Source organism: Oryctolagus cuniculus, chromosome 7 (assembly GCF_051225735.1).
Source record: "Oryctolagus cuniculus isolate XC-2025 breed Fujian yellow rabbit chromosome 7, ASM5122573v1, whole genome shotgun sequence".
In the NCBI taxonomy this organism is placed as follows: Eukaryota; Metazoa; Chordata; class Mammalia; order Lagomorpha; family Leporidae; genus Oryctolagus; species Oryctolagus cuniculus.
Window position 1 is genome coordinate 41,231,525 of NC_142873.1, and position 72,089 is coordinate 41,303,613.

At 40.2% G+C, this 72,089-nt stretch overlaps 1 protein-coding gene and 1 pseudogene across 6 annotated transcripts; both read right to left on the reverse strand.

The window, feature by feature from the left end:
• Positions 1–16,716: 16,716 nt before the first annotated feature.
• Positions 16,717–26,742, reverse strand: LOC100037708 (CD1a molecule). 6 transcript variants are annotated; one of them, XM_089336669.1, is made up of 8 exons: positions 26,579–26,742; positions 26,068–26,220; positions 25,513–25,698; positions 19,360–19,626; positions 18,384–18,662; positions 17,921–18,199; positions 17,472–17,562; positions 16,717–17,299 (listed from the first exon to the last, which is right to left on the reverse strand). In XM_089336669.1, the coding sequence occupies exons 4-8, from the start codon at positions 19,397–19,399 to the stop codon at positions 17,257–17,259; spliced, it is 732 nt and encodes a 243-aa protein (XP_089192795.1). In that variant the 5' UTR covers positions 19,400–19,626; positions 25,513–25,698; positions 26,068–26,220; positions 26,579–26,742; the 3' UTR covers positions 16,717–17,256.
• Positions 26,743–33,035: 6,293 nt separating this feature from the next.
• Positions 33,036–50,660, reverse strand: LOC138850354 (T-cell surface glycoprotein CD1a-like; annotated as a pseudogene).
• Between the last annotated feature and the right edge of the window lie 21,429 nt (positions 50,661–72,089).

A 72,089-nucleotide genomic window follows, 5' to 3' on the forward strand; every position in this document is an offset into this window, starting at 1 on the left:
TTTGTGATATTCCCTGTGATTGCCTGGTGCTATAGTATAAACTACCTCCAGTTTCCACTATTAAACAAGAGCCAGTACTGATCACAAAACCACAGGAAAATTGAAACATATGAAGAAAAAAACTTCTTAATTTTACTTGCATTGGTGCATATTCATTCACCAAGCAATCACACAGCAGCTGCTGGAACCCAAGTGTCTTTCTATGATTGTAAAGATACAGTGTTTGGGGGCTGGGGCTGTGGCATAGTACGCTAAGCCTCTGTCTGTGGCACCAGCATCCCATGTGGGCACCAGTTGGTGTCCTGGCTGCTCTTTTTCTGACCTATCTCTCTGTTTGTGGTCTGGGAAAGCAGCAAAAGATGGTCCCAGTGCTTGGGCCCCTGCACCCACGTGAGGGACCAGGATGAAGTTCCTGGTTCCTGGCTTCGGCTCAGCCCAGCTCTGGCCATTGTGGCCATTTGGGGAGTGAGCCAGAGGATGGAAGACTTTTCTCTCAATCTCTCCCTCTCTGTCTGTAACTCTACCTCTCAAATAAATAAATAATGGGCCAAGGACCTCAATAGACATTTTTCAAAAGAGGAAATCCAAATGGCAACAGACACATGAAAAAATGTTCAAGATCACTAGCAATCAAGGAAATGCAAATCAAAACCACAATGAGGTTTCACCTCACCCCGGTTAGAATGGTTCACATTCAGAAATCTACCAACAATAGATGCTGAGAGGATGTGGGGAAAAAGGGACACTAACCCACTGTTGGTGGGAATGCAAACTGGTTAAGCCACTATGGAAGTCAGTCTGGAGATTCCTCAGAAACCTGAATATAACCCTACCATACAACCCAGCCATCCCACTCCTTGGAATTTACCCAAAGGAAATTAAATTGGCAAACAAAAAAGCTGTCTGCACATTAACGTTTATTGCAGCTCAATTCACAATAGCTAAGACCTGGATCCAACCCAAATTCCCATCAACAGTAGACTGGATAAAGAAATTATGGGACATGTACTCTATAGAATACTATACAGCAGTCAAAAACAATGAAATCCAGTCATTTGCAACAAGATGGAGGAATCTGGAAAACATTATGCTGAGTGAAGTAAGCCAGTCCCAAAGGGACAAATATCATATGTTCTCCCTGATTGGTGACAACTAACCGAGCACCAAAGGGGAAACCTGTTGAAGTGAAATGGACACTATGAGAAACAGTGACTTGATCAGCTCTTGTCCTGACTGTTGATGTACAATGTAATACTTTATCCATTTTAGTATTTTTTCTTTGTTTTGTTCTAATACTATTGGTTGAACTCTGTAATTAACACACAATTATTCTTAGGTGTTTAAATTTTAACTGAAAAGTGATCCCTGTTAAATATAAGAGTGGGAATAAGAGAGGGAGGAGATGTACAATTTGGGACATGCTCAATTGGACTTGCCCCAAATGGTGGAGTTAGAAATGTGCCTGGGGATTCCAATACAATCCCATCAAGGTGGCATTACCAATGCCATCTCACTAGTCCAAGTGATCAATTTCAGTTCACAATTGATCACACTGATAGGTCTAAGAGTCAAAGGGATCACATCAACAAGACTAGTGTCTGCTAATACTGATAGAATCAAAAAGGAAGAGAATGATCCAACATGGGAAGTGGGATACACAGCAGACTCATAGAATGGCAGATGTCCTAAACAGCACTCTGGCCTCAGAATCAGCCCTTAAGGCATTCGGATCTGGCTGAAGAGCCCATGAAAGTATTTTAGGCATGGAAAGCCAAGACACTCTGGCAAAAAAAAAAAAAAAAAAAAAAAAACCCTAAATGAAAGATCTCTGCAAGTGAGATCCCAGTGGAAAGAACGGGGCCATCAAAGAAGAAGGTACCTTTCTCTGAAGGGAGGAGAGAACTTCCACTTTGACTATACCCTGTCAGAATAAGATCGAAGTCAACAAACTCAAAAGGCTTCCATAGCCTTGGCAACTCATGACTAGAGCCTAGGGAGATTACTGACGCCATAAACAAGAGTGTCAAATTGCTAAGTCAACAACAGGAGTCACTGTGTACTTACTTCTCATGTGGGATCTGTCCTTAATGTGTTGTCCAATGTGAAGTAATGCTATAACTAGTACTGAAACAGTATTTTACACTTTATGTTCTGTGTGGGTGCAAACTGTTGAAATCTTTACTTAATATATACTAAATGGATCTTCTGTATATAAAGATAATTGAAAATGAATCTTGATGTGAATGGAATGGGAGAGGGAGCGGGAGATGGGAGGGGTGCGAGTGGGAGGGAAATTATTGGAGAGGGGAAGCCATTGTAATCCATAAACTGTACTTTGGAAATTTATATTTACTAAATAAAAAAAATAAATAAATAAAAAATAAAGAGAAAATAAATAAAATCTTTAAAAATATATATAGTGTTTGACAGGACATTCACGTTGCTCAAGAAGACTTTAGTTTACTTAATAACAACAAAACACACCAAGAATATCTTGGTGTGCTGTGGTATTATAATGTATAGATACTGTAAATTTAAAAAATTAAGCTGGAACAATATTTCTAAAGTCATGTTTCCCACTGAGATACCTCAGTGAGTATCCTAGAATTTTAATTCTGTACTCTTATTTTGCTGTATCTCCACCAAATAGAGTGTCTGTCTGGGGTAAGGGTTTACAAAACACTCATCAATTGTATGTAAGAATTCAGTTTATGCATTTAAATACTCTTTTATAATTATGGAATCTATCTCCAACATAAACCCCTTCAAGATCACTACAAAAGTTACTTATAATACTTCATTATGAAATGACAATCATATTCAATTTTATTTAGAATAAGAGCATATATTCATAACCATGACATTCATATAGAACATTCTTGTATGAATTATCTAGTATTTGTGAAAAGAAACTAGTCAGAAGTTGTGAGAAGTGAAGCAAATAGAGTATTCTGAGATCATTTATTCGGGATACCCTTCTAATTGGTCCTACTTGCACGTTCCTTAGTGATCTTCCCACAGTGGTAAATTACTTTTACTTATTAATGTTTTCCTGGAGCAGGATGAAAATGTCATTCCATTCCTTCCTGGTCTGTAGCATTTCTGATGAGAAGTCTGCTGTTTGTTGAATTCGAACACTGTTATCTATGACATGTGTCTTTGCTCTTGCTGCTGAAGATACTTATTGTCTTTAAGCTTGAAAGCTTGTTTATAATATGTCTTGGGGTAGATTTGAGTAGTTTAACCTGCAAAGCTATACTGAAGAAGTGAAAGGTAAATATTATACTTGTAAAATATCTACTATTAAGACATTGGTTTATCTTAGCATGTATATAATGTGTTTTCCATAGCACCATGTCATTCCCAAGTAGTAAACTTTTCTGATAACTTTACATGCTCCATGCATTCTCAGTCTGTTTCTCACATGAAGAGGCTTCTGAGAAAACGCATAGAAATGTAGGGGCTCTGATCTATCATGGACCCCTTTGAGAAACTTTGTGAGGCTTCTCCACCAATCAGATAAAACAGGGATTCAGAGAAAGGAGGCTCAGGGAGAAGCTCTATGTGGAAGGAATAACACAGACAGCCTGTGATTAAGTAAGAAGATGGCTCTCACAAGGTAGGTCAAAAGAATAATAAAAGAAGGAGAAAAATAAGACAGTTGTGCAGACTTTACTGCAAGGTAACAAAATCAGGGAAACAAAATCAGCACACACATAAATTATTTCCCAAATCAGTGTAAAGATTAGTGATGAAAAAATGGAAGGTATGGGAAGAGAGAACTGGCACAGCATTGGACAAGCACAGAGTTTTTCAGTATTTGGAGGAAGAAGACAGATGTGATTGGAGAAAGCTATGCCATCCAGGCCATACAATTCAAAACCTAAGGAAAGGCAAGGCTCAGAATTGGGGTTATGCCCAATATAGTGAAATAGACTGTGTACTATATAAAAAGGGCTCCCCCTTCATGGGGCTTGCAGTGAATGCAATAGTGCAGAGTTAATGCTCTATGTTGTCGTGTTGAAACTCATAACAAGTTTATCTTCTTGAAAGTGTGTTTTATGAGTGAAGTCCGATATGCCAAGTGAAAATTTGTGGGTGCTTGTAGAAGCCTCCTAGGTATACATCTGTCCCTGTCTCCTGTCACCTCCCCTGCCTCCCCAGCATTGATTCTTAGTCATCTTCTCTCCCAAATCTGGGGCCCCCAGACAAGTATGGATTCTGCCTGCCCACCTCCATCTGTCACCTCTGCCACCCACTGCCAGCACAGCGAACAGTTCTAACATGTATTGAATGTCCCTCCTTTCATCACTTTCCATGACTGCAAACTCCTGGGAGTGATATTGGGAGAATAAGCTGCGGTGACTCACATCCCAGAGTGTCTACACAGAGCAGAGCTAAAGCCATTCTTACCCTTGCTGCACCGCAGCTTGCTTTCTTACTGGTCAGATTGAGCCTCTTGCCTACTCTTGGTCAGAGTTGTATCAAGTGTGTCGGCACACAACCTGGATATAATTTCATGGCAGTCACTCATCTGCCAAAAGTGGTCGTCAGGGGAGGGGGAGATTGATTTTACCATTCCCACAGTGAAACCACAGATCAGTCAGGAAGCTGACAGCAGAGGGAACCCAGCAGTGAACTGACATCTTGCATGTGCTTCGAGGCATGAAGTAAAGCTCCCAAGTGCCTGTAGCCTCTACTCTGACACTGTTTGTATTGGAATGTCCAAGGAATACAATGTTAACAAATCAAACAAGCAATACAAAATAAAATAACACAGCATAACAGGTTGATACAGGGAAATAAAACTTTAATAAAAAATGAATATATCCTATATTTTAAAACTTTTCAAAGCACTTTTTCCCTACTTCTTGAATGTCAATCAGCTAAGGTTTGAATTATCATGTATTTTGAAAATCCATATGTTAAGCCCTATATCCTGTATTAGGAATTAATTATTTCATGAATTGGGGTCCTGATGAACACTAATTTCCTGTTTAAGAGAGAGAGAAAGAGAGGGAGAGGTAAAGAGAAAGAGAGCGAGAGCGAGAAAGAGAGAGACTTGACTGCTTACACCACATAAATACACATCCAGACGGTATCCTCTATATACCAGAAAATGAGCAGCAAACATCAAACCTGCCTTGATTATTATCTTCACCACTCCAATAAGTATAAAAAAAGATGTCTACAATTTGTAAGCCACCCAAGGAACGATATTCTATTATAGCAGGCTGACAAGAATAAGGCAAAATTACAATTTTTCATGTTGCAATGGACCCTGAAAATTATTTGGCTTATATTCTTGAGTTGGGGGAGGGAAAGTAACAATGATGCAGTTAGAGGAGAGGAAAAAAAATTAACTTAATGAGGAACGGGTTTTTGCAGCAAAACGATTGGGAGATGATCAGAGACACCAAAGATCATAATGGATGGTGAAGAAGAAAGGAGAAAAGCAAGGGGTGGGGGCGAGAAGGAGTGGATTAAAAAGAAAATTGTAGCCGAGCACACATTTTTGACCTCCACTTTTCAGTGGAATGAGTTGGTCCTGATCAGGGATGCAGATTTTAGCTGGTGGTCAGTCACACTCCCAGCCTGCTCTCCTCCTGGTGGATGAAGGACAGGATCTGAAGGCAAGGAGAAGAAAGGAGAAGGCACCCAAGGAGGTGGCAAGGGGCTGTTGACGACTAGGGCAGCTGAGGAAGAGTAGAACTGTTGGCAGAATTCAAGACATAAAACAGATGGGGTAGGTAACCAGAATCATAAAAAAAAGAAAATAATTGAGGAGGAAGGTGATAATATACAGATCACCAATAATTGTATGCTCCCTACATACACATAATCCCAAAGAAGAAAAATTTTGGTAAGAGAGATACACTTTGATTAGAACTCAGCCAGGCAGTGTGTTCAAGATATTCCAGTGAATCTAGTATTACTCCCGTGTTCGGCAGAACTCCATGGGAATGTCCCTGTTTAATTGGTGTTCCAATAACAAGCTTACTCATGTGCAGCTCCTGAATCCTCCTACCCGCATGATCTGCTGACAAGCCAGATGTAAATTTCCCCTCCTTACACAATTGTGTTCTCTCATCCGACTCCCTCCACATCACCAACAGAAACCTCAATTTCCTCACCAGATAAACCGACTGCCTCCCACAACCCTATGCCTCTTCTTGGGCTTCTCATTTTCCATCCAACGGCACTTCACGGTTTCTCTCATGTGTGTGACGTCCAGCTGCCCTTCCTTGGTTTCTGCGTGCTTCTTGCCTCCCACAGCAAATCTCTTCGTCAAGGGAGCTCCAGGTTGAGAGTCGGATGACCTCCCACACATGCTGAAGGCATTGAATTGGAGAGATCCTCTCAGCATGTCATCCTCAGTTTCTTTACCCGTAAAATTAATAAAAAGCTTGACTATTCCATGATTTCATGTATGGCTCTATCAATCTTCATGTCCTACTGTGCTTCATCCCCTCCATCCACATGATCTCCTCTTTCCCACTCTGCTTTTCCCTCCTTCTCTCATGTCCTGGCTGTCATAATACACTTAGCACTATTCTCAGCTCCCAGAGCCGCCTTTCCATTTTCACATATGTCATATCCATTCAATCTAATTTTGATCCTTTGCCCTTGGTTCACTTACCAAATCTAACATATGGCTCACATGACCACTGAATTCTTGTATGTAGACATACAGAACATAGCCAGGGATTCTGTTTCTGATGACATTACACACTATATTACTTGAAAATATGTAGCAGAACAATGCACCTAGAATTGCCAGCTATTTTGAAATTCTTGTATAAATGCAGAGGTGCCTCTACAATAAAATAATAGAAGCTTTTAGAGAATGGCTGAAGAAGAAATGGAAGCCCAGAAAGGTGAATGAGTAACCACAACTGAGAACACAAGGAATGGGCTTGTATGGATTACATGTGTGGTCACAATTATGGGCATTCCAAGTGGTGTCTTAGCTCTGTGTTAAATATCTATCCCATGAATTATATATTAAAGCTTAAAGATATGAAAAACAGTCATAGAAGAAATAGATTAAAACTAAAAATGGGAGTAACATCATCAAGATCACGGAGTAGAATATCTGTCTTTGTTCTCAGGTTAAATAACACCTTGGTGAAACCCCAAAAAAGGGGAATATGACTGAGTCACCTGTTTGTTCCATGGAAATGAATAAGAATTGATGACAATAAGGTAAGAGAAACATTCTTGTTTGGACCACATTGCCCCTCACCCTCACCCTGGTTGATACATTGCCATACAAAGAAAAGTCTCCAAGGGACCATGGCTCCCACAAAGGGAAAAGAGAACAAGAGAAACAGATACTCAGTTTATGTAGAATTCTGGTACTTTCCAGAAAGCCATCTCTGTTTCCAATTCACAGGGCAGGGGAGAATGTGGCACGGCAGGTTAAGTTGCAGCTTGAGATGCTCAAATCTCATATCAAAGTTCAAGGTCAAGTCCCAGGTACTATACTTCCAATTCCACTTCCTGTTAATGGAACTAGGAAGGTAGAAGATGACGGCCCAAGTTCCTGGGTCCTACCTCTCATACGGAAGATCCAGATAGGTGCCTGAGCTCCTGGCTTTGGCCTGGGCAATGCCTGGCTGTTGCAGGCATTTAGGAAGTTAACCAGCAGACTGATGACGTATGTTGTGTGTGTATCTTTCTCCGTCTTTGTCTTTCAAATAAATAAATTTTTAAAGTGGTAAACTGAAAGCAGAGACTATCTGGAGCCAGATAGAAAAATAAAAACAAAAACCAAAGAGGTAGATTTCACAGAGACCACTATGTCATTTTTAGTAAAAAGAACAATGGAACTTTTCCAAAGATCAGAGCTAATCACATAGTTCAAACTGCAAATCATATCTGGTCATTTTCAGAAAGAGATGAATTACTACTTGGCTTGAATAGCTAGATAGCCAGCCTGCAGGTCCAACCTCCTCCATAATCCATAGAAACAAAGGGAGGGACAAAACTCCCACACAGAATTCTGAAAACCAGCTGGCCATACCTGGGATTAAAATTCACTTCCTATAACTTCAAAGATAATCCCTGGATTCCAAACAGGGAGAGACACTGGGAGCTCCAAATTACAACAACAAATAAACGCTGTTCTGCCACACTGGAGAGTTTAAATAGCATTTTTCTTGCAGTTGCAAAGACCACTTTCAAATCCCTCCTAGCGTAGGATGAGACCACATCTTTCAGCTGTAGCAAAAACAGGTAGGTAGTTTAAACAGGACTCCCTGAAGCCTCAAAGACTATAACCAGGTTCCACCCAGGAAGGAGACTACCAAAACTGCAAATTATGACAAATATCAGTCACAAGCTCTGTTTCACAGTTTAAAGAGTGCTCTCTGTGGCCTCAAAGATCACCTTCAGATCCTACTCAAGGAAGAAAATGGCCCCCACAGTGCAAAGGAACATACACTGAGGCCCAGAAATATCAGGGGCTATGGCCATACCCACCTAACAGCTCAATCCAACTCTGGAATTCAACCAGTTATCTTCTCAGAGATCATAACAAAGTCAGTTGCCGTAACCAAATGTAAAACAAAGACACTAGCCGAGTCTTCTGAAAACATGACAGTAGACTATGCCTGACCAGGGTCATTACAGCTTCAACCAGCCAGAACCATAGGCTAGTACAAACAATGCAGTTTTATCACTTCCAAACAACATCTGCAAAAGCCCTAAAAAGTGGTCGACTCTACAAATGCATAAACAACAATGAAAGGACACAAGGATCACAAAGGTTCAAGAAATCATGACACCTTTAAGTTAATATTTTTGAAAGCTCAAAGAATGGGCCCTAAAGAATGGAATGCAAATGAAATTTGAAAAAAAAGAGCTTAGAGTAATTCTCTTAAAATTCAGTAAACTTCAAAAATATATAGATAAAAAATTAAATGAAATTTTCAAAATAAACTCAAACAGTGATTTTTAAAAAAGAAGCAGTGGCATAGTGGGTAAAGCTGCTGCCTGCAGTGCTGGCATAATATATGGGCACCGGTTTGAGTTCTGGCTGTTCCACTTCTGATCCAGCTCTCTGCTATGGCCTGGAGGATGGCCCAAGTCCTCGGGGCCCTGTACCTACATGGGAGACCTGAAAGAAGCCCCTGGATCTTGGCATCGGATCAGCTCAGCTCTGGCCAATGCCACCATTTAGGGAGTGAACCAGAGGATGGAAGATATCTCTCTCTCTCTCTCTCTCTCTCCCTCTCTGTAACTCTGCCTTTCAAATAAATAAATTTTTAAGAGAATCAATTTTTATAAAAATGTAGGTATCCCAAAGATGAAGACTGCAAGTGAAATAAAAACTATAATGGAAATCTTTAACAATTGGGTACATCAAGGTGGACAATGAATTAGAAAACAGAACATTTGGCCAGCGCCGCGGCTCACTAGGCTAATCCTCCACCTGCAACGCCGGCACACCGGGTTCTAGTCCCGATCGGGGTGCCAGATTCTGTCCCGGTTGCCCCTCTTCCAGGCCAGCTCTCTGCTGTGGCCCGGGAGTGCAGTGGAGGATGGCCCAATGGAAAAGGAAGACCTTTCTCTCTGTCTCTCTCTCTCTCACTGTCCACTCTGCCTGTCCCAAAAAAAAAGAAGACAGAACATTTGCAATTATCCAGTTTGAGGAGCAAAAGAAAAAAAAAATGAAAAAAATTTGTGGGAATTATGAGACACTATCAAAGGACTTAAACTATGCAAAATTAAGTAAGATGATTAAGGAGAAATAGGGCCAGAAATAATGTTCAAATAAATACTTGATGAAGTTTATTGTCATCTGTTGGGGGAAAAAAAGCCAATATCCATGTAGAAGAGGTGTAAAGTTGCTAGCTCCCAGCTTCAGCCAAGCCCACCCCCAGCCAGTGCAGTCATTTGGGGAATGGGCCAGTAGATGGAACATTCTCTCTCTCTCGCTCTCACTCTCGCTCTCACTCTCTCCCTGTAACTCCACCTGTCAAATGAACTAATTAACTTAAAAAAGATAAAAGATAACAAGTGTTGGTGAGTATGAGTAGAAATGGGAAAACGTACACACTGTAGAAAAATAAATTAGTACAGCTATTGAGAAAGACAATCAGGAGGTGCCTCAGAAATCTAAAAATAGAACTATTGTGCTATCCAGAAATCCTAGTACTCACTGTAAATTCAAGCAAAATGAAATCTAAGAGACATCTGCATTCTCAGGCTTATTGAAGCACTATTCATAATAAGCAATTAATGGAAATAATTCAAAGTTAATTCACTGATGAATGGATTAAAAGAGGGTAGATACAGACAACTAAATACTACTCAACAACAGGAGTCACTATGCACTTACTCCCCATGTAGGATCTCTGTCCTTAATGTATTGTACTAGGTGAATTAACGGTATAACTAGTACTCAAACAGTACTTTATACTTTTTGTTTCTGTGTGGGTGCAAACTGTTGAAATCTTTACTTAGTATATACTAAATTGACCTTCTGTATATAAAGATAATTGAAAATGAATCTTGATGAAGAGTGGGATGGGAGAGGGAGTGAGAGATGGGATGGTTGCGGGTGAGAGTATGATTATGGTGGGGAAAAGCTGCTATAATCCAAAAGTTGTACTTTGGAAATTTATATTTATTAAATAAAAGTTTAAAAAATACTACTCAGTTATAAGAACATAGAAATCATGTCATTTGAACCAACACAGATGGAATTAGAGATCATTATGTGAGTGAATTAAACCAAGAACAGAAAGACAAGTTTTACGATTTAAGTTCTGTGTGTGTAGAACCTAAAAATAAGATGATCACATAGAAGTTAAATATGTAATGATGACTACCAGATGCTGCAGAAGGAAAGAGTACATAAAAATGAAGGATGGCTGATCCACAGGTACTAAGTTACAACTTAATAGAAATAAGAAATTCTAGAGTTCTATTACACAGTACAGAGACAATAGGTAATTTTAGTGTACTGTATATTGTTCTATAACAACAAAGCTTGGAGACAGAATGCTTTCACTGTAAAGAAATACTAAGTTTTTGAGGATATAGATACATTCATTCTTATTGAAAATTTCACAATACATATTTTTATCAAAACATCATATACTACCCCATAAATGTGTACAGTTTTTATATATCTGTTACATTAAAAAATACAAAGAAGGCTAAAAATATAAAACTTGACTCTCTTTGATTAAATATAAATACCAAAGGAGAAGCCAGCTTGGGTAAAAATTATTGATTATATTTCCAATATCTAGAGCTAGAGCTTCTTCCAGACATTTAAGAACCAATCTCAGTGAATATATTTGTCACAGAAATAGTAAAAATTAAATATGTGGTGGATGAATGAGTTCATGAAAGAAGGACATTGTCAGGAGAAAATACAAAGGAAAATATCTTGGATTTTGATTAGTTGTCATGGCATTTCATGACCCAAAAAATGCAAATGTTGTTGCTGAATTGTTTTTTGATTCTTATGAAAATTCTGAATGCACATACTTTTGGCTTCCATTTAACTCAAGACAAGAATGAGGAGCTTTGCATTATCACACTCTTACCTAACAGCAGAACCAGCACTTTGATTCCTGGCCGGTGGTTTGACAGAAGTATGGGGAGACTGTAGGATAAGGATCGATCCACATGTCACAGAAAAAAGAAAATCAATGTAAGAGCTTAACAAAATAAATGCACATGGAATAAAAACAGGGAAAAGGAAGAAATCAACTTTAAGGGATAGCCAATCTTAGCAAGAGAGAAGCAGTAAGAGGAAACAGGAATGCTGCATGCAAGTGTGAAACTCAGTGGAGCTCCCTGGGGCCATGCATTTCAGAGAGGAGGTGTTCACTTACCAGCAGGAAGACCACATTGATTTAATAAAGGAGACGTATAGGATGACATCGCTGAGAAGCCCAAAGAGCATTCAGACTTTAGGTACAGGTTAAACTGGACTCTTCTGTAGATCTGCTGTCTCTGCCTTCTAGCCCTGATGATTTCTTCCACAAGCTTACTTCTCTGGTGCCCAGAAAATGACTTGAGCTATTTCTAACTTAATGTTCTATATCATATCACCCAGAAAAGCATCCCATTTCCCTACCATCAAATGCAAGAATCAGATTTCATATAAACCGAGACACCTCGGGACAGGTTTCTTCCTGCCCTGTGATTGGAAGAGGGGCACATCAGAAGTGATTAGATTGGATTAGTGCTGAACCATCACTCTAGTGAAGGGCAAGTGACATCTCTATGATGATTGTATAAATTATAGCTTACCTGACCATGATAAAGCACATTGCATTGTTAATAATGCATTCCCATAATTACCTTTACTTTGGCTGATCACTACAGCTGTGGGTGCAGTTAACCAACCAAAAGCAATTTTCCGTGTGTGTGTGTGTGTGTGTGGTGTCCTTATTTGGTTAAATCTTATATTGTCTTACATTTAGCTGTGACATCTGAATCAATGAATGCCATGTATATGTTGGGCTGTAGATGGGAACTTGGTAGGAACCAAAACATCTAATTAGAAAGACTGCAATGATCACACCATTTGCTCTCATCATATTTTTCAATCTTTTTTTCCTTCTGACATCACAACTTCATTTTCCAAATTTCCTTATGACTTAGCTGCTCACACCTCTGCTAGTAAATCTGGATACTGCTTTGGTCCTGGGGACCCTTTTCTCAGCCACTCACCCAAACAAACCAGGTCAAGTCACTTTCCTGAAACTTACATAAATTCTTGTACTAAGAAACTAAAAAGCAACACACAATGAGGAAAGTAAACTGTGGAGTCAAATTTAATACAGCAAAGTTTTCAAGCTCACGATACAGTGTTGATCTTTTCACCCCGCATGACTTCACTCTCAATGTGTAGCTGCTGCACAGCAGATTAAATGCCTAAGAAAGACTTACTGAATTAGTTTACAAATTGAACTTTGTCATTTGGGGTCTGATACAGTTTGTGTATTAGTTTGGATGCCCACAAAAGGCCTATGTGTTAAAAGTTTGTTTCCCAATAGTTCATCTTAATGATTAATGGCTGAACATAAATGGTTAATTGGTTACAAGCGGAAATTGAATGCATTTATGTAATTGAAAGAAGAGCACATCAGAAGTGATTAGATTGGTTTAGTTTGTTGGTATGGAGCTCCTAGGATCAAATCACAAAAGCTTTATAAAGAGACTAGATAGAAATATGTAATATGTTCTTTGTCTCTCTGCTTCCTGTCTCATCATGCAATAATTGTCATTGCCATCCTCCAGCCTCACCATATGGCCAAAATCAACAAGAATCACCCATTCTTAGACTGCAGCTCTCCAAAATCAGGAGCTAAATGAGCCTCCTTCTTTCAACAAGTAGCACATTTCAGGTATTTAATTATATATTAACAAAAATCCGACTAACTTAGGGATAATTCCAAACTTACAATTCACAAATTTTGTATCTTCTAATTCATCAAATTGTAAAAAATTATTTTTAAATTCAAAATTGATATAATGTGTTCACAGTCATTTGTCAAAACTTGTGGAGTCATGCAAAACTTGAGTCACCCAAAGGATACCTTCCCAATGGAAGGGAAGAAAGGTGATGCTCTGCATCTTCCCGTTTGCAAACTGTAATCCGGTGTCTTTTCTATGGGCAATTTAGTGCTTCGTTTTACACAAGTATTTGCTGTTTCTTAGTGATTTGGATCCTTAATATGGTCCTAAAACATATTGAAAAAATACTGTCTACAGTTCTAGGTACAAGAAAACTGATGTGACTTACAGAAATTGAATATTAGATAAACTTTGTTCAGATGTGAGTTATAGTAGAGGAATTCAAAAAGAACATGAAAAAATTAAATTAAAAAGCATTTGTCTTAGAGGGTCAGCTTTGTGCCCTGCCAGGTTAAGGTGCAGCCTGCAATATGGGCACCACATGGGAGCTGGTTAGAGTCCTGCTGCTCCACTTATAACCCAGCTCCCTTCTAATGCACCAGAGAAAGTGGTGGAGGAGGGCCCAAGTGCTTGAGCCCCTACCAACCACATGGGGGACCTGAAAGAAGCTCTAGGCTGCTGGCTTCAGCCTGGCCCAGCCCTGGCTATTGCAGCTATGTAGAGGAGTGTGTGGGGAGCAGGGCCTGTCTCCCGCAACATGGCGAAATAAGTACTGAGACTACCGAGACTATTAAGACTAACTCTATGCATCTGATCTCCCACCATATGGTGCTCTGAAGGAGTAAACAAATCTTACACAGCTGCTTTGTTAATTAGCTGATTCCTGATCCAACCTCTGATTGGAAGAAAGCCGCGTGCTCAGCATGCGGGCAGCAGAGCACGGATTGGTGGGAGAGGACTATAAAAGGGGGAGAGAGACAACATGCGGGGCCCCCCGGAGAGAGCGGTGGGAGAGCTCCTTGGTGCCGCTCCTCCGCGGAGGCAGGGGAGCAGCAGCAAATCCAGGAAGGGCCGGGGAAAGAAAACAGCATCCGGTGTCATTCCTCCGAGAGTGAGGGAGCGACAGAGTGAACCAGTGGATGGAAGATCTGTCTCTATCTCTATAACTCTGCCTTTCAAATAAATAAATAAATCTTCTTTAAAAAGACCTTTATTTTGATGCAGAAATTTTGAAATTTGTGGTTTTTTTATAATATGTACTCTCCATGAACTTTTTAAAGAACATCTATACATGGATTTCAAAAGCCTTGCAGCATAATAAACTATTAACTAATTAATTAATTAATGAGGCAGAAAGATAAAGACTAAAAGAGCGCTCCCATCTATTTGTTCACTTTTCAAGTAGCAACACGAACTGCGGCTGGACGAGGCCAAAGTCAGGAGCAGGGAACCCAACCCGGGTCTCCTACATTGGTGGTGGGAGTTCCACTGCCTGAGCTATCCCTGGTGTCTGAGAGTCTGCATCAGCAGGAAGCTGGACTCGGGCGTGTTAGTCAGGTATTGAAACCAGGCACTTGAAGATGGAGCACAAGAATCTTAACCACGGTCTTAACTTCTAAGTCAAATGCCCACTCATACTTTTTTTAATTTCACTTTCCACCAACTTTATGAAGCACCCTCATAGTGCTGTTGGCTGTGAGCTCAGTGTTGATGAGTTAATAATAACGTACATCGAATAAGAGGAAGAAGAAATTCACCTATGTGCAGGCGAGGCTGCTTTCAAAAGTAACATCTATCATGCTGTGATGAAAGTATGCACAGGAGCTAAAACATTTTAAAGATGTTTTATTTATGTATTTGTTTATTGTGAAAGGCTAAATGGAGAGAGAGAGAGAGAGAGAGAGAGAGAGAGAGAGAGAGAGACCTTCCACCCATTGATTCCCTCCCCAAATGCCGTAGGTAGCCAGGACTGGGCCAAGGTGAAGCTAGGAGCCTGGAACTCCACTCAGGTCTCCTTTGTGTGTGTCAGGGACCCTAGTGGTTGATACATCATCCTCTTTCTAGGCACATTATTAGCAGGATGCTGAATTGGAAGTGGAGTAGCTAGGACTGAAATTACCACTCCCAAAAGGGATAGAAGAGTCCTGAATGGTGATTTAGCCCACAGTGCCACCATGCCCACTCTAAAACATTTTTAAAGAATATAGTGGACAGCATTGTTCTAAGACTAAAGTCAATGAAATTTATGACCACATTTATGATTTATAAATATTAAACAATTTCAGGGAGCATTTTAATGTAAAGACACTGCATACATGGCCGGCGCCACGCTCAATAGGCTAATCCTCCACCTGGGGCGCCAGCACCCTGGGTTCTAGTCCCAGTCGGGGCGCCATATTCTATCCCAGTCGCTCCTCTTTCTGTCCAGCTTTCTGCTGTGGCCCGGGAGTGCAGTGGAGGATGGCCCAGGCCCTTGGTCCCTGCACCCCATGGGAGACCAGGAGAAGCACCTGGCTCCTGGCTTCAGATCACCGCAGTGCGCCGGCCGCAGTGGCCATTGGAGGGTGAACCAACAGAAAAGGAAGACCTTTCTGTCTCTCTCTCACTGTCCACACTGCATGCAATGAATAATCAGTAATAATACATTTTTAAAAAACAAATTTATGTGTTTATCTTAACAAAAATCTTGTGAACAGAAGCTCTCAGAAAGCTAACCTTGTATTTCTCCCAAAAGCAATGTCCCAGGACTCACTGATCCAATGATCAGAGCACTCTGAAGAAGAAAGTGCCATGAGTCATGAGAAAGCACTGTGTGGACATAGCTTACTTTGATCCTACTTGAGCCCTGACTGCTGACACCCTTGTTTCCTGTCATGGCTTTTCTGTTTTCAGGGACATGCTCATAGTACCTACATCTCAGGCATCACCTCAAATTTTATCCACCAAGAATCTCCTCCTTATTCTGCTACAATCTTAAACATTATAATTCAACAATACTGAGGTAAACCCTGGATTCTACATTTCTAACAAACTTCAATATGAAAACTCCGTTGCTGCTTCTCCCTGAACCACACTAAACACAATGGGCTTCCATCTTGCTTGATCTTTATGTTTACAATTCTTGGATCAGTACTTTTGCTCTCATACTATCTGTTGATAAATAGCAATAGCAGTAAGAGGCAAAATTTTATTTCTCCTCAGATACTCAGAGAACTGTAAAACTAGGAAAATGTATGGCCTCTTAGCAAAGTGAGAAGTATTTTAACAAGAGAAACAAGAAATGTCTCAACAATTATACAGGAAGTAGGAAGAAATACTAAAGACTACAAATTTGGCATAAATTTCAGTCCAAACTTTTATTGAGAAAATGTGACATGTTAACAAGACACTTCACTAGGGGGATACACAGCTATGGACTTTGCTCTCAAGAATCTGAATTATTTCAATGGGAAAATGACTTAAATAATTGCAACAAAGGATAGAGTGTAAGGAGAACATAGTGCAATGGAGAGTGTAGATGTGACTGGATTTAAGTCCAGAGTGAGACTGTACCACTCTGTATCACCAGTACAGAGTGAGACTGTACTCACCATGTGAGAGGAAGCCACATTTGACTGAAATGGCAGTGATGATCTATGAATTTCTGAAGAGGTGACGTCTCTATGACCCAGTTCCATTCAAAGTAAATACATGAACTTTAAAATCTCAGAATCCAGGTCAGAACAATAAATCTTGTGAAATTGCATCTAGTTTGTATTGACAACTGATCACCAAGCAGAAAGAAATACGATGATGTGAATTATCGTAAGCAGAGCTGATGGACGCCATCACCATGTTGTGTTCTGGTTCTGAGCCCAGGCTGCTGGGTTCTCACTGCAAAGGGAGAAGAGTTCTCAGAGGTCCATGGTGTATCCTGAAAAGAACCATGGAGAACAGAGATGGAAGTCACTCTGCATATGTTGGAGGTGAAAATGGCAGAGAAAGAGGGAAGGGACCCAGAGGACAAAGAGAACAAAGGAGAAATAAAGATGGGGAGATGAACAAATAAGGAAGGAAAGCAGGCGTGAAGAAGACAGAGAACGTACCAGCACTTCCTCAACCAAAATGCAAGACCTGCCAGAAGAGCCACGAGCATTATCACTGCCAGGAAGATGAATCCAGTGGGGCTGTGATGATCTGCAGATTTCAGAGGACACCAACAATGTTATTGCTAATCCACCTCCTCTTGTACCCCATCCACTCCCTTCTTTAGTGCATTCCACTGGTATTCTTTTACCAGTTGAGTGCCTACTTAACCCATCTCCTTTTCTTCCATTTTTATCCCTCATTCCTGTATAGAGATGGATCTGTCATCTAACCTACAACATTCCCCTTTGTCTGTGAGGTCCTTCATTGTCTCTTCTATTGCTTGAATTGACATATCTTTATTCCTTTGAGTTCTGAAATAAATAAAATCCCAAGTTTTCATCTGTCTTTTCTGCAGTGCTAAGAATCACCTTTTACCACATCTGGCCTTTGCCCCATTCTTTCTCACCCCAGTGGAGGATAATGTCTTGGTCTCCCAAACTGCTGTGCTTCACTCGACAAGACAGGCCAGACGCCTCCCCAGCTGCCACATCCAGGGTTACTCGGAGATACCACGTCCTATCAGCATTGGGAAGGAGGTCACGTGGCTGGGTACGAGGCTGCTCCTGGTCACCTCGCATCCACATCACCCACACAGGCTTTGGGTAGAAGCCAGATACATGGCACACCAGCAGCAGACGGCCAGGCCCAGGACTGGGACCGCTGGACAGCCAGGCCTCAGGCTTCACTGCAGGAGACAAGAAAGATATTCAGAAAAGTCCTGTAATATACGAGGTTCAGATAGCCACATCAATTCAGTTACATACAACTTGCCTACCTCTTGGTGGCTACTTATTTTCCTAAAATTGAGAGCACTGTTTGGAAAGTGTGATTATAGAAAGGAAATACTTCAGGGAGGGAAGAGGACTGACCTTTCTGCTGGATATCTGCTTTTCCTGCATCCAGTAGACCGAGAAGGAAACGTGGGCAGGTGTCACTGAGGATTCTGTGCACTGTTTCTGTGAGACCTACTAACAGATTAAGAAGTCTGCAGACATCCTTGGCTCTACTTCCACCTTGTGGAGACGGCACCCACGATTTGTTTTGAAAGCTCAGGAGGTCTGTTCCTTGATAAGCTTTCCGCAGGAAGCCTACTGATGCCTTCCCAGAGTGCAGCTCACAGCCTACATCATACTGCAAGACAAAGGGATCTGGAGAAGAGGGATGGTGAATTAGAAGAAAGAGTCACAGAAAACAATGAGATAGAATAAGTAGAAGGAAGACACAGCAGAGGCAGAAAGGAGACATTTGGGAGATTTGAGGGAATGGAACAAAGCTAGGTTTGAACAGAAGTGCTGAAGAAGAGGAATTTGTGGGAATCAGAGGGGGTACAAACCAATGAATGAAAGGAAGAACTGGAGAATTTGTTCAAAGAAGGCGATATGAATAATCTGGGCAAAAAATAAAAAGGCTTACTGTGACAACTGGGGTTAAAATAATGTAGGGTGAACCAAATGCAATAGGTTACAACATATCTATAGACAGAGACAGCTGAAGAGAGTGAGTAGGAAATAAAGATGACATTTAAGAAAATAGTTAGGATGTCTAGAAAAGGGTGAACAAAGGACTCCTCTAAAGGAAAATAATAAATCACAACCCTGCAATTACTGAGATAGGAGAACATAAGTTGCACATGACTTGAAGTATTTAAAGATCAGGATACCAGGATATCAGGATACAACTCATAGTCCCTGTCTGATAGTTTGTGTTGTTTGTGTTGTTTCTGCTGGAGAAAGGGGAATTAGAATTAGAAGAGAGTGAAGTTGGTTTCCTGGAGGAATAAGAAAATCATTCAGACACCTTCACCCACTGATCTTTCCATTTACCCACTGAGGGAACCGAACTTACATTCATACTTCAATTGTCTGGCAAAGTTGTGAATTTCCATAATGTATCTACTGTAGTACGAATGGAAGAATGTTTCAAATTCTGTGAGCTCCTTGTTGCTGAAGTTACCCCTGGACCAAGGCCACAGGTAAACGATGGTGCCAGAGACATCTTCCCGGCGATGAGTCTCCAAGTCTCCCAACCATCCTGAGCCCAGACTATGTACACAGGAACGGTTATAAAAACATAAAGTCTGTGTGACTTGGAAGGAGACAGGCTCTTCCAACCCTGTGACAATAAAACAGATTGAATTAAAGGAAAGAGCATTGGAAAAGAGATAGACTTGAAAAAGAAAGGTGGAAGCATTGGAGCAATTCAGAATCTGAAGTAACTATGATTCAGTCACAGCTAATGTGAGTAAACATTTTCTTGCTATAAGTTCCCTTGCTCTAATACTATCTTTCAAAAGAACACAGGGACCTAGAGTCAAGGAAAGTCAGAACAGAACCAGCCTGGATGGCTTGCTATTCAGGCATATGCTGAGGAAGTCACCAGCACTTAAACAGACGTACACACACACACACACACAGGGACATACACACCAACCCACTTGAACCCAACTGGGCAGTTGGAAAAGTTCTTACCAACTTTGTTGTCACTGCCAGGGAGCAGGGCAGCCAGCAATGGAAGAAACAGAAACAGCATTTCACTTGCAGATGTTATTTCTATCAAATAAGTTCTTCTTTGATTTTTCTTCTAAATAAACCTATACCGCATGTCTCTCTTCTCACTTCCTCCTCCTCCGAGAGCACACACAAGCTTCCCGTGTCTGCAGTTGTGAAAATCTGCTCTGTCCCAAAATTCTCAGCTTCCTACTCAGTCTTTCATTTCCCCTCTGATTTTGATCTTCCTCTGCCTTCTATATTCTCTCCTCCTCATCAGCTTCCATGCTGTTCAATGTTCCCTATTTTACCTGCTAGGGACCAAGGCTTATGTGGAATTGGAAAGTCATGTTACCAATAGGAATATCTATGTCCTCATTCATGAAATAAAAGTGTAAAACTAAATGGCTTCCCATACACTGCTTAATGTTCCATGTCCCCACTCTTTTCTGTCACCCTATCACCCTTTTAAATTATTATCTCATATATTCTCTTCCCTGTGTCATCCTCCACCTACCATTCTCTTATCTCTGAACTATTCCAAGTTTCTGCATTTTTTTAAATCTCCTACAATTACCTTATGCAACATTATAAACTGCATGTATGCCGCCACCAATTTTAGAGAACACAAACATCGAAACACACAGAGCAAAACTTCTGTTTGGCTGGTTGTGATGCATATTCATTCACCAGAGGCATGTACCCCCTGCTGGGAGCCGACTGTTGGCTATACTTGTGAAGATACAGTGTTTGACAGGACAATCACTTCGCTTAAGAAAACTATTTTACTTAGAAAAAAAAAAAACACCAAAAACTGTAATTGTATACTAATTGAATTATAATTAGAAGCTCTCTAAATAAAAAAATTTCTTGAAGCAATATTTTAATGTTTGTCCACTTAGATTCTTTAGTTCAAAGGCTGGTGCAGGGTTTTAGTTCTATATTTTTCTTTTATACGTCTCCACGCAATAGAGTGTCTGGCAAGTGATAAGGGCTCAGAAAGCACATGTTCAGTGTATGAAAAAATTCAGTCAATGCACCTAAATACTATTTTTAATCATAGAAGATATAATCAGCATAAAATGGTTTGAGGCTGTTATGAAAGTTACTTAAAACCCTTCAAAATGGGGTTGGTGCTATGGCGTAATGGATAAAGCTGATACCTACAGTGACAGCTTCCCATATAAGCATTGGTTTGTGTCCTGGTTGCTCCACTTCTAATGCACCTGGGATGACAGGGCAGGATGGCCCAAGTCCCTGAACCCTGCATCCATGTGGGAGACCCAGATGAAGCTCTTGGCTTGCAACCATTTAGGGAGTGAACCAGTGAATGGAGGCTCACGCGCGCTCTCTCTCTCTTGCTCTCTTATCTTTTTCTCTCCCTCTGCCTCTGTCTCTCCTTCTCTGTAACTCTTTCAAATAAATAAGTAAATCTTTAAAGATCCTTCATAATAAAATGGTAACCATATTCAATTTTGTTTAGAGTAAGAGCACATATTGCTAATCATGAAATTTACAGAGTTCTGCCATGAATTACCTATTAATTACAGAAGACACGGCTCAGACCTTGTGAGACATGAAGCAAATGCAGCATTTTGGAATTGTTTACCTCGAATCCCCTGCTTATTGGTCCTACTCGAATGTCCCACAGTGGTCTTGTCCTAAGCTAGGCTCACATTCCTCTTTCATGATGCTTATGACTATTTAAGGGCTCTTAAGTTCTTGTTAATGCTTTCAAAACATGATCACTATAAATGTGTTTTGGCTAATTTCTGTTATTTTTTAAGATTACAACAAAACAAACTATCTAAAGAGAACTTAGTAAAGAGAATTTGTGAATAGTCAAAATTAGAATGAAAAACTGGAAGGCACTTCTTTCTTGCAATTTGAAAAACTTAGATAATCAAAATCACAACTTCTCTTGAATCCATCAGAGACTTAAAGTATCGGAACAATCAGGTAGCCCAAATCCAAGGAAAGAGGATCGCTCCAAGGAGAAACAGGTTGCAAACTCTCATTGATCTGGGACAGAAGCCAGATGCTACACAAGCAAGGAGAATTCAAATAAAATTGTTAACCAGTTACTAAAGTCTGGATGAGTGCACAGGAGTCCAGAGAAGCACAAACACAAGGCAAATTCACATCAATCTCTGTGCTCTTTCCCATAGACCTCACTGAGGGCCTTTGAGAGATTGCGGTCAGGGATAGGATAAATCCTCTCTCATGGTGAGCACCCAAGGTGAGACAGCAGCTAGTACACAGGAAAAAAAAGGCAGTCCCAGTTACATAGATAGTATTTTTTTTTTGTTTTCATAATGGAAAATAGGGAGAACTAACTTAGAGAGGGAAAGACAAAAAGACCTGCCGACCTCAGGACACAGGTTAAAAACCGAATTCCACTCAGTGGAAAGAAAGCAATGGGAAGGGGCAGTGAAACATCTGGGTGCTACAGTATTCAGATCCCAAACTGGCTGGTGCTATAATATTACAGGTCTAAAACTGTGGCAAAGGCAGGGGTAGTTACAGAGTCCAGCATCCAAAAGCTCAAAAACAAGTCATCTGCCAGAGGATGGCACTGAATCTATACAAAATGCAATACTCCTGCTCCCTCTCCCAAGCAGGGTAGCAAAGATCGAGTCACAAGAGCAGTCCACAGCTGGAGGCCACACAATAGCATGGTTATTAATCCACTTGGGACACACCACAAAGGAAACCCCAAAACCTGATCATGACCCAGACATTAACAAAATCCTTCTGACAGATCAATCCCACCCTATACTTCTTTATCTCTCTGCCTTTCAAATAAAAATAAATGTAAATAATTTTAAAAGACACATAGTACATGCTAATTTTAGACAAATTGAGATAAGAAGGAGTACCAGAGATAAAGAAGAAATTTTGTAATGATAAAGGAATCAATTAACTAGGATAATAAAACTGTCCTAGAAATATATTCATCTGAAAAGACAACACTGAAATGAAACAAAAACAGAAAGAATAAACAGGCATATCCAAAATTATTGAAGATTTCCAAACTTCATTTTCAACTATCAGTAGAACATAAAATCAATAAGGATTAATTTTGACAGCACTCAGCCAATACATGACATGGAGAACTCTTCATCCAACAATTAAAGATAGAGACAAGCATACACATACTATTTTCAAGTATACAAAAATGTTACCAATAATAGACCATAATTGGACAATTAAAAGTAATCTTGGAGAACATAGTAGGCTAAGCCTCAGCCCGTAGTGCTGGCATCCCAGATGGGCACCAATTCATATCCCAGCTGCTACTCTGCTGATCCAGCTCCCAGATAATAGCCTGGGAATGCAGTGAAAGATGGCCCAAGTACTTGGGTCCTGCATTTATCTGGGAAAGCAGAGGAAGCTCCTGGCTCCTGGCTGCAGATGGGCCCTGCTCTGGCCTCTACAGCTTTTGGGGAGTGAACCTGTAGATGGAAGACCTTTCTCTCTCTCTCTGCCTGTAACTCTTTCTTTCAAATAAATAAATAAAATCTTTAAAAATAATTCCAGTTCAAGACCCAGCTGTTCAGTTCCAATCCAATTCCCTGCTAATGTGCATGGAAAAGCAACAAATGATAACCAAGGTGCTTAGGCCCCTGCCACCCATGTGGGGGACTAGAATGCAGTTCCCGATTCCTGACTTTTGCCTAGCCTCTGGAGAGTGAAACTGCAACTGGAAGTGCTCTTTCTCTCTGCTTCTCCCTCTCTATTATTTTGCTTTTCAACAACAACAACAACAAAATCAAAAAAAAAAAAAAAAAAAAAAAAAAAAAAAAAAAAAAAAAAAAAAACACACCAGCAACCTGGAGTGAGTTCCTCCATGGTCCATGGTGAGGCACAGAGCTAGGTAAGATGTAACAGCATATGACCAAAAACCAGTGACTGTAGACAAAGGCATCTGGTTCCAACCCAGTCTCAGGAATAGGCCTATGGGAAGAGGCTTAGCTTTTAAGGCACTCTCTCCTAGTTCATTCTGAACAACAGACCAACTCAAGAATTGGGATCCATGTGGAGTTGTGGCAAAATTTTGTGCTGAAAAAGTAAAACACACCAACTACAGACTCATGGCAAACCTGGACTTCTGGCATCTTCTAGTCTGAAGTAGTGGTGGTATTCACAGCCTCAGAGAAAATAAACAGCCTGTTTAGAATTTCTGGAAGGACAAATGCCACCTGAGTAGACTGTTTTCCAAAGAAGAAATGGAAAGGATCAAGAAATATGTGAAACAATGGACAATGCACAATATCTTGTGCCATCAGGCAAATACAAAGTAAAATCACACGAAGATATCACCTCATCTGTGTTAGAGTAGCTGTTAAAAACACAGAAAATAACAAATGCTGATAAGGGTATACAGAAGCAGAAACTCTTAAACACTGTTGTTGGGCATATAAATTAATGTAAACATTGTTAAAAACAGTTTTAAGATTTCTTTTTGTTTGTTTGTTTTTAATTTATTTAACAGGTAGAGTTATAGACAGTGAGAAAGAGAGACAGAGAGAAAGGTCTTTCTTCCATTGGTTCACTCCCCAGATGGCCGCCATAGCCAGTGCTGCACCAATCCGAAGCCAGGAGTCAGGTGCCTCCTCTCGGTCTCCCATGCGGACACAGGGGCCCAAGCACTTGGGCCATCCTCCACTGCCCTCCCGGGCCACAGCAGAGAACTGGACTGGAAAAGGAGCAACCAGGACTAGAACCCAGAGCCTATAGAGTATGCTGGTGCCGCAGGAGGAGGTAGGATTAACCAAATGAGCCACAGTGCTGGCACCTGGAGATTTCTTTTAAAAACTGGAAATATAACTGCCCTAAGATCCAGAAGTCCCACTACTAGATATATATTCAAAAGAGATGAAATCCCTGTATCAAAGAGCTGGCATCATGGCACAGTAGATTAAGCTACCACCTGCAATGCCAGCATCCTGTAGGAACACCAGTTTGAGTACCAACTACTCCACTTCTGATCCAGTTCCCTACTAATGTACCTGGGAAAACAGCAAAACATGGCCCAGTACTTGGGTCCCTGCCACCTTATGGGAGATGCAGATGGAGTTCTAGGCTCTTGACTTTAGTCTGAACCAGCTCTGGCTGTTATGGCCATTTAGGAAATGAACCAGCGGGTAGAATATCAAGTTCTCCCTCTCTCCCACACTCAGTAACTCTGCCTTTCAAATAAATGAAATAAATCTTCAAAAAAGATATAACTGCTCCATCATGTTTATTGCAGCACTGTTCATAATATCCAATATATGGAATTAAATAAGATGGATAAAGAAAATGTAGTGGATATACACAAAATACTTTCTGCCATAAAAAAGGAATGCAAAACTGTCATTTACAGGCAAATGTATTGACCTAAAGGACTTTATGTTAAGTGAAATAAGACAGATGCAATGCCAGCATCCCTTATGGGTTCCAATTTATCCCAGCTGCCCATGAAGGATTCAGTTCAGCAAAAGGAAAACACAACTTAATACATATTCACCCAGTATCACAGCTTATAATAAAATGCTAATAGGCCTAAGCAAAGGGTAGTCTTCTATACAATAATGATAAAGGACTTTAGGGGCTAGAGTTCCAGCACAGAAGGCTGAACTGCAGCTTGCGGTGCTGGCTTTCCATATTGGAGCCCCAGTTGCTTTGTTTCCAGTCAGATTCCTTGCTTATGTGCCTAGGAAAGCAATGGAAGACAGTTGAAGCATTTTGGGTCCTGCAACCCACATGGAAGATCCAGATAGAGTTCTGGACTGCTGGCTTTGGCTTGGCCAGTCACAGCCATTATGGCCATTTAGGGATTAAACAGTAGAATGGAGGATCTCTTCCTGCCCCTTCCTCTTTCTGTCACACTGCCTTAATACAAATGGCTAAGTTTACTACCTTCTCAAGGGGCGGTCTAGTGAAAAAGGGAAGTACCAGATTCCCTGGAACACCTGGTGCACCCTGACTGGATGAGGTCTAATCAGGATATATTCTCTTCACCATTTTTTTTTTAATTCTGGGGTTTCCTCCACCACACCAACAGAAATATTAACCTCCTTACCAGAGAAACCCACTGTCTCCCCAAAACCACATTTCTCTTCTTGGGTTTCTCATTTCCTTTCTTGTGTTGGTCAAGATTTCTCTGACATTTGTTGAATTCCAGATGGTTTCCCGTCATCTCTTCATGTGCTTCTGCCCTCTCCCAGCAAATTTCCTGCAGTAAAAGGAGCTCCAGACTAAGAGTCAAGTGAACTCCTATGTGGGACACCAGTTGGGGACATTAAATTGGAGAGATTCTATCATATTTCTGGCCTCAGCTTCTTTATTAAAAATGTAGCGAAAAAGAAATATTCTGGCTCTACAAATCTTCATGTCCTGCTGTGCTCCCATTCTTTCCCAGCCGTGTGATATTCTCTTTCTCATTCTGATTCTCTCTCCTTCTTTCTCATTCTTTCATGTCCTGGCTGCCATTTACCCACTTAAAGTTTCTCTCAACTCCCAGAACCACCTCTCCCATTTCCTCCGTCTCCACATCCATTCCATCTAATTTCAACACTTGCTCCTTGACTCACCTTGCAAGTATTGTTAGGGTCGAGAAATGTCCACCACCCCATGAACGACTCCAAGAGACCTCTCATGCAATTTGCAAGGGGTTTATTGAACCAGCATGCTGAGGCTCTCTGAACACGAAGGAACAGAGCCACACCGAGAAGCCAAAGGTCAGGGTTTTTATAGGGTTTTCAGAGACATTCCACATGGTACCATTTAGCGAATCACCTCACATCACAGGGAAATCATTAGCAAATTAACTCACATTGCAGGAAACTCAAAACACGTGCAGGGAATTCACAGGATCTCAGTAGCAGGAATGACAGGTGAGGCAAGGGTTACAACAGCTTTGGCCCCTCATCACACAGGTGAAAGATAAGGTACCAAAACTATACAAACCCCGCCCCATGGGGTTTCAGCTTTGAAAGGAGGTTTAGGCCTGCAATTTTAATTCTTTCAGTATGAACTATGTCTTTATCACATGCTCCTTAGAATCCTCTGTGTAAAAATATAAAACTCAACCTTAGATTCTATATCTCTCAACATTGTACACTATATTACTTGAAACTGAAAAGGTATCATAAAACATTTTACTTCCACTGTATTGTCCTTCTCCCTCCTCCTGGTTGACACATCACTGCACAAAGAGGAGTCCCAGGGCCCATAGCTCCCACAAAGAGAAAAGAGATCAGGAGAAACAGACATCAGCTTGCATGGAAATCTAAGGATCTAAGGTACTTCCCAGGAAGTGCTCCTGTTAGAGTCGACCGCCCGAAAAACGTCACCAAGAGACACGTCTCTTATGCAAACAGCATGGGGGAGCTTTATTGATTATCCAGCATGCTGGGGCTGCCTGATCATACAAAAGCAGAGCAGCCCCGAATAACCAAAGGTTAGGGTTTATAAAGGCAAAAACTGCAAAATCGGGAGGGGGGAGAGAATACATGGTTGCTAAGCAGTTGTTAATATCTTATAATCAGCAATTATGATCTTAAGACATAGACAAATCACATTTTCATTATTAGCTCAGGTAACCCAGGTGTAACCTTTTTGTTTTTAAGCTTGAGCAATCATACTAGGGGGTTTTTGTGCATTGCCAAGGGTGATGTAGTGCACTGCTATTGTCCGACTATTTGAGATTATAGTTTCAGACCAGAGTCTCACGGTGCGGGGGGGCGGGGGGGTTTGCTTTCCCGGAATGCAGTCTCAAGTGCTCCAAAATGGAGTCCCTACTGTCAAGGTGCTACTTTACTCTGTCTTATTTTTACAGCTGCACCAGGAAGGTTTAAACCTGTAAGCTTAAGCTTAACTTTTTATACCCGCACATATACAATTTTAACTCTTCACTCCATTTATTGATTCACAAAAAATATGGGGTAGGAGCATTGAGCATTGTGGCACAGCAGATTAAGCTTCAGCTTGGGATGTCTGTTTCTCATATCTGAGTGCTGATTCCAGTCTCAGGTACTTTGCTTCTAATGCAGCTTCCTGCTAATGCAACAGGAAAGGAAGCAAATGATGACACAAGTGCTTGGGTTCCTACCACCCATATCGGGGACCTGGGTATGAGTCTGGGCTCCTGGCATTGGATTGACCCACCCCTGACTATTGCAGGCAATGGGGAGTGAGTCAACGGACTGGTTGATCCTTCTCTGCCTCTCCCTCAATCTCTGTGGCTGTGTCTTTCAAGTAAATATTTTTTTAGAGAAAGGAACAACACAACAACAACAACAAACAGATAGGACTCTGATAAAAGCCTGCTCTTTTTAACGAAGACACAGCAGAACTTTATCAGAGATCCCAGCTAATGATATAGCCAATCTGCAAAGCTAATCTGGTCATTCTCAGAAAAAGTTGGAAGCTCTAATTTGCTTGAATAGCTAGATAGCCAGACTAAAGATCTAGCATTTTCTACAATCCTGAAACATCCAGGGAGGGCCAAGAACATCCCTCCCCCAACACACATAGAACTCTGACAGCTAGCTGGCCACATCTGAGAGCCAAAACAGTGCTTGCTACTACAATTATAAAGTTCATCCCCAAATTCCAAACAGGGAGGGACACAAAGGAAGCACACTTGTTCTGCCACAACTGAGAGATTAAATAGCATTTCCTGCCATTGAAAAGGCCACTTTCTACACCCTCCCTCAGGGTGGGATAAGACCAAGTCTTTATAGTAAAAAGTAGTCAAGTAGGCAGGTACTTTAAACTGTAATCCCCCCAGTGCCACAAAGACCATCGAAAGACCCATCTAAGAACAGACAGCACCAAAGCTACAAATTACAACAAATATCAGGAAAAATTCTGTCACATGAGGGAGTTTAAAAAGTACTCCCTGTGGCCTCAAATATCACCTCCAGATCCCGCTCAGGGAGAGAAAAAGTGCCCCACAGAGCAAAGAAACACACACTGAAGCCCAGTCAAATCAAAGACAAGGGCGGTACCTACCAGGTGGATCAATGTTATTGTCTCAATCAGTGGTCTTAACAGAGACCATCACAAAGTCAGTTTCATACCAAAATGCAGAAGAAAGGCAGTAGTACAGCCATCTGAGAACATAAAAGCAAATGATGCCTGGTGAGGGTCATTATAAGCTCACCCAGCCAGAATTATGGCTAGTACAGACAGCAAAGTTCTGTCACTCTTCCACAAAATATGTAAAAGCCAGAAAAGGTGGCTGACTCTAGAAATGCATAACCACAAATTCAAGAACACAAAGATTACAAAGACTCAAGAAATCATAACATGAATATCCAACAAAGCTCCAAGAATGATCCCCTGGGCCAGGTGCCCTGGCTTAGCAGGGAAAGTCGCTTCCTGCAGTGCCGGCATCCCGTATGGGTGCCAGTTCAAGTCCTGTCTGCTCCACTTCTAATCCAGCTCTCTGCTATGATCTGGGAAAGTAGTATAAGATGGCCCAAGCCCTTGGGCCCCTGCACCCATGTGGGAGACCCGGAAGAATTTCCTGGCTCCTGGCTGTGAATGGGCACATCTCTAGCCTTTGCCATCATTTGGGGAGTGAACAAGCAGATAGAAGGTCTCTCTCTCCCTCTCTCTGCCTTTGCCTCTCTGTAAATCTGCCTTTCAAATAAATAAATAAATCTTAAAAACAAACAAACAAACAAAAGAATAGTCCCCAAAGAAGGAGATACAGGTGAAATATCAAAAATGGTGTAATCAATTCTTTTAAAATTCAGTTAACTCAAAGTGTTAATATAGGGCCAGCGCTGTGGCACAGTAGGTTAATGCCCTGGCCTGAAGCACCAGCATCCCATATGGGCTCCAGTTCAAGACCCAGCTGCTCCATTTCCAATCCTGCTCTCTGTTATGGCCTGGGAAAGCAGCAGAAGATGGCCCAAGTCCTTGGGCCCCTGCACCCACATGGGAGACACAGAAGAAGCTCCTGGTTCCTGGCTTCAGATTGGTGCAGCTCAGGCAATTGCAGCTCTTTCAAATAAACAAATAAATCTTTAAAAATAAAATGTGTTAATAAAAGTTTTTTGCCTTGCATTTAGATATGGGACCCAAGCCAATCAGGGCGATAGGATTAGATTGATTAGATTCATGAGCTGGAGCCCACACCCCTCCTTGCCCCTATTTAATCGCACCTGTAATCCACCCACCTGCCAATCAGAGCAAATAACTACTCCCCTTTTAGAGGTAAATAAGAGGCTGGGGAGCTGCTGGCCCTGCTCTTCTTCATGCCTCTTGCAAGCCGCCCATTGTTGCTGCTACTCCTGCCCACATGGCTCCTCTGCACGCCTCTGGCCTGCAGACGCCTGCATGTGGTCCCTGGTCTGCCCTCTGAGCTTCTGGTAAGGAATTTCCCACTTACCCTTCTTAGTCCCCCCTCCCTTAATACAGCCCTTGCATTCCTGTGTATTTCTCACACTCTCTAAATAAATAGTAAATCTTACCATGTTCCTTTGAGCCAGTATTTTTGGAGCAAGGGCCCCAAAACTATTAATTTTAATGCATGTTACCCAAAAACATAATTATCCAGTCAGAAGTATAAAAAGAAAGAAAAAGAATTTAAAAGCCTGTGGGAAATAGGAAACACTATCAAGTATATAATCTATGCATGATAGGAATTTTTAAAGGTGAGGAAAGAGAAATTGAACCAAAGACATTATTTTAAAAATATTTGATGAGGGGTCGCAGCCGTGGCGCAGTAGGTTAATCTGCTGGCAGTGCAGGCATCCCATATGGGCGGCAGTTGTAGTCCTGGCTGCTTCTCTTCCAATCCAGCTCTCAGATGTGGCCTGGGAAGGCAGTGGAGGATGGCCCAAGTGCTTGGGCCCTACACTCACATGAAAGACTGGAAGGAAACTCCTGGCTCCTGTCTTTGGTTTGGCGCAGCTCCGGGTGTTGTGGCCTTTTGGGGAGTGAACTAACAGAGGGAGGACCTTTCTCTCTGTATCTTCCTCTCACTGTCTGTAACTCTACCTGTCAAATAAATAAATAAATCTTTAAAAAATATGGATAAAACTGTCCCTCATGTAAAGGGAAAGAAAGCCAACATCCAAGCACAGGAGGTACACAGATCTGCAACCAGAAACAACCTGAAGAGGAGTTCACCCTGACACAGAAGAATGCAGCTGTTAAAATTCAAACACATAGAAAAAAAATGCTAAGAGCATCAAGATATAGTAAACACATCACATATAAAGAAGTCCAATATGACTATCTGTAAACTTCTCAACCAAACTCTATAGTCCCAAAAGAAGTAAGATGATACATTCAAAGAACTGAAATAATAAAGTGTCAAACTGATATCGCTCAGAGGCAAAAATAACAAGCTAACATAATAAAATCCCACTAAGCAGCGAAATTAACAAAGTAACATAATAAAATCCTGCTCAGAGGTGAAAATGACAAACTAAAATTATAAAATCCCACTCAGAGGCAATATACATCTCTCTATTATTCAGGCATGTAGCGTGTGGTGGGCCATGGGGGCCGCCATCTTGGGGCGGAGTCTGTTGCCCATCTTCCTCTGAGGGCAGAAGTTCCCATGGTGGATCGCCATCTTGGGGCGGAAGTCCCCTCCTCCACGACAGGAAGTAGAGTGTCTGTCATATTTAAAGCTCTTCCTCTCTGACGCTAACATGTTTCTAAGCAACCACACCAGTTCTCCAACTCGAAATTAGCGATTGAAAGCTTGTATGATACGGCCCAGGGACAAAGAGAAATCTTTCAGAACTTGTTTAGCTGCTGGTACTAGTTAAAAACTCAACCTTAGAAAAGCATATAAATTGTCTTTGAAACACACTACAACCAGTCTGCAATCCTTAGGAGTTTGTCCTCTGTGCAAATCTGTTTCATCTCTCTATTAAATTGCACTAGCAGTGACACCAAAGTCCTTAAAGCCAGAAAGCACAAAAAAGAACCAATCCATGACTTCCTTTTTGAAAGCTACAAGCAAAAACAAAAGAGAAAAAATCTCACTGGTCTTTTGCGTGAGTGAGCGGCTCTTTGACCCGAAGGGCAGGGTGACTCTGGTCTCATGCTACGTGGTCAACAATTGCACTAGGCTCCTCTCCCTGCACCAATCTCAGCCCGCTTTGAGCGTATTATGGCTGCCGCCTTAATACTCCAAGCCGGTGCACTGGCCACCCGGGTAGGCTGCCAAGCACGCTTGCAGGGTAGGGCTTGTTCCAGCTACAAGCTGAGCTTCCTCCAGTCGATCCGACACAAACAGCCTTGGGCCCTCACCCCAACAGGTTCTGTGTGCCACTTGTGCTGGGCTCCTAATCTCTAATGCAGAGCAGGGCTAGCACAAGCTGCGAGTGGAGGCACAGCTCCCTGCGGGTCACCCTGCAGTGGACCCGAAACCGAGAGGCCAGATCCAGGGCACCCACAGAGCCCACATCTGGTACTGAGCCTGGGTCCATTTCATACTACAGGTTTGGCCACCCTATCCTTGCCTTGCAGCCAGCACCAGGGCCGAAGAGAGCAACGCGCCCTTCCCCTTCGAAGTCCCTGTGCATCCCCACCAGGACTGGTGCTTTGGGGCCCTGAGTTCCTGCGGTTGGGCACACAGGGAAAGCACCAACCCAGAGCGGGGAAGGGAAGGGTGCAGGCAGAAAGATAGGGTCAGAAACCACAGGAAGTCCACTCCCACCATGCTGCCTATGTTTTAAAATCTCTTAAGAATTCCATATGTTGTAAGTCCCATCTGGGTCAGAATTTGGCCCCCTAAAATATGCATCAAAATGTGGCCCCTGAAAGTTCCCCAAAAGTCCCATCTGGGGTGCCACATATGTTATTGGAATTTGGGGTGTCATAGGATATCACCATATGCTTATTAATAAATCCCCAATAGTAATAAACCCAAGTGCTTAAAATTTAGAGAAGAATTCTAAATATCGGCATAGATGAATGAGGCAGCATGTTACATTTTAAACTTTTATATATTGTGAAAGATGCATAGGAGAGTGAGGGCTTTATCTATGACAGGTAGATCTGGGTTCATACCAATTACCAGGAAGCAGTCACCGAGAAGAGCATGTAGGCCAGGAAGTCTAAGCGGTTTGGCCCAAAGGCTACATGGCCTGAAGGCACAGGGCTACAGCCAGCCCCCTACTGGCAAGAGGCCAGGACAATGAAAAAGGGGGAAAAGGGCACACACCCTATCCCGAGCTTTTAATCCACTTTCGAATGGGAGTGGTTAATTAACCTGATTGGCCAGTGGGTACTCAGGTGTGGCCAGGTAGGAGCATAGGTCACACGGAGGCATGGCGAAGGCGTGGTCTTCCAGCTCCCAAACTTAATCAATTTTAACCTGTATGCCTACCTACTTCAAAGCCAGAATACTTGACACAGTAAAGCTACCTTAAAAATATAAGGAAGATAAAGATTTTAGCAAAGAAAAGCTGAGAAAAATTCATTAACATCAGTCCTGTCTTATAAGAAGTGCTAAAGGGAGTTATTCAAGCCAAAATAAAAGAACAACAATGTGTAATGCAAAAACATCTGGACAAATGAGATCCACAGGAAAAACTATTATTCGTGGAATTCCTGTTAATAACGTTCTTTCTCAACAAGACCTTTCTGATGTATAAAAATGCTATGGATTTTTGTGTACTGACTTTTTTTTGTTATTTGTCAGGTAGAGTTACAGACAGTGAGAGAGAGAGACAGAGAGAAAGGTCTCCCTTCCGTTGGTTCACTCCCCAAATGGGTGCAACGACCGGAACAGTGCTGATCTGAAGCCAGGACCCAGGTGCTTCCTCCTGGTTTCCCATGCGGGTGCAGGGGCCCATCCTCCACTGCCTTCCCAGGCGACAGCAGAGAGCTGGACTGGAAGAGGAGCAACTGGGACTAGAACCGGTACCCATATGGAATGCCAGTGCCGCAGGCAAAGCATTAACCTAGTGCGCCATGGTGCCAGCCGCCATTGTGTACTGATTTTGTTTCCTGCATCTTTGCTGAATTCAACTGTCAGTTCAACAAGTCTCCTAGAGGAGTCATCTGCAAACAGGGAGAATTTGACTACCTTCTTTCTTATTTCTATGTCTTTTATTTCTTTCTCTTGCTTGATGGCTCTAGCTAAAATTTCTAGAACCACATTGAATAAAATTGGCAATATTTCCCAAATATTTGAAAGGAAGAATGACTTAATATGTCCCTTTTTAAAGAGTTTTGTATGACATCTTTAATAGATTACAACATTGTTTTGTGTCTGGGGATCCCAACTTGTGGCAATGTCACATTATATGTAGTCTTTGGGGAACAAAGCACAGCCAAGAAAGGCAACGAGTAAAAATGCTGATTAGCTTACTAGAATTGTTATCTTTCTAATACTGTTGGAAGAATAATTTTGAAATGTGGGACCTCTCAAAGATCTCCGGTTCTTGCTGGCCCGAACAAAACCATGTCTTATGAACAAATGGCCTAAAAGGGGCAAAAACATTAGAGATTTGGAGCCAGCGCCACGGCTCACGAGGCTAATCCTCCGCCTGCAGCACTGGCACCCCGCATTCTAGTCCCGGTTGGGGAGCCGGTTCTGTCCCGGTTGCTCCTCTTCCAGTCCAGCTCTCTGCTGTGGTCTGGGAGTGCAGTGGAGGATGGTCCAAGTGCTTGGGTCCTGCACCCACATGGGAGACCAGGAGAAGCACCTGGCTTTGGATTGGCACAACAAGCTGGCCTTAGCAGCCGTTTGGGGAGTGAACCAACAGATGGAAGACCTCTCTCTCTGTCTCTCTCACTGTCTGTCTCTGCCTTTCAAAAAAAAAATTAGAGATTCATTTATTTGCTAGAATATTTACAAAAGACATGTGTCACAATAACTATCTCATCAACCAGAGGTATCCAAAGAATAGAAACTTTTTTCTTTCGATTTGTGTTCTGCTTTTGAGAGAATGAATGGTGTATATGACATCCTCCAGAGATGACCAAAGGCTTCTTTTTTGCATAATTGTCCACTCACTGATTTCAACTTGTTTTAAATGCTACAGCGTATCTTCATCATTATTTTTATTGAGGCAAAAATTGCCCCATCTGGGATATTAGGATCCTTTTCAGCTCTTCTGTTTTGAATACTTTCAAAATACCTTTGTGATTAAACACATTATTGTTTTATAGTGTGGAAGTAGTCCCAGGCCATTGCAAAAAAAATTCCCAGATCACAGTAGGAATTATCCATTTCTCCAAGGCTTGTAGTCTCTTTTAGTATGAGAACATAATATCAAAAGTATTAATTGAGCACAAAGCTATTCTTGGATTCAAGGATCTCTGAGGTTGTTTTTGCTTTGATTTATTAAGAATCAATACCAACATGAGCTCTTAAGTATTTTCGATTCATGATTAGGACTATGGAGCTTTATTTGTCTAGCTCACATTTATATTTCTTTCTTTCCCAAAGAAAATTCTAGTTCCCAATGGATGAATTTCAGTCTGTGTTTATCTAATCCAGCAATGCTCACATGATGGTCCTAGAATAAAAATACAAACACTGCCATCACCAGTATGATGACTGAAAACAATTTAAGATTATTCTCTATGCTGTGATATGAGGGGTTGTCAAACATTTACATCAAGTAGAGTTAAAAAATAAAAATAAAAGTATAAACTTTATGTCTCAGCACAGACTTTCCAAACATCAAGATGTTATTCTAAGAAATGTCACCAGTCTTTTAACTCACCCCTAAAAAACTGAGAGTCCTGTGTAATTCACTATACAATACAGTTTTTACATCATCAGCTGAAGAAAAACAAAAGGCTTTTAAGGATATTCTGAGAGTAGGAAAGAAAAGATAATCATAAGCCTCCAAGTCAGAGAACAATGTGAGTGTCTAATGATTTCCCATCAACACCCTCCCAAAATTGCCCTTGCATGATGAGAAGAATGAAGAGTAACATTGTCTTGGTGGATAAGATCTCTTTATGCTAACTCTTTGGATGACTTTCTTGAAACACTGTCATAACACAGAGATGCTATCAATATATGGTCATACAAATAGTTAATAAGCAAAATGTCTTGAGCATCTCAAAAACTGTTACCACCACCAGTGCTCTTGACTAGTCCATTTTACTTTCAACTAAGTTATTTCCACCTCTAGGAAGCCACTGTACTGATTGTGCAATGAATTCAGGATTATACTGGTAAAAACATATTTCATCTAAATTCTAATTATTCATATAAATACTTAGAATGTTGATCCTAATTGTTTAAATTTCCATTGAATGCCCTGCTGAATTCTGACAATAACACAGATTAAACAGTTTTTGTGCTATGGAACAGAGATTTGCATCACTCGGATTTTTCAGTCAGAACTGTGTACACCAAGCATTGAGATGCGGACGATGTTAGATGTTGTTTCTGCGGTTAATTTTTCCCTCCTCAAGTTTGGCATGAACATGATTGAATTTTGTCTTGAAAACTGATGTGGATGTTCTGCTTCTGTGGCTTTCACCTACCTCATCTCATTCCTTCTTCAAGTGAGTTATCCGCTTGTTAACTGATGATCTGAGGAGCATTGTAAGCATAGGCTGTTCACTAAATATCACTGATTTTACCATTGGTCTATCCAAGTTTGCTGATAAATGTAATGTGTATTCTTGCTTTTTTTTCCAGAATTCATGATTCTCTGATAGGGACTTTTATGAAACTGATATCAGACCCTTCATAGTGCCTCAAACTAGAACCTGCTTAGACATGTCAAAACAAGTTAAAGCAACTTTATTTTGCTACAAAAAAAGAAGTGTATGCAGATTTATTTCATAACATAATTACCATAAAACTTTTGAAGAGCTCTCACATATTCCTCTTGACTGTATAAATTACTTCATTTTAATTAATTTGAATTAGTCTCCATCTCTGCAGTATTAAATCAATCTGAAAAGTAGAATTGCTCTTTTTTAGAGTTTTCTTTCCATTTTTGGAAACTGATGATTTTCTCAACTTAACATTTTATTATTTTTTGAAATAACATACTTTTAACTTACAATGTAGTCAAAGGATTATGTTCTATTAAGTAAAGAGATCAACTAATAAATAGTAAAGTTCACCAGGAAAATAGGAAATTGATATAAATAATAGTCACATGAAAAAATGTTCAACTTCACTCATATAAGGTAAATTTTAAGTCACAAAGCCATTAAAACAATCATAGCATATAATTCCTACAATTTATTAGACAAAGCCTGAAAATTGTATTTTTAGTAGAACTGATAGGCACAGGCATTTATTTTTGTATTTATTTATTTATTTATGCTCCCATATATGATGAGGAATATGTCACATTTGCCTTTCTGTCTTATTTCACTCAATATGATGTCCTCCAATTCCATCCACTTTTCTACCAATACTAGAATTTTATTTATTTATCCATTCATCTGATAATGATTACCAACCCGTTGATTCAGGAACAGTGCTTCTATAAACATGATGGTTCAAGTATCTCTTTGATGCAATCTGTTCATGACTTTTAGTATATATCCAGGAGTGGTGCTACTGGATCATATGGCAAATCTATTTCTAGTTTTTAAAGAACTCTCCATACTTTGGAAACTGATATTTTGCTTGCTTATTTGTAATTTCACAAAATGTCTCAATGGAACAGGGCTTTAAAATGGCAGAGGAAAGAGGCCAATATAATCTTTTCTCAAAGATCATTAATAAATATACTTTCCCAAGCAAACCATGTCAGAATTTTGGAAAATGACCAAAGACATACAAGAAATTGAGAAGTGTATTCAAAACTAATTGATACATAATAAGAATATAGTGGACTTCAGGGGAAGATGGTTGATACAGCAGTAAAGTGACTGCCTGGGATCCCCACATCTCTTATCAGAATGCCTGGTTCCAGTCCCAATGAAATCGTGATAAGCGCCCTAAAACATGACACTGGAATTTGACCCCTTAAAGTCCCCCCAAAAGTCCCATTTAGGGTGCCATATGATGTGTGGGACAGCCGCACCAGTTGAACAGAACCTAAGGGAGGGAGAGGGACTGAAAAGAGGGACAAGAGATCGCAGAGAATGGAGCCAAGACAACAAGGCTGATCAAGGCTCATTTATTCCAGTGTCTCAGTGGTATTTATACATAACTAGCACAAAGAAGCACAAAAGGTAACAACATATGTAAGCAACTTATCAGGGCTCTGGTAACACAGATAATTTTAACAAAGTGTTCTTGATTAACATCCTCCTTCAGGATGGGAGTATGTGACTTTCTTATCCCAAGAATTCCACAAGCTAAGACTGGCCTATATTTGTCCAAAGGCTGCCTACAATATGATGCCAGAATTTGGGGTGCCATATGCTATCACTGTGTACTTCTTAATAAATTCCCAATATTAATAAGCCTGTGTGGGTTATTGCCTAATATTCAGAGAAGAATTCTGAATACTGGCATAAATGAACAAGGCATCATGGTACATTTTAAGCTTTTATTCAGTGAGAGAAATGCACAGGAGAGTGAGGGCCCTGTCTAAAGGCAAGAGGTAAATCTGGGTTCATATGGAGTACCAGGAACCAGCCACATAGAGGAACATCTAGGCCAGTAAGCATGGAGTGGTTGGCCTGAAGGCCACACACCCTGAAGGCACAGGGCTGCAGCAAGCCCCATACTGGCAAGAGGCCAAGGAACAGAAGTGCGGACACACCGTGTCCCAGGCTTTTAATCCACTTTCAAAAGGGAGTGATTAATTAACCTGATTGGCTGGTGGGTGCTCAGGTATGGCCAGGTAGGGGCATGAGGTCACACAGGGCCACAGTGAAGGTGTGGTCTTCCAGCTCACAAACCTAATCAGTTTTAACCTGTATGCCTGCCTACATCGCCAGCTCCTCTGGTAATTGCATCCATATATTTGCCACTAAGCTATGTTGGCCCAGGAGTGGCTCTGGAAAAGCCAGGTTAAAAATTGGAAAGTGGAGAAAGAAAAGGAGGCAGGGAGGGAGGGAACGAAGGAAGGAGAAAAGAAATCATAATATATTTAAGAGGAAGAAATATCGGGAAGAGGCATTAGTGGCTACAAACTTTAGGACAGTCATAATTTGCAAAACTATTCCAAGAAGGCAGCAAAGAAAAAACATAGATAAAAATCAAATTATAGGACAAAATGAATTCATTTGAAAATTCCCAAACTAGAAATAAACTAAATGTCAAACTAAGACCAGATGGATAAAAGAAAAAATGAATAGTACATCCATTCATATAATTCTATTGAGCAATAGAAAGGAATAAGTAACCAATATGGTCATCACATAGGTTGCTTGCAACTATATGCTAAACATAAAAAGGCAAATGCAAATAATACCTCTAGTGTATTTTCATCTTAATGAATCATAGCAAAGGCAAATCTAAACATAAATGATATAAAGCTAATGAGGAGCTGCAAGATGCTGGGATTGGTGGTGGATTTGACTACAACTGTGTTTAAGGACATAGGGAATTCTGTATGTGGTCTTGTTGATGTGGGTGCTTATGTCACTGGAGGAAAGGAGGCCATGGGGTTCTTGTCTTCATGCAAGAAAGAATTCAGGCATGAGACAGAGAGCAGTGATGAGGCTTTATTGGGGATAGGGCATCCATCAGAATGGAAGGGACAGAGAGCGAGCACCCAGTCACTGGGCCCCGGGGAGAACAAGGCTACATGGTTGAAGGGAGAGAATACACCTGGGCAGGCCAGGCGGGTGGCTCAGCAGAGAGGCAGAGAGCTGAGAGAACAAAAATAAATGAAACTATGCCTTTAATCAGTATATAATCACATGGCTGGCAATTTCTCCTTCCAAGCAACACCAAGAAACAGCCAAACTATCCCAAATATTGAAATAAATGGAACTCTGCCAAACTCTTTATGTGAGGCCAGCATCACTGGGACACCAAAATCAAAGACACAATATAAAAGGAAAATTACAGACCAATATCTTTGATGGATGCAGTTGCAAATATTCTCAACAAAATATTAGTAAACCAAACCAACACTACATCAAAAAGATCATACAACACAATCAACTGAAATTTTATCCCGGGTACAAAAGTGAGTCAAAACTTGAAAATCAATAAATTCATAAATCATATCAACAGAATGATGACCAAAAATGGTAGAATCCTTTCAATAGATGCAGATAAAGCATTTGATCATATTCAATATCCATTCATGATCAAAAAAATTAGACATACAAGGAGTAAACTTCAAAAACATAAAAGCTATTTATGACAAATCAACAAACATTACTATTCTGATTGGTGCAAAGCTGAAAGCATTTCCCCTCATACCTGGAGTAAGACAAGGATTTTACTTTCACCACTTTTATACAATGTAGCATTGGAAGTATTAGCAAGAGCAATTATGTAGGAGAAAGAAATAAAGGGCATCAGAATTGGAAAGGAAGAAGTGAAAAGTATTCATGTTTGTAGATGATGTGATGTTGTACATGAAAAACATTAATCATACCACTTTTAGGTTGATTTCATATCTTTGCTATTGTGAATGGGACTTCTGCAAATGTAAGAGTGCAACTATCTCTTTTGTACACTGATTTTACTTTCTTCGGGTATTTTCCCAGAAGTGTGATAGCTGGGTCATATGGTGGATCCATTTTAATATTTTGAGGAATCTACATAATTTTTTTCATAATAGTTGTATGAATTTGCTTTCCCAACAGAGTATTATGATTATATTTTCACCACACCCTCACCAGCATTTATTGATTTTGGATAATAACCATTGCAACTAGATTCAGATAATACTTCATTATGGTTTTATTTGCATTTCAGTGATGGTTAATGAGCCAATTTTTATATATCTCTTGGTCATTAGTATTTATCTTTTGAAAAATATCTATTCATGTCCTTTGCCCTTTTATTAAATGGATTTTTTTTTCTGTTTTAATTGAATGTCTTGAACTCTTCATATATTCTGGAAATTAACCCTGTATCAGATGCACAGTTGGCATGTATTTACTCCCATACTGATATTTGTCTCTTCATTTTGTTATTTCCTTTGCTGTGCAGAAGGTTAATAGCTTGACATTAACGTTTCTTTAATTACCTGGGATTTGGGCGTCTTCCCCAGAATTTTGCCTAGTGTTTCCTAGGCAAATGTCCTGCAGTGTTACCCATGTGATTACCTCTGGGCGGTTGATAGTTTCAGATATTAAGTTTGGATTCTTGATGATAACCTCACAATGTGTCTTGAAATCTGTTATTTCATGCTTCCAGTTTACATTTTGTTGTTTAAAATAGCTTTGGCTATTTGAGATTTTTTTATGTGAATTTAGGATAATTTTTTTTGGTTCTGCATAGAAAATCAGTAAAATTTTGATGAAGACCGCACTGGGTCTGGAAATGGCTTTGGGTAGTAGGGATATTTTATATTAATTCTTCCAGTTCATGCTAATGGAAGAATTTCCATTGTGTGTGTATGTGTTTGTGTGTGTGTGTGTGTGTGTGTGTTTTCTCTAGTTCTTTAATTAGTATTTTGTCATTTTCATTGTAGAGGACTGCCCCACCCTTGGTGAAATTTACACCCAAGGTATTTAAATTTTTGTAGCTGTTATAAATGAGGCTGGTATTTTCAATCTCTCTCAGCTAGGTCATTTTGGGGATGTAATAATGCTATTGACTTTTGTGTGTTGATTTTGTATACTACATCATTACTGACTTGTCAATTCTACTAGTCTCTTAATAGAGTCTCTTGTTTCCCCCTACATAATCATACTGTCTGCAAACAGTGATACTTTGACTTGTTCCTTTTGAATTTGTATCCTCTTGATTTCTTTTTCTTGCCTAAGTGACTCTGGCTAAAACTTCTAGAACAATACTGAATAAAAGCAGTGACAGTAGACATCCTTGTCTGGTGATGGATCTTAGTCAAATGCTTCCAGGTTCTTATTCTTGGATATGATGTTAGCTGTGGACTTATAGCAATAGTTTTTTAAAAAAATTCATTCAGCCAGTCTGTTTCTTATAATTGAGGAATTAACCCATTTACATTCAAGGTCATCATTATTGTGTAATGACTTAGTTCAGCTACTTTTCCCTAAAGTTACTATTGTTTGTTTTGAATCTTTTGTTCTTTTACTGGGGACTTACTGCCTTCACATTTTTCACATGATATCGACTTTGTTTCTGTATCTTTTTATGTAGTGCATCCTTTAGTATCATTTATAAGACTGATTGGGTGGCAATGAATTTTTTCAGATGGTGATTAATGTTCAATTTTTGTTTGTCATGAAAGAACTCTCCTTTATCTTCATTTATGAATGAAAGCTTCACAGGTAAAGTATTCTGTGTTGGAAGGGTTTTTTGTTGTTGTTGTTTGTTTGTTTCATAATCTGGACTGTTAGCTGTCCATTCTCTTCTGTCCTTTAGTGTTTCTGTTGAAAAATCTGTTGTCAATATGATGGGAGACCCTTTAAAAGTGACCTGTTGTTTTTCTCTTTCTGTTTTACCTTTGAAAATTTGACTACATTGTGGCTAGCATTGTGGTGCAGCAGGTTGGGACATCACTTGCAAAGCCAGCATACCTTATGAGCACCAGTTTGCATCCCAGCTGCTCTGCTTCCAATCCAGATCCCTGCTAATGCAGCTAGAAAAGTAAAGGAAGATGGCTAAGTTTTATGCCCCCTGTCACCATGTGGGGCACCTGGATGGAGTTCTGGGTTCCAGATTTGACCTGACCCAGCCCTGGCCTTTGCAGCCATTTGGGGTACGAACCAGCTGACAAGGTTTCTCTCTCTCTCTCTCTCTCTCTCTCTCAGATTTCAGATTTCTCACTCTCTTTCTCTCTACCCTTTCTTTCCCTCCTTCTCTCCCTCTCTCTGTAACTGCCTTTAAAATAAATAAGTAAATCATTTAATAATAAAGTGCAAATTTGACTATAATGTATTGTGATGATCTTTCCTATTTAGGTTTCTAATCACTTCCTGTATTTCAATGTCCGTATTTTTCTACAAATTGGGGAACTTTCTTACTATTATTTCATTGAAACAGCTTTCTAAATCACTCCTTTTTTCTAATTCCTTCATAAATCCCCAAGGCTTTTATATTAGCAGAGGATATGAATATATATTTTTCAAAAGAATGAGTACTAATAGCCAAGAATTGTTTACAACAGTTTGTGTGCAACTGGAGGTCATAACAATAAACTAAATAGAACAGCCACAGAAAGCTAAGCATTGCATTCTCTGACTCATGGGGAAGTCCAAAAGTTGATTTCAATGATGCTGACTGGAGAACGAAGATTACCAGAAGCTGGAGAGTGTGGAGGTTAGGGCAAGGAGAAATAGCAAAGGCTGTTAAATGGGTAGGTGCTACATTATAATTAGATAGAAGGAAGAAGTTTTGGCATTCTATTACACAGTAGAATAACTGTAGATAACAATAACATGCCATAACACTTTTTATATAAAACTAAAGAATTTTGAATATTTTCACTATAAAGAAAGTTTAAATGTTTAAGGATATATTATATGTTTGTCTTGACTTGAACATTACATAAAGTATAAATGAATCAAAATGTTGCATGTTGCCTCAGAAATAAGTACAATTTTCATGCATTGACTGAAAATAAAAAATAGGAGCAACAGGTAAAAACTTCATAAACAGAAGATACTGATTTAATTGATATTCAATTGACAATTTGGATTAGCTAGAACATTTGTCCATAAGTGACAAAAAATAAGTCTACCCAATATATCCTCCAAAATTTGTAACCGTAGTTCTTTCTCCTGTAAAGACTGGAAGAGAGCAAGGCATGGTTGTTATGGCTTTCCAGCATATGAAGTTGGTTCTCAGTTTCCTCTTTAGTTTGAGGGGATTTTATTTGGGTTTGGCTTTGTTCTCTATTGATCTACATCATGCTTGGTCATCATTCCAAAAGGCATCTCACACTCTGAGGTGGTTGTCCAGATTTCTTCCATCACACCTCACTTTCACCCAGCCACAAGAAGGGAAGAACTGAGCACACATTCCTCCATGTTCTCAGGTGCACGTTGCGGAAATCATAAATTCTGTCATTCAGATTGTAGTCATGTGACCACAATCAGCTGACAAATGTGAACACAATCAGCTGAGAAATGCAGCTTTTATTCTGCATAGCTAATAATCAAGGAATTACCTTGCACTAGAGGAAGTGAAAAACAGATCTGGGAAACAACCAGTGATCTCTAACATATTACTGCATGGACAAGCCAGCCATTCATTTAGAGGGGTAGATATAGAAATGGTATACAGTCTCATGAGAATGGACAAACAGGAAACAATAGTTTAGACACATGGGTGTTTTCACTTTCAGAACACATTATCTTCATATTAAAAGTCATACCTCTTAAATATTTTCCTGTCTAAAGTCATATCTTCTATTCTCTCTGAATTAGAATTGGCTGAGCCTTGGGATAAAGGAACTTGTAATTAGTCCAGCCAGTGCCTCTGCATTAGAACAGAACCAAGTTTATGTATCCAGAAAAACTTGGTGCTCCCAAGGTGGGTTTATTAGCCTCTTTGGAACAAACCTGAGGTTGAAGCAGCAATGTTCATTTAGATCTAAAAACACTGCAAGAGATTTCCTGTTGCAAATTGAAAACTCAGGTTACTAAATTATTAAATAAACAGTTTGTGTTTAAGAAGTTAAAACTCATTTAACAGATAATAAAAATCACTTTAAATAAAATTTGTTAGAGTACAAAAAAGAGACACTGCTTCTCAACAATAATTTAAATTATTTCAGCATCAATTATATGAATGTAATATTTCAGGTCTATTCATTTCTGAAGATAAAATGAAAATTACCCTTCAGTTCCCAGATCATCAGAGAGCTACACCCAAGGCCAGAACCTGTTGTTTTATGTAGAGTTATTTTGACCAGTTTTTGCTGTAGCCTGCCATAATCATCTTTAAGATACTTAAAATATTCAACCTGCGAACCCTCTAAAATTTATTTAAAAATTTTTTCTGAGACTGTTGTTCACTGCCTCCAATAATTTCTGTGAGTCCTTATGACACAAATTTCCTTTTTTTCCTCAGGGCCAAGTACAGACAAACTTCTTATTGTGTGTGTCTTCTAGATACTCTGACAGGTAACTCAGCCCACATCTGGCCAGTGTATAGGATCATCACGGCATTTTTTTAAAAAAAAATTCAGTCCATTTTTTACTTTATTGGACTTATATTACTCTGGACCCTATTTCTATATTATTAGTAGTATATTTTCATATCATGTACTTGTTTCTGTAAGAAATTTTAAATTATTTTTAGACATAAAGATTATTTTTAATTTAAGCATAGATTTGGGAGCAACTTGACAACTGAAAATGCTAAAATTTTGTTTTACTCTATACTGCCCCCAAAAGGTAAAATATACAATCTTCTCCCAATCTATAGCCTCAGATGATTATAAAAATCCTGACATTGATCCAACATGGGAAGTGAGATACACAGCAGACCCATAGAATGGCAGATGTCCTAAACAGCACTCTGGCCTCAGAATCAGCCTTTAAGGCATGTGGATCCGGCTGAAAAGCCCATGAGACTATTTCAGGCATGGAAAGCCAAGACACTCTGGGGAAAAAAAAAAAAAAAAAAAAAAAAAAAACCTAAATGAAAGATCTCCACGAGTGAGATCCCAGTGGAAAGAACAGGTCTTCAAAGAAGGAGGTACCTTTCTCTGAAGGGAGGAGAGAACTTCCACTTTGACCATGGCCTTGTCTAAATATGATCAGAGTCAGTGAACTCAGGGGGCTTCCATAGCCTTGGCAGCTCATGACAAGAGCCTAGGGTGATTACTGAGGCCATAAACAAGAGTGTCAATTCGTTAAGTCAACAACAGGAGTCACTGTGCACTTACTCCTCATGTAGGATCTTTGTCCTTAGTGTGCTGTACATTGAGATTTAATGCTATAACTAGTACTCAAACAGTATTTTTCACTTTATGTTTCTGTGTGGGAGCAAACTGTTGAAATCTTTACTTAATGTATGCTAAACTGATCTTCTATATATAAAGAGAAACGAAAATGAATCTTGATGTGAATGGAAGGGGAGAGGGAGTGGGAAAGGGGAGGGTTGTGGGTGGGAGGGACGTTATGGGGGGGGAAGCCATTGTAATCCATAAGCTGTACTTTGGAAATTTATATTCATTAAATAAAAGTTAAAAAAAAATCCTGACATTTTCATCTGTACTTCAAAATCTACATATTCATACAATATTATACATTTTTGCTATCTTCCATGAGACGGTTTCCATGGTGCAATCCATTATTCCAATTCTGTCCCTTTATAGAAGAAAGCTAAACATTTTCTAATTTTTGTTTGTTGTGCTGTGTTCTGTCTTGAGAGTCTTAAATGCAAATCATGTGTTACTCCCACTCCTCTATCCCAGGGTTATCAGTTGGCCAGGTCAGACTTCTTTAAACTATCTTATTTATGAATGTATTCATTCACTCATTCATTCATTCCCTTTCATCTCCATTCCCCTGCCTCTCCCATACTTGATTGTATTCATGTATCAATTTATTTTCATGTGTTCTTTAAAAATGTGGGATTGCTTGATGTGTTTAACTTCAGTTACAGCAAAAGATCATATACTACATGTCTCAAGCATTAATGTATTTCATTCAGCACTTTTTTAAATGCCTTCCAAACACTTTTCTCTAATATGTATTTATCAATTTTGTTCAGAGTACTTTGTACCCAGTTCCTTAGCTGCTATCTCAAATGGAACTGGTCAATCCTTACTACTTCCTTGCTCGGCCTCATAAATCTAGCAACCCAACAAACTCCTCCTAATTTTGAAATCCCAAGAAGTGTATACACAGTCTCTACTTTCCTTCAAGTCTGACTGCAAATCTGCCTTAAAGTTTAAACCTGGGGATTAAAGTCTTTCTTAAAAGAGGATGTTTCTGCTCAGGGGACACTTACCGTTTCTGAGTATGGATTGCTGTGACAGGGGCAGAGTTTTTGCTTAGGAGACCAACAGGAACATATATTAGGAAAGGACAAAGAACAATATCCTGTCTTAGGGTTCATCAGGCCCTGTAAGAGAGGAGAGAGAGAAAGTTTTCAGAGATTCTAAAGTGAATGTCTTGGCATACAGAAAAACTGTGAAATAATGGGTACGCAAATTTGGGATTTAACTCTGTGAAATTAAATATAAGCATCAAAGGAGGAGCTAACATGGAGAACGAGACTGTGTGCAACATTTAGAGTTAATATGTTGGTCATACCAGCAGCAAAAGCTAAATATAGGATGAATGAATGAGCGAATGAACAAATTTTGTCAGGAAGAAATCCAGGGGATAAAGAGTTGCGTATTTTGATTTTAATTGTACCTGCTGTGATGTTAAATGCTCTATTAAGTACTTGTTCCAGCTTATCTTTCCATTTTCAAACACCTCAGAGCATTTTTTCTTTCATTGAACTGAAGAAAAGTGTGAAGATTAGGGAACCTTCCTCCAAATCCCTTATGTTCCCATCAGCAGAACCCACACTTTGATTCCTGGCCTGTGATTTGACAGAAATATAGGAAGTGTCCAGGAGAAGGACTGAGACAGATAACATAGTTAAAGCAGGATAGTGCAGAAGGTTAAAAAGCATAAGGGCACACACAAGAAAACAAGGAAAAGGGATGAACTCAGTGTCGCTCCCCCTCTTCGTGGAGGAACGACACAGGACCCTGCGCTGTTCTTTCGTCTGCTCGGCCCTCCCCGGGTTTGCTGCTGGTTCTTCCCGGGTTGGCTACTATCCCTTCCACCTCCGTGGAAGGGCAGTTCCCCCTGGCCACATTCCCCACTTCCGCAGGGGAGCGGCACACCGCCGGCCGGCTCGTCTCGGGGGCTGCACAGGTGTTCCCTTAGATGTTCCCTTAGATGTTCCCCTTAGATGTTCCCCATAGATGTTCCTGGTGCATGCCGTCTCTCTCCTCCTTTATAGTCCTCCTCCGCCAATCCTAACTCGGCTGCCCACACACCGAGTACGCTGCTCTCCAATCAGGAGCAAGTCCTACAGTTTATTGGTTGAACTGGAGGCAGCTGTGCGGAAGCTGTTTACTTCTCTCCCAGCGCCATATTGTGGGAGAGCAGATGCATAGAATAAGTCTTAATTCCAGTAACTCAGTCCAGTCCGGGCTGCTCCCCACACTCAGTTTCAAGGAATACCCAATCTCAGGAAGAGAGAGAAGGACACAAGTGGAGAAGAATGCTGGATCCAAGAGTAAAAGTCAGAAGAGTACTCAGAGTGAGGATGGGAGAGCATGCACAGAACGTGGGATACTTTAGGTCACCAAGTGAACTTGACCGTCTGAAATGATAAAGCATGAAATTAATGAGGAATCTAGGAGTCCTGATGGTTTGGGCACTGTTTACCATGGGCTCTTCATGGATCTGCGTCTGCTTTCTCACCTGTTTGATTTCATTCGTTAATTTGCTTCTCTAGTGCTAAGAAAATGACTTGACTATTTCAGACTTTATGCTTAACACCATATCATCCATAACAGCATATCTCTTTGCCATCTAACATAAGAACAAAGCTTTTTACAAACTGATCCACCTTAGGACAGCTACATAGCCCTGGGCCATCACTCTGAGCAAGTCTAAGTGGGATCTATATGATGATTCTATAAGTTATAGATTACCTGTCCATCTTTAATCTATTATATTATCAGAGATGGGTTCACCCAGGACAGGTATACATATATACATATACATATACATAACATGCACTTTGCTTTCAAGGAGCTGAAAACTTAGATGAGAAGAGTGACATAAATACTTGTACAAAAGCTATAGGGAGTAAGGGGTACAGCCAGAAAAGCACAGTGGAGATGCAGCAGGAGTTTAGACAAGGGACAGACTGCTTTCCACTGGAGAATCAGGGAAACTTTGGAGGAAATGACATCTGAAATGAACCTGGGCTGGCGCCTCGGCTCACTAGGCTAATCCTCTGCCTTGCAGCGCTGGCACACCGGGTTCTAGTCCCAGTCGGGGTGCCGGATTCTGTCCCGGTTGCCCCTCTTCCAGGCCAGCTCTCTGCTGTGGCCAGGGAGTGCAGTGGAGGATGGCCCAGTGCTTGGGCCCTGCACCCCATGGGAGACCAGGAAAAGCACCTGGCTCCTGCCATCGGATCAGTGTGGTGCACCGGCCACAGCGCGCCGGCGGCGGCGGCCATTGGAGGGTAAACCAACGGCAAAGGAAGACCTTTCTCTCTGTCTTTCTTTCTCACTGTCCACTCTACCTGTCAAAAAAAAAAAAAAAAGGAATGAAATGAACCTGATGATCCATTAATAACTGAACAGATTGAGGCTGCTAGGACTCTAGTCCACTGAGAATTAAAACTTGAATTTTAAAACCCCAGAACCTAGTTCAGAACAATAAATCCTTGTATGTCACCTTTATCTGATTTCAATAACTGATCAATAGGCAGAAATAAACAGCAACAAAAATCATATAAAAAGATTTGAAGATGCTGTCACCCATATAGTGTTCAGGTATATCCCAAGCCCTTGGGCTGCTGGGTTCTCATTTCAAAGGGGGAATAGTCCATGGTGTATCATGGAATGAAAAATTAAGATCAGAGATGAAAACCACTCTGCATTGGGTAGGGTATGAATTCAGGAGAAGGAGAACTGAAAAGAAAATTTTTAAAAGAATGAACCAGTGAATAGAAGACCTCTCTCTCTCTGCCTCTCCTTCTCTCTGTGTGTAACTCTGACTTTCAAATAAGTAAATAAATCTTAAAAAAAAAGAAACCACAAACATCTCAACATTTTCAGCAAATCTCCTAAAATGTTTGAAGCTCACCTCCTCCCATTTCCAGCCCAGGCCCCAGTTCTTTCTCTCCCAGTAGAGGATGATGTCATACCCTCCTGAACTGCTGTGCTTCACTCAACAAGACAGGCCAGCTGCCTCCCCAGCTGCCACACCCAGGGTTATTCAGAGATACCATGTCCCAAAGCGCTGGGTAGAACAGTACCTTGCTGAGTGCTTGGCTGTTCCTGGTCACCCTGTATCCACATCACCTACACAAGCTTTGGGTAGAAACCAGACACACGACACACCAGAGCAGATGGCTTGGCCCAGGACTGGAGCCACTGGGCAGTCAGACCTCAGGCCTTACTGCAGTAGACAGGAAAGATATTCAGACAAGAATTCTAATATACCTTGAGATCCAGATCTTCACATCAATTGAGAAAGGCACCTCTTCTCTTCCTCTGTGGGCCATTTCTTTCTTTCTTTTTAAATTTTTAAAATTAATTAATGTATTTTTAAGGTGAACAAATTTCTTTTATTTCATATATTTTTTTTAACTTTTATAATTCTTATCCTAAATTTAAAGCCAGTTGCAGGAAAGATTGAACTTTATAAAGGAAATGTTTAATATGAGGGTATACAACTTATCTTTTTACCAAAGATGTGCCTTGCCTGCATCAAGAAATCCCAAGTCCAAACATGGGCAGGTGTCACTCAGTGCCCTGTGCACTCTTTCCTGGAGCCTTCATACAGACTGAGTACTCTGCAGACATGCTGGGCCCTACCTACACCCTGTGGAGATGGCAACCAGGAATTGTTCTAGAAGTCCAGGAAATCTGAGCCTTGATAAGCATTCCACAGGAAGCCTACTGAGGATTTCCCAGAGTGCAGCTCACAAGCCTGGTGCCTCATTAAACACAAAAGGCTCTGGGAGAGAGTAGTGATGAGTTAGAAGAAAGCATGCAAAGAAATATAAAACCCAATACAATAGAAGAAGGAAAAGCAAAAGATAATAGAAGTAGAAGGAGGTGTTTGGGAGGTTTGAGGGGCTTGAAACAAAGCTTGTTTTCATAAGAGATTCCTTGAAAGGGGAACTGGGGGAGTAGGGGGTGGAGGAAAGTATGAATGACATGAATAAGGTGGGGGACTCTTCAAAGAAGATGAGGTGAGTAGTGTGGGAAGGAAGGACTTAATGTGAGAGAATTAAAATTATAACAATCTAGTATAAATGAAATGCAATAGGTTGCAATGAATGTACAGACAGAGACAGCCGAAGCGGTTGAATAGAGGAGGAAATCATACTTTAAGCACTCAATCAACAGTGAAGAAGGTAGGATATCTACTTGAAGGTCAGAGAAAAGGGTGGACAAAGGACACTGCTAATGGGAGATAATGAAGAACAACTCCCGAGTCAATGAGAGAGGAGGTAGCAAGTGGCAGAAGACTTGGTATTTCTAAAGAATCCACATCTGGAAAAAAGCCCCTCCACAGAACATGTGATTTCATTTTTAGTCTGGGGAGAGTGGAGTAGCATTGATAAGAAATTGTAGATGGTTTCCTAGTGCAATAACAAAATCATTGAGACTCCCACTGAGGGAATTGAACTCACATTTAACCTGTAATTGTTTGGCATATTTCTGAATTTCCAAAGTACATTTACTGAGGTGTGAATGGGAAAATGTTTCCAGGTCCATCAGTTCCTTGTGGCTGAAGCTGCACCAGACCAAGGCTACAGGAAAACAATCATGCCAGAGTCACTGTCCCGGCAATGAATCTCCAAATCGCCCAACCAACCTGAGACCAAATTCTGTACCCAGGAATTATTGTAAAAAGTTGAAATCTGAATTACATGGGTGAAGAAAGGCTTCTCAAATGCTTTGACAAAAAAGGAAAAAATTCAGAATTGGAGGAAAGGGCATTGGAGAAGAGCATAATTAATAAACAAAGGTGCCTTGTGGGAGAAATCAGAATCTGGAAAAAAAGAGAACAACACTATCTTAGGATGCATTTGCCTGCCAGGAGATCCCTGGCTTTGATAATGATTTTCAAAAGAGCACAGAGACCTAAAGTCAGGAATACTCAGCATAAAACCAACCTGGATCTCTTGTTATCCAGGTATAGACTGGAAAAATCATTACTGCCTACACACACACACACACACACACACACTGACTCTGTTGTACACAACTGGCCAGTTACCATGGTTCTTCCCACTTTCATTGTCCCCACCTGGGAAGAGAGCAACTAGTAATGGAAGTAGCAGAAAAAAAAAAAAAAAAAAAAAACATTTTATTTGCAGTTGTTCTTTCTGTCTCTTGGAAACCTCCATCTCTGATTTCTCTTCTAATCACATCTACATCACAATGTCTGTCTACTGGGACTTCCTTCTCAAAAGAATAGACAAACTTCCCCAATCAGTGAGAATAAATATCTGCTCCTTCCCCAACCCCTTAGCCTGCCACTCATCCTCTCCATTTCCCATCCCATCTGGTTCTGACACTTTTCTTTAGTTTCCAGATTCTCACTTTATCACCTTCCATGCTGTTCAATGTCCCCTATTTCTCTTGCTGTGGAACAAGTTTTATGTGAAATGTGACCTGACCCCAGCTCACTTCAGCACATTCTGCGACTCACCACTCATTTCTTTATTTCCTTTCTCAGAATCTCTATAATTGTGATGGCAAACTACTGCTAACTCTTCCCTATTCTTATAGAAATATCAATAGTGATCCCAGAAACCACAGAAACAATGAAACAAAATGGAGAATCTCCGTCTGTTTGATTTGCTTTGACACATATTCACTCACCAAAGAGCCACATAAGCAGTTGCCAGGAGCCACATATCTTGATACACTGATGCACACACAGTGTTTGACAACATGATCGCTATTTGTGGAAAAATAGGCAGAAAAAAAACATGCCAAGAAGTATAAATACTAGTGTGCTTATTACTATAATGTGTAGACTCTAGATAGAAACAATCCAACTGGAAACAATAGTTTGATTTTTTTAATTTTTAAAGATTTTTTGAAAGGCAAAATGACATAAAATGAGACAGACAGAGAGAGAGAGAGAGAGATCATCCATCCATTTGTCCATTGCTCAAATGCCTATAAGCAAGGAGCTGCATCAGGCCTGGCCAGGAGCAAAGTACTCTATGAAGTCCTCTCGTGTGGGTGTCAGTGATTCACACGTTTGAACCATCTTGTGCTGCCTTCCCAGGCACATTAGCAGGAGGCCGGATCAAAAGCAGGATAACCAAGACTAGAATTGGCACTTCAATATGGGATGTGGGCTTTCCGAGCAGCAGCTCATCCTGCTACAACACAAGACTTGCTCCCAAAACAATATTTCCTATTGTGACAATGCTTAACTGATTTTTCTCATGCAGAATCTTGTCTTCAGAATTACTTCCATACTGCTCTTGTGCTGTGTCTCCTCCAAACAGTTTCTGGCAAGAGGTAAGGACTTAAAAAAAAAAAAAAAAAAAAAAAACAGAAAATAAATCAGTAAATGCCCAGTTATAATTTCTTAATTATGTACAAGATCTTAAATGAAAAATTCTGAAGGATATTAGAAAAATCTCTTATAATCATATATAAGTAAATGAGAATCTTACACAGTAATATTTTGAATAAAAGCATGTGTCACTAAACACAAAGTTTACACAGAGAATCCAGCTTTGGGCTGCAAGATTCCTGGCTAGATTTATTACAGGTTCTTGCCTTCATGCATAAAAGAATTCAAAGGTGGAGGCATAAAAGTGTACTAGAGAGTATTTGGAGCAAAACAAATGCACAAGCTGAGTATTTACTTGGAGCAAAACAAATGTGCAAACTCAAGAAAAAAAGTAATGCATGAACAAACTGTCAATAAAGCAAAAAGTCTCCAAAAAATCTCTCTCCAAGGAAAAACATCAAGCAGTGAAAAAGTCTTCCACAAGGGAAAAAGCCCCAAACAAAGAAAAAGCCCCATCAGTAAGGTTAGACCTTCCTTCGTATCCCCCAGAGGCATAGGAGATGATTCAGGTGGAGCCAGTTGGATACTCAAAAGAAGGCATAGTTTGGGACAGTGATCTAGCACTGCTCATTACCATACCTGTTTAGAAAATATCAGCAATTTCATAAGAGCAGGTGCATGATAAGAATGACAGAAACAGAGAGAGGAGGAGTTTCCCATTTGCAGGATCACCCCTAAAATGGCCTCAGTGTTTAGGGCTGGGCCAGGTTGATGTCAAGATCCAGGAATACCACTGAAGTCTCCTACATGGGTGGCAGAGGCACAAACACATGGGTCATGACCCAGTGCTTTTCTGGGTGTATTAACAGTGAGCTGAATTAGAAGTGGAGCAGCTGACACTCAAATTGGCACTCTAATATTGGATGCTGGCATCACAAAAGGTGGCATGACCCAGCATGTGCCACAATGCCAGTGCCTAAAAATATAGCACCAAAATGCATGAACATATACAAAAAGAATAAATAAATTCAAAAATTTTGTTTCAGAATTCTCAAATTTTTTCTTAGTTGTCAATAGACTAGGAAATAAGAAAGGATATAGATAATTTTTGAAAAGAGGTGATTAATGCATGACATAAAAAAGCCTTTACCAGGGACCAGTGCTGTGGCATAGCTGGTGAAGCTGCTGCCTGCAGTGCCAGCATCCCATATAGGCGCTGGTTCGAGTTCCAGCTGCTCCACTCTCCATCCAGCTCTCTGCTATGGCCTGAGAAAGCAGTGGAAGATGGCCCAGGTCCTTGGACCCCTGCACCCACATGAGAGACCAGAAGAAGCTCCTGGCTCTTGGCTCCTGGCTTTGAATCGTTGCAGCTCCAGCTGTAGCAGCTATCTGGGGAGTGAACCAGCAGATGGAAGACCAATCTCTCTCTCTCTCTCTCTCTCTCTCTCTCTCACCTCTGCCTCTCTGCAACTCTGACTTTCAAATAAAGACATAAATCTTTTTTTTAAAAAAAGCCATATCCTTAAATTGCAGAGAACACAAATAGGCTTATCAACCACATATGAACAATTATTAAAGATATCATCATCTGTTCCATTAAAAAATCATTCATAGAGTAAGTTCAGCAAGATGATTGAGTAGAAGATACCTGGGCTTAACTCCTCCTCATGGAAAATCGACTAGCAAGGATTCACAGAAAAATTCACTTTGGTGAAAACCCTAAAATATTATATCAAGTTTGAGTCACCTGCGCACTGAATAAAGCGGACTACAAATCACATTGAAAGGGTGAAAGCAATGGTCTGACCTTGATCACAGCACATTACCTCTCCCTCAAGTCAGCACAGAACCACACAGAGACAACTCTTCAGGGTCCAAAATTTCTTCATTGGGGCAACGAATGAGGGAAACACATGTCCACCCTCCCTAGTGTGACAGTGTGACCTGAAGTTTAAAATTTTCCCACAGGACATAGCATGCCCGGGTGCTTATAGGTTGTCTTGTTTGGTTGATTCAGAGCAGGGACTTTGCCTTTGAGAGAAACAAGTTATAGATATGGGTCTGCTGATCTAGCTGTAACCAGCACATTTCTGGCTTCTGTACTTCTGCTTGTTTGCTTGCTTGAATTGCTTGATAATGGCCAGACCACCAAAATATGGTTTCTACCTTTAAAAACGCCCACAACTGCAACTCGGGGCTGTCTTCTCCAGACTTGTTCCGTGAGTAGGGCAGCCACTGGCTGGCTAATAAACACTCCTGATTTGACCCAATCTCTCTGGTGATCTCTTGCTCCATCACTCCACAACACCTAGCATTCCAAGACACTTCCCAGAAACCCACTCCATTCTCACCCTCACAGGTAGCAGGGAATGTAAAGCAGAACTTCACAGGCACAGCCGCCTTGGGTCAGATAGAAAGAAATGAGCTCATGTAAGCAAGCTTATAAATGTTGGTGGTAGTTCAGTGCATGTGCCAGCAAAGGGACTCAACCAGAGTTTCCAACTCATGCCATAACTTTCTGTCCAGGTCAAGTTAGGCATTCAAGAAAATGGTGTGTTGCCTGGCTGGAACCCTTAGACAGCCAATCTGGATGACCAGCCTCACTCCACACCTGAGGATGCCATAAGGGAAAAGAGAAAATACAGCAGCAAATTTCCACAAGTAGATCCAGTTCTATCACGCTTTGGAGTTCAATCAGAGCTCCCTGTGGTCTCAAAGATCATTCCCAGACTCCATTCAGGGAGGGAAGGAAACCTCAACTGGAGAATCCTGAGGAATAAAGACCTTGTTCAATCCATCCTGATCCAATTAAACTCAGGGTGGCGAAAGCAAGGAGGAGACAGTTTGGATAGAAAAGAGGGGGAATAAAATGAACTGAATGATGGCTGGGTTCTGGGAGAAAAGCACTGAGAGCTGATCAGATACCAGTGGACCTCACAGATGCTGGAGAAGGAAGAAGATGATGAAATTCAACGGCAGGTGTTTTGGAATCAGAAATGAAGCCGGCCATGATTTTCTCCAACTCAGCTGTTCTGTGAACAAAGTGGATCCTGACCAGGGATCAGGTAGCAGCTGGCACTGGGTCATGGGCACACCATGGATCTATAGCATCCAGCCAGCTCCACCCCTGAGTTTGCCCTCAGCTACTGGGATGAAAGACAAGATCTGAAAGAGATGAGAAGAGGGCAGAGGGCCTCTTGGGAGATGGTTGAAGTGTGCTAACAGAGAACAGATACAGAGGAGAATTAAAGGCAATGTCAACAGGTAAAACAAATGAGGAAGACGGCAGAGCCATAAAAACAGGATAATTGAGAGGTGATGCCCACACAGGCCACTGTTAATTGTGTTCTCCATGGACACAAGAAAGCCCCCAGGAGAAAACTGCAAAGAGTTGGGTCTATCTTGATCAGAACTCATTCAGGCAATGTTTCCCAACTATCCCAGAAGTCTAATGTTTCACCTTCACAAAAACTCCCCTGGGGATCCCTCTGCTAGACCACATTCTTGTTAACAGCTCTTGTTTGCCACTCATTCAAACATCACAATAGCTCAGGAATTTCCCCTTCCCTCCTAAATCATTCCTCAGAACCCAGAGGTGAGCTCATCCCACACACAGTCTCACTCTGTCACCTGCTTTCTCTGCCTCTCCAATAGAAACCTCAACTTCTCTGCTAAAGAACCTCTGCCACTCATGACCACAAGCCTCTCACTGAGCCTCTTCCTATTCCTCGTTCAATGTTTCAGGTTTCTGGCTCCCAGAAGCGCCCCCTGAATCTGACATATGGACTTCTGCACTTGCACAGATCTATTTTGAAAACCTCCAGAATGAGATTCAGGTGGATTTCTACATGGAACACATGCTGCATGCATTAAATTTGAGGGATCTCATCAGTACGCTGGCCTCCCTTTCCTTACCTGTAAAATGATACAAAGAACTGAATTCTGTAATAGCACTTATGGCTCTTTCATTCCCCACTTCTTACTGTTTTCTAATTCCTTCCCATCCCTGTGTTCTCTACTTCCAACTTCTTTTTTTTCACACTTCCATGACGTTGCTGCATTCTCTAAGCATTCATCTCAGCTCCCTGTATCTTCTTATACCCTCTATCTTTTCAATTAATCTCATCTCTTATTTGACACTCTTTAAAACTGAAAGCACAACTAGGGTTGGGAGACAAAACATGAAATTTGGATTCTTGTATATCAATATATAAAACAAAGCCATGGATTCTGTATCTGGAATGAATTTACACGACATTTCTTAGAAAGACCTATTAGTATAAACCATCCAGAAATGTAAGAATTTAATTCCTTTTAATGCAAATCTTTTTTTTTTTTTTTTGAGAGGCAGAGTGGACAGTGAGAGAGAGACACAGAGAGAAAGGTCTTCCTTTCTTCCTTTTCCATTGGTTCACCCCTCAATGGCCGCTGCGGCCAGTGCACTGCGGCCGGTGCACCACACTGATCCGAAGCCAGGAGCCAGGTGCTTCTCCTGGTCTCCCATGCGGGTGCAGGGCCCAAGCACTTGGGCCATCCTCCACTGCACTCCCAGGCCACAGCAGAGAGCTGGCCTGGAAGAGGGGCAACCGGGACAGAATCCGGCACTCCAACCAGGACTAGAACCCGTGGTACTGGCACCGCAGGCAGAGGATTAGCCTATTGAGCCACGGCGCCTACCAATGCAGATCTTCTTATAAAATTAACTAAGAGAATGTCTTTAAGAGACAAAACAATTTATTCTCTGTCTTTTGGCTAAGATCAAATGTAAAAGACAAAACAAAGAAGAAATAGAAACCTAGAGAGGCAAACATTGTCTGAAATTTGACCATACAAGTTTTGTCTGGTAGAGGTTTCTTAGGGGTTGACTACTGTAGTTATTGTATCAATGGACAGGATTTTAGAATCTAGCAAGAAGATTAGAGCTACAACTGAAGCTCCTCTTACACCTTTAGCTCAATGATATGATAGACAGCAAAAATCCATTTAACTCCATTGGGAAGGAAGCGTGTCTCTTTGTCTTTTTACTAAATGCTGCTTTGTTTTTATTTTTCTCATAAAATTACAAATCTTGGATCTGAGTTAGGCATTCAGAAATATCTACCTCCATGATCCTGAAGACACCACCTAACAAATTAGAACAAACATGATTCCAAGTTTGTAATACCTTGTGTGACAACTGTGGAAATTAAAGCAAAGTTGATCTCAAGAAAATGACCCTCAATATTGGCTGCAAAGAACATCCACACATAAAACCATTCCTAATATGCACCCCCATTTCAAAATTAGAGAACACAGGAGAAATAGTTCATCACTCAGAAAAGCTGGAAATTTCCTAAAATTCCACAATAAAGGAATTTATGTTATAAAATCTTAAATATACAAAAGAGACAATACAGGAAAAGAAAGATATTATCACAAATTAGGTACCTTTTAAAGAAAATTAAAACTCTAGAAATAAATTATCACTGTGATTGAAAACTCAATGTGCATGCACTCCATCTTCATGCTGGGCAACATAGCAGCTGTGCTGCACACCCAAGGAGGAGGAGTTTGCTGGTGGTCACCGTGATCTTCACAGGTCTGGCTGTGGGGGAATTTCACCAACCCCTACTGGCAGATGCACCAGTACTGAAGCAGGCCAGGAGGAGTGTGCCAGCACCTGTGCCAGTGGGGCCAGGGTGCTCTGAGCCAGGATTCTCCACAGAACTTGCCAGTCTGCCAGTCTCCTACTTCTTTATACAGCACTCCTGGGGGAGGAAGAATCACTGCTACCATGATGGCACAATGGGGCTCAATTTTTACTATAAGTTCTTACTCCGACAGAAAAAACCAATTCAATGCAGAGGGATAAATAGGTAGGTGTCTATTCTTCTTGGTGTCACTCTGCATTTCAAAGAAATAAATAATATTTTAAAGAAAAAATATAATTTCTTAATATCTAAAGAGTGAGACAGAGTTGCCATATTACCCCTCCCTCTGCTCCAAAGAGGGAAGCGTGGAGAGAAGCCACCTACATGTGAATGTGAACTGAATCAAACTGCCAAACTCAATACAAAATATTTCAATCAGAGTGAGCCCCTTGGCTCCTGCTCCCAGGCCTAAACCTGTAGAATGATCATGTGAAGCCTATGCTAGAAGTGTATCATTGGTGACCCCAGGACAGAATATAAGCCTAGAACAGGACAAGGAAGATGCTTGTAGGAATGAATTAGTCCTTTTGGGGTTGCTAAACAACACACAAATTATAGATTTGGAAAAAATTTAATTTTCAAAAATTTAGAGGACTGAATCAATAAAAGTGAATCAGCAGCAGTCTGGCTGAAAAGCCCACAGAGCATGTCAGGCATGGAAAGCCAAGACACTATGGCAAAAAATGTTCTACATGAAGGACCTCGGTGGGTGAGACCCCAGTGGAAAGAAGTGGTCATCAAAGAAGGATGTACTTTTCTCTGAAGGGAGGAGAGAACTTCCATGTTGCTTATGCCCTTGTATAAATACTGATGAATTTTGTGGATTAAAAAGGCTTCCATAGCTTAGGCAGCTCATGTCAAGAGCCTTGGGTAATCACTGATATCGTAGATAAGAGTGCTAATTGTTAAATTAACAACAGGTGTCACTTTGCACTAACTTCCCATGAAGGACCTTGGTCCTCAAAGACTTGTAATATGAGACCTAATAGTAAAACTTGATCTCAAAGAATAACACTGCTTTAGTTTATTAAGTGGAAGATATTCTTTTGTCTCATAAGCAATAATTAAGTCCAAGTACTCAGAAAAAATGTATCAATCTTGGGTTCTTCCTTATGTATTTATGAGATGCCTGCAAATAAATAAATTAAAAGAAAGAAAAAAGTATATCAACAGCAAACCCAGGGAAAATGTCACCTTAGGATGCTATCTAATTGTGAAATCGAAGAGTTATCTACAGGTTCAGAGAAATAGACAGCTTAGAAATTCAAAAGGACAGGCACAACTGATGCCAAATTACTATAATCCTTCAATGTACAAACTATCTGGTACATCAGCAGGCATCAAGAACCTCCATGGAAGCATGACCTCTCCTAAAGAGCAAAATATCACCACTAACCCCAATCTGAGAAATAAGATTCACTGTTTTATTCCTGTGAGGGTCCAGGAATGGAGAGGAAGCTATACAGACCCTTGTTCTACACACTGCAATAAATAGCTATCTTTTTCCATCAAAATAAATAAAGCGATAGAGACCAACCATCTAGGAATTGAAACTTCAAAACACTCAGATGAATATTTATTTTTTAAATTTTTATTTAGTAAAATATAAGTTTCCAAAGTACAGTTTATGGATTACAATGGCTTTTCCCCCCCATAACTTCCCTCCCACCTGCACTCCTCCCATCTCCTGATCCCTCTCCCATTCCATTCACATCAAGATTCATTTTCAATTCGCTTTATATACAGATCAACTTAGTATATATTAAGTAAAGATTTCATCACTTTGCACCCACACAGAAACACAAAGTGTAAAATACTGTTTCAGTACTAGTTATAGCATTACTTCACATTGGACAACACATTAAGGACAGAAATCCCACATGAGGAGTAAGTACACAGTGACTCCTGTTGTTGACTTAACAATTTGACACTCTTGTTTATGGTGTCAGTAATCTCCCTAGGCTCTAGTCATGAGTTGCCAAGGCTATGGAAGCCTTTTGAGTTCTCCGACACTTATCTTATTTAGACAAGGTCACAGTCAAAGTGGAAGTTCTCTTCTCCCTTCAGAGAAAGGTACCTCCTTCTTTGGTGGTCTGTTCTTTCTACTGGGATCTCACTCGCAGAGATCTTTCATTTAGGTTTTGTTTTGTTGTTGTTGTTGTTGTTGTTGTTTTGCAGAGTGTCTTGGCTTTCCATGCCTAAAATACTTTCATGGGCTCTTCAGCCAGATCCGAATGCCTTAAGGGCTGATTCTGAGGCCAGAGTGCTGTTTAGGACATCTGCCATTCTATGAGTCTGCTGTGTATCCCACTTCCCATGTTGGATCATTCTCCCCCTTTTTTATTCTATCAGTTAGTATTAGCAGACACTAGTGTTGTTGATGTGATCCCTTTGACTCTTAGATCTATCAGTGCGATCAATTGTGAACTGAAATTGATCACTTGGACTAGCGAGATGGCATTGGTACATGCAACCTTGATGGGATTGTATTGGAATCCCCTGGCACATTTCTAACTCCACCATTTGGCTCAAGTCCAATTGAGCATGTGCCAAACTGTACATCTCCTTCCTCTCTTATTCCCACTCTTTTATTTAACAGAGATCATTTTTCAGTTAAATTTAAACACCTAAGAATAATTGTGTGTTAATTAAAGAGTTCAACCAATGGTATTAACTAGAAAAAAAAATACTAAAAGGGATAAAACATTAAATTGTACAGCTCTTAAGGAAACTAAATGAAGTTCAAAAAGCACAGAATAGATGATCCAATTTTTTAATGGAGAGAATTTCTTGGCTCAAATCCCAAAAGCACAAGAAACAAAAGTAAAAATTGACAAGTGAGATTTTTGTGTATCTTAAAATCTGCATAGCAAAGGAAACTATCAGTATAGTGAAAAAATGATCTACAGAAAGGGGGAAATATTTGCAAGTTTTTTATATTAATGTTAGTAACCAGAATATATAAGGAATCCAAACAACTTTAAAAATAATAATAACCCAGTTTTAAAATGGTTTGTGGATCTAAATATACAATTCTCACAGGAAGACATATAAATGATGAAGAGATAAATGAAGAATGCCCAGTATCACTGTCAGAAATGCACATTAAAACTGCAATGAGCCCTCACAAAAGACGAAAGTTAGCAAATGTTGGCAAGGATGTGGAGAGAGTGAAACCACTGCACACTGCTGATGCGAATGGAATTAGTTTAGCTGTTGTGGAAAACGGTATGGAGCTTCTCCAAAAAACTGAAAATAAAACTACTATATACAGGTTATGTATCTAAGAGAAGCGAAATCAGCCCCTTTAAGAGACACCTGTACTCTCCCATCTTTCGCAGCACAATTCACAGTAAGTGTCCATCCACTGATGAATAAAGAAAAATGTGGTACATACACAAAATGGAATATCAGTCATAAAACATGAGATCTGATCATCTGCAGTAACATGGATGGAACTGGAGGTCATTATGCAAGTGACATAAGCCATGCACAGAAAGACAAATACCATATGGTCACACTCATGTGTGAGGTCAAAAAAAAAAAAAAAAAATTAGGCCTGCACCGCAGCTCACTAGGCTAATCCTCCACCTGCAGCGCCGGTACTCCAGGTTCTAGTCCTGGTTGGGGCACCAGTTCTGTCCCGGTTGCTCCTCTTCCAGTCCAGCTCTCTGCTGTGGCCAGGGAGTGCAGTGGAGGATGGCCCAAGTTCTTGGGCCCTGCACCCACATGGGAGACCAGGAGGAAGCACCTGGCTCCTGGCTTCGGATCTGTTCATCGTGCCAGCCGTAGCAGCCATTTTGGGGGTGAACCAACGGAAGGAAGACCTTTCTCTCGGTCTGTCTCTCTCTCTCTGTCTAACTCTGCCTGTCAAAAAAAAAAATTTAGGTAATCTCAAAGAAGCTAAAAAAAATGTTGGTTACCAGATGCTGGGTAAGGAAGGGGAAAGGCTAAATAACAAGTGCTAAGTTAAAATTGAGATGAGAGTAAGGAGCTCCAGAGTTCTATTGCACAATATTGTAACTATAGATAAATTTAATGTACTGTGTACTTCACTATTAAAATATCAGCAGAGAGGAATTGAGTGTTTTCACCATAGATAAATATTAAATGTTTGAAGAGCTATATATATTTAACCCTGTTTTCATTTCACAGTTTATACATGTAGAAAATCACAGTGTTCCATAAATATATATAATTTTATGTGTCTGTTAAAAATGTATTAAATTTTAAAAATTTGAAAAAAAAATTTATCTACTTTCTAAAAATGGGCTGAAAACCTGAATAGATACTTCTTAAAAATGTTTTATTGGCTGGCGCCGTGGCTCAATAGGCTAATCCTCCACCTAGCGGCGCCGGCACACCAGGTTCTACTCCCAGTCGGGGCACCGGATTCTTTTCCGGTTGCCCCTCTTCCAGGCCAGCTCTCTGCTGTGGCCCGGGAAGGCAGTGGAGGATGGCCCAAGTGCTTGGGCCCTCCACCCCATGGGAGACCAGGAGGAAGCACCTGGCTCCTGCCTTTGAATCAGCGCAGTGCACCGGCTGCAGCGCGCCAGCCGCGGCGGCCATTGGAGGGTGAACCAACGGCAAAAGGAAGACCTTTCTCTCTGTCTCTCTCTCTTACTATCCACTCTGCCTGTCAAAAAAAAAAATGTTTTACATTGGGGCTGGTGCTGAGGTGTAGCTGGTAGAGCCACCACCTGCTGTGTTGGCATCCCATACAGGCGCCAGTTCGATTTCCGGCTGCTCCACTTCCAATCCAGCTCTCTGCTATGGCCTGAGAAAGCAGTAGAAGATGGCTCAAGTACTTGGGCCCCTGAACCCATATGGGATATCCGGAAGAAGCTCCTGGCTCTTGGCTTCGGATCAGCTCTGCTCTGGTCAGCCATTGTGGTCATTTGGGGAGTGAACTAGCAAATGGAGGCCTCCCTCTCTCTTGCTCTACATCTCTCTAACGCTTTCAAATAAAATAAATCTAAAAAAAAAAAAAACAACAAGAATATCAATATGAACTGGCAGTTATTCTATTAAATGTAAAAAGATGAAAAACCTGACAAATAATGTATGTCTCCTTTACATGCAGAAACTGAAAACACTGAATCTGAACATAGAGTAGTGGTTACCAGAAGCTGGGAGGGGTAGAAGGGAATTGATGAAGTTGTATAATGGACACTAAATCAGAGCTGGATAGAAGGAATAAGTTCCTAGTGTCACACAGCACAGTTAGGTGGCCATGCAATAAACTATTACATATTTTAAGAGCGAGTAGAAGAGAGGAGTTTTGAGGCTGCACTCATAAAGCATTGTGAAAGAGAGGGAAATGTTGATACCATGATCTTATTAGGGCACATTGCATACATGTGTTGAAATATTACAAGTAACCCATAAATATATACACAAACTGCTAATTTTTAAAAGACTTATTTGTTTATTTGAAAGTTAGATTTACAATGAGAGAGGAAGAGACATAGAGAGATCTTTCACCCACTGTTTCATTCCCATATGGTTGCAACAGCCAGGGCTGGGCCAGGCCCAAGTCAGGAGGCTGGAGCTTCTTCTGGTTTCCCATGTGGGTGGCAGGGGCCCAAGAACTTGGGCCAACTTCTGCTGACTACCCAAGTCATTAGCAGCGACCTGGATCTGAAGTGGAGCATCAGGGACACAAACTGGCACTCATTTTGGGATTCTAGTGCAGCAGGAGGTGGTTTAACCCACTACGCCACAACACCAGCATCTAAATTTTTTGAGAGGAATCCTCTCATCTGTAACAATATAAGTGAATATGAGGGAGGTGCTAGTTGAAATAAGCTAAACATAGGAGGAAAAATGATATATGACCTTACTTATATGCAGAAGCATAACTAGAGCCAAATAGAAAATTACATAGGTTCACTAGGAGCAATGAGTTGGTGAAAGTAAGTGGAGAGATAGACAAAAGTTTGCAAAATAGTAAATATGTATAATGAATGAGTCTTGAAACCTAATGTACAATATGAGGGCTATGGCTAATAGTATGATATTGTTTGACTATTTGGTATTTTGCTAAAGCTGTGTTTTTGAGAACTTTGTCAAAACACAATATGAGTAAACTATGTGAGATGATGGCTAACTCTGTGAGATGTTAATTGTATTGACAACAATTTTAATTACTGTCTTCATATAGAACATTATACCATACATCTTAAATATACAAATGTATACAGTTTAAATTTTTTTAAATTTAATAATTTTTTTCATTGAGTATAAAAACTATTTTCTCTCTGAAATGTGAAATCACAGTCAGAGTTTATAATTAACAATTACAAAGCCAACTTGAAACAGCAAGGTAAGTAATAACTCCTTTTTAAGGTTTGATTATTGATTTAACAATTACTATGAAAATGTGGTATTCGCTGTTTGTCTCCCATATTTTATTTAGCATAATAATCTTCAGTTCAATCAATTTTTGTAAATGTCAGAATTTTAATCTATGACTGAATAATACTCAATCATGCATATATACCATGATTTTTCCAGTCATCAGTACATGGACATCAAAAGTTGATTCCATTATGTTTAATATAAACCATAGGAGTGCTGGTATCTTCTTCATATGTTGTCCCCAATTTTTTGAATATCTTCTCAGAGGTGGGATGTCTAGGTCATATGTCAGACCCATTTTTAGCTTTTTTAAGGAATCTCCCTGCTATTTTCCATAAAGGCTGTACTAACTTTCGTTCCCACCAGCAGTGAATTAGGGTCTCCTCTCCAGAATTTGCTACTTTTTGACTTTTTGGATAATAGGCATTCCAACTGGACTGAAATGATACACATCATGGTTTTTTATTTATATTTCCTTTGTGGCTTTTGACAGTGAGCATTTTTGCCTATGTCTGTATCCACTTGTATTTCTCCTTTTGAAAAATGTCTATTCTTATCATTTAACAATTTCTTAACTAGAATGTTTTGTTGTTATTGAATTTCCTGAACTCCTTATATATTCTGGATATTAATCCTTTACCAGATATGTAATTTGCAAATATTTTCTCCCATTCAGACTGTTGTCACCTCACCTCATTAATTATTTCCTTTGCTGTGTAGAAGTTTATCGAGTTGATATAAATACATTTGTCCATTTTTTCTTTTATTATCTGAACTTTTGAGATTTTACCCAAAATGTCTTTGCCTAAGCAAAGACAATTACAATTTTTCCCTTATTTTACTCTAGTAGTTTGATAGTTTCGGGTCTTAAATTTATGTATGTATTCCAATTTTAGTCATATAGTTTAGATTATTTATTTAATTATTTCCTTCCTTACTCACATGAAAAACAGAGAGAGAGAGAGAGAGAGAGAGAGAGATCTGCCGTCTGCTGGATCACTCCCCAAATCATGGCAAAGTCCAGGGCTGGTCTAGGCCGAAGCCAAGAGCCCAGAACTTCATCCTGGTCCCCACATTAGTGATTGGGACAAAAGTTCTTGGATCATCTTCTGCTGCAAGGAGATGGGTAGGAAGCAGAGCAGTCAGGACCTGCACTGCCATTCTAGTACGAGGTTCTGGCATCACAGGCAGCAGCTTCAGCCCCTAAGCCACAATGCTTCCTACAAGTTGTGTGTTTTAATAGAGTAGGCATATGGGGTCTTGTTTCAAATGTCTGCATGTGGAAAAGCAAATTCCCCACCACCAGCTGTTGAAGAGAATGTCTTTTTTCTGAGGATTGCTTTGAGCACATTGTCAAAGATAACTGGTAGCAGGATAGATTTATTTCTGGGGTTTCCATTCTTTTCCATTGTTCTACATGTCTATTTTTGTGTCATGCTGTTTTTGGACTTAATAGTCCTGTAGAATGTCTTAAAATCTGAAAATGATTTGCCTTTGGCTTTTTTTTTTCTTGTTCAAAACTGCTTTGTTTATTTGGGGTCTTTTGTGATTCTATATGGATTTTAGGATTTTTCTTCTAGTTCTGTGAAGAATGTCATTGGAATTTTGGTGGAGATTGCATTGACCTTGTAATTGTTTGGGTTAGTATGAACATCTTGATAATATTACTTCATCCAACCCACTAACATGGAAGATTGTTCCAAGTTGTGTGTCTGTGTATGTTCTATTTCTTTCATTAGTGTTTTCTCATTTTAACTGTACAGGTCTTCTTACATTCTTGGCTAAATTTATTCCAAGACATTTAATTGTTTAGTAACTGCTGTGATTAGGTTTGTTCCTATAAATTTTCTCTTATACAGGTCATTTTTAGTATATAAAATTAGTATAGATTTTTATTTGTTGATTTTGTATCCTGTAAAATTGTGAAATTCTTTTATTAGTTATAAGGGTCACTTGGTAAAGTCTTTTGGTTCCAATATAAAGAATCATGTCTGGGCCAGCACCGCGGCTCAATAGGCTAATCCTCCACCTGCAGCGCCAGCACCCGGGTTCTAGTCCCAGTCAGGGCACTGGATTCTGTCCTGGTTGCTCCTCTTCCTGTCCAGGTCTCTGCCATGGCCCGGGAGTGCAGTGGGGGATGGCCCAGGTGCTTGGGCCCTGCACCCACATGGGAGACCAGAAGAAGCACCTTGCTCCTGGCTTCACATCAGCGCGGTGCGCCAGCTGCAGCGGCCATTGGGGGGTGAACTAACGATAAAGGAAGACCATTCTCTCTGTCTCTCTCACTGTCCACTCTACCTGTTTAAAAAAAAAAAAAAAGAATCATGTCATCTTCAACAGGGATAATTTTACTTCCTCCTTTCAATTAGTATACCTTTTATTTCTTTTTATTGTGTAGTGACTCAGGCTTATCTTTTAAAACTATATTGAGGGACCGGCGCTATGGCTCACTTGATTAATTCTCTGCCTGTGGCACCAGCATCCCTTATGGGTGCCAGGTTCTAGTCCTGGTTGCTCCTCTTCCAGTCCAGCTCTCTGCTGTGGCCCGGGAGTGCAGTGGAGGATGGCCCAAGTGCTTGGGCCCTGTACCCACATGGGAGACCAGAAGAAGCACCTGACTCCTGGCTTCGGATCAGTGTGGCACCAGCCATGGCAGCCATTTGGAGAGTGAACCAACGAAGGGAGGACCTTTCTCTCCGTCTCTCTCACTGTCTACCTGTCAAATAAAAAAAAATTAAAACTATCTTGAATAAAAGTGCAAGAATGGACATATTTATGTGGTTGAAGGCCTTAGTGGAAACGCTTTCATCTTCTCTTTTATTCAGTGTTGATAGTGTACTTGTCATAGTGTATATTGTGTTAAAAAATGGTCCTTCTATACCTATTTTTCTAAGATTTTTATCATGCAAGGATCTTGTATTTTACTAAGTGATTTTTATGTATCTATTGACATGATCATAATATTTATATACTTCATCCTATTGGTGTTATGCATCATATTTACTGATTTTCATACATTAAACCATCACTGGATCCCTGGGATAAATCTCACTTGGTCACATGGATGACCTTTTTGATGTGTTGTGGTAATTGATGTGTGTAGTAGATTCCCCTAAGTGTGCACAGTGAGGCCATAGACTCCTGAATATTGGACATGGCTGTGGTCCTGCTTCTGTCTACACAGGCCTTGTGTAGGCACACCTTCCTAAATGGAACAAGGCTGCAGTAAACAGAAGGTTTGGGTTATTATTAGATATTGCTTTATGGAAAACTCCTTATCATACTCCAAGGGCTTAGAATATGAGCCAGGAGCAACATGACTGCCAGAAGCAACTTGAATTTTGCTTCCCACGAAAAATATGTCACATGATACTTATCTCACTTGCTTGTGCCTGCTTGTTATTCTTTTACAATGATTAGTCCTGCTGTACATTCCTAATTGTTATGTTACCAACTGAACCCTAATGAGCTATCCAGCGGCAATCTTTGGATGAAGATGCCTGTGTTTCGGCTCGTGATTTGAGACTTTACAAACGTGCTAGTACTTTTTGAAGATTTTTGCATCTACATTGCCAGGAATATTAGTCTATAATTATATTTTTATTGCATCATTCTCTGGCTTTGGAATTAAGTCAATATTCCTTTTACACAAAGAGTTTTAAGGGATCTTTTCCTTTCAATTCTTTGCAATAGTTTGAGAAGAATTGCTGTTGGTTCTTCAATAAACATCAAGTACAATACAACAGTGAACTTACACAATCCTGGCCTTTTCTTTACTCATTCAATCTCATCCTCAGTTATTGGAATACTCGGGTTTTCTATGTCTTCATAAATCAATTTTGATAAATTATATATGCCTCAAAATCTATCCATTTTTTTCTTGATTTCCCCAATTTGTTGGCATAGAACTTTCATAATAGTTCCATGATTCTTTGTATTTCTGTGATATCAGTTGTAATGTCTCCTTTTTCACCTCTTATTTTATTTATTTCAGTTTTTTCTTTTCTCTTGGTTAGTCTGATTAATGATTTATCAATTTCATTTTTCCAAAAGTTAGCTCTTCATTTCATTAATCTAGGGCCATCCTCCACTACTTCACGGGCCACAGCAGAAAGCTGGACTGGAAGAGGAGCAACCAGGACAGAATCCAATGCCCCAACTGGGACTACAACCCGGGGTGCCAGTGCTGCAGGCGGAGGATTAGCCAAGTGAGCTGTGGCACCGGCCTCATTAATCTTTTCTACTTTTCTGTTTCTATTTTGTTTATTTTCCAGTTTCTATTATTTATTTATTTCTAATTAATTTCAGGTTTGGTTTCTTCTTGTTTTTCCAAGTATTTGATTCTCTGTTACATTAGTTACTTGATACATTTCATTTCTTAGTGTAGGCATTTATTGCTGTGAACTTTCCTCTTTACACTGCTTTGGTTGAATCCCAAAAGTTGTGATATGTTCTGTTTCCATTATCATTAGTTTCAAGGAATATTTTAATTTCCCTTTGATTTCTTTAGTGACACACTATTCAATTAGGATCATGTTGCTCAGTATCTATGTATCTGTATGATTATTTTACTTTCCTTTGTTGATAATCCCCAGCTTTATTTCATTATGGTCAGAAAAGATGCATGCTGTACTTTTAATTTTTTTAATTTGTTGAGATTTTTTTGATATCCTATTCTATGATTTATGATAGAGAATGTCTCAGGCACAGATGAAAATAATATATATTTTGCTGCTATATGATATAACATTTTAGAAATTTTATTTTCACTTTTTTTATTTATCTTATATTTTTATTTGTTTATAAATTTATAAAAATCTATTCAGTTCATTTGGTCTATAGTATAGATTACTTCTGTTTATTTTTTGACTGATAAAATTGTCCATTGATAAACGTGGAGCATTAAAGTCCCACAGTATTATTATAGTGGAGATTATGTGTAAAACTGGGTGCTGTGGCATTAGGTGCATACTCATTGATAACAGGCATATCTTGTTGAATTGATCCCTGATGATTCCATAGTGACCTTCTTTTAACAGTTCTTGTCTTAAATTCTCTTTTGTGTAATATAAACATAACAACTCTCACTCATTTTAAAATTTTCACTTGCATTGAATATCTTTTTCCATCCTTTTGCTTTCAGTCTATATATCATGGTGAAGTTCTTCTCTGCTCATGTCTGTTTGGGCTTCTATGAGCTTCCTGTATTCAGACGAACATAATTTTCTCCAAAATGCAGAACTTTTCTGTAACATATTGCAAATAAGTTTTCTAAATCATTTTATTCTATTCTTTCACGAATTCTCAAGATTAAAATATTGGGTCATTTGAAGTTATCCTAGAATCTCTCAAATTTTTTTCATCCTTTTTTAAATGTTCTTCTCTTATTCCTCCTCCTACCCCAGCTCTCCCTCCTCCTCTCCCTCCTCCCTCCTATTTCTCCTCCTCTATCTTTTTTTTTTTTTTTGGTCTGAGATGTTTTTTAATTATGTTTTATACTGTATACTTTCTCCTTAAATGATGCAATTTGTTGTTTAAGCTTTGAACTGTATTATTTTCTATCTTTATTTTCTTTATCTATTTACATAAAAGGAGCAAGTATCATATGTTTCTTTTTTATTTATTTATTTTTTTTTTTTGACAAGTAGAGTTATAGACAGTGAGAGAGAGACAGAGAGAAAGGTCTTCCTTCCGTTGGTTCACTCCCCAAATGGCCGCTACAGCCGGCATGCTGTGCAGATCTGAAGCTAGGAGCCAGGTACTTCCTCCTGGTCTCCCATGCGGGTGCAGGGACCCAAGCACCTGGGCCATCCTCCACTGCACTCCCGGGCCACAGCAGAGAGCTGGACTGGAAGAGGAGCAACAGGGACAGAAGCCGGTGCCCCAACGGGGTCTAGAACATGGGGTGCCGGCGCTGCAGGCGGAGGATTAATCAAGTGAGCCACGGCGCCAGCCAAAGTATCATATATTTCATATATACAGTATTTTTAATTTTATTTAAATTATACTATCTAATGTATTTCATATATGCATATTTAGGAACATAGTGATACTTCCCATTCTTCTTCCTCATCCCTCTCCCATTCCCACTCTTTTTTTTTCAACTTTTATTTAATAAATATAAATTTCCAAAGTACAACTTTTGGATTATTGCAGCTTTTCCCCCCATGACCTCCCTCCTACCTGCAACCATCCCAATTCCTACTCCCTCTCCCATCCCATTCTTCATCAAGATTCATTTTCAATTATCTTTACATACAGAAGATCAACTTAGTATATACTAAGTAAAGATTTCAACAGACTGCACCAACACAGACACACAAAATATAGAGTACTGTTTGAGTAGTAGTTTTACTGTTAATTTGCATAGTACAAAACATTAAGGACAGAGATCCTACATGAGGAGTAAGTGCACAGTGACTGCTGTTGTTGATTTAACAATTGACACTCTTATTTATGACGTCAGTGATCACCCGAGGCTCTTGACATGAGCTGCCAAGGCTATGGAAGCCTCTTGAGTTCACGAACTCTGATCTTATTTAGACAAGGCCATAGTCAAAGTGGAAGTTCTCTCCTCCCTTCAGAGAAAGGTAACTCCTTCTTTGGTGGCCCATTCTTTCCTCTGGGATCTCACTCACAGAGATCTTTAATTCAGGTGTTTTTTGTTTGTTTGTTTGTTTGTTTGTTTTTTGCCACAGTGTCTTGGCTTTCCATGCCTAAAATATTCTCATGGGCTTTTTAACCAGATCTGAATGCTTTCAGAGCTGATTCTGGGCCAGAGTGCTGTTTAGGATATCTGTCATTCTATGAGCCTGCTGTGTATCCCACTTCC

What these genes read in the sequence shown, in the direction of transcription:
- LOC100037708 (XM_089336670.1), bottom strand. Translation starts at nt 19,399, where the DNA reads ATGGAAATTCACAACTTTGCCAGACAATTGAAGTATGAAT. An exon ending in CAGACAATTGAAGTATGAAT is followed by an intron (nt 18,663 to 19,359) that starts GTAAGTTCGGTT and finishes CCTCTTCTCCAG; the next exon opens with ATCCCTTTGTCTTGCAGTAT. An exon ending in TTTTGGTTGAGGAAGTGCTG is followed by an intron (nt 17,300 to 17,471) that starts GTACGTTCTCTG and finishes GGTTCTTTTCAG; the next exon opens with GATACACCATGGACCTCTGA.